General features: G+C 47.6%; 1 protein-coding gene across 3 annotated transcripts; it reads left to right on the forward strand.

The window, feature by feature from the left end:
- The first annotated feature begins 553 nt into the window (after positions 1-553).
- Positions 554-46,935, forward strand: WDR89 (WD repeat domain 89). 3 transcript variants are annotated; one of them, XM_069638237.1, is made up of 2 exons: positions 554-660; positions 42,443-46,935. In XM_069638237.1, exons 1-2 carry the CDS (start codon positions 574-576, stop codon positions 43,628-43,630), a joined length of 1,275 nt encoding a protein of 424 aa, XP_069494338.1. In that variant the 5' UTR covers positions 554-573; the 3' UTR covers positions 43,631-46,935. The 3 variants fall into 3 exon arrangements, with proteins under 3 accessions (XP_069494338.1, XP_069494341.1, XP_069494339.1); XM_069638240.1 differs by having other exon boundaries at positions 578-703; XM_069638238.1 differs by lacking the exon at positions 554-660 and adding an exon at positions 823-996.
- Positions 46,936-72,089: the final 25,154 nt, after the last annotated feature.

Genomic DNA, 72,089 nt, shown 5'->3' on the forward strand with positions numbered 1-72,089 from the left:
TGAAACACAAATGGTTGAGAGCTATGGCAAATGCGCTGACGCAAACAAGCAATCCGACTTGCTGGCAGCAGAATTTGCTAAAATAAATCTGCCCTGAAAAAACCACGTGCGCGGAACGGCCATAAATCACTTCTGTTTAGGGGCGGAAGTGAGGGGGGGGGCAGGTATAATACATACCAGCCAAGGACACACAAAAAAAGACTCGCTGTTGCGCAACCAAAATTAGAAGAAAAAAAAACGACCAGCACCTAAATACACCTGGCGCTTGGAAACACTCCCAGAGGTGTAAGCGCCTCATAAACATACAATAAGCACGTGCCCGGGACTGAGCGCGCCTCCCTCCCTCCACGAGCCGCTTTACGTGACAAACGTCATGACGCCGAAAGGCATTCCAGAAATACGTGTTACGTCATGACGGTTTAAAGGCTTCCAGAAATACGTGATAAACGTCATGACGCTTTAAAGGCATTCCAGAAATACGTGGAAAACGTCTTGACACCTTAAAGGCATTTCAGAAAGTAGCGGCACACTTTTAAACATGCACGATGCTGTCGGGTCTCATGAGGACTTTAAATGCGTGTTGCTAGTGATAGTGAAAGTAACATGCGGCTTCCCTTTGCCAGGAGCCCTCCCTCTGCAGCTTCCAGGCGGCCGCATCAGGCGAGTGCACGCGACCCGCTCTGACCTTCAGTGCATTTTATAGGCATGTGTTTTTAGCCTCCATTCACTTATATAGAGCCCTCCTGCAAGCTCTGGAAATGCACCTTGAGGTCAGAGGCTGCAGCTGCCAGTCCCTGTATTCCACTTGTCACATGTTGGCATTGACTTTCTAATGACACAGGGCTCTCGGAATGAAACCTGGGAGTGGGCAGGAGGGGCGCACACAAAAGTAGGGGGGCCGCCTACAGAAGGGCAATGTGAATGCTTTTCCCAAATTCACGTGAGCAAAGAAGTCCAAAGTGGCCCCGGGGGAGTTACAAATCGTGCATTTACACAGTAAGCAATTCTGTTGCATATATGTAGATATCTTGATGTTAACGACATTGTCTCATCCTATATTGATAATGTATATCAGTATATCTCCAAAACTCGATATATCGCCCAGCACACACACACACACAGTGCCAGTTAAGTTCACTCCTGGTTCCGGGCCTTCATGGACAATTTGTTCAGAAATTATATTCATAGTCACCGCCGGGCCCGGGCATCGTCTCCCCCACTCGTCGCCACTGTTTGGGGTTGCTGGCACCCCCCTGCGCATCGCCGCAAGCCCCGGCACCGAAGGACTCACACGGACACGTCCTTCTAGGTTCGGGCTTCCCGGTCGCTCTGACGTGGCCGGGAACGCCCAGTTTATTTATGTTGCACGCGTGCGCGCCCAGTCATCGGGCAGCGCCACACTTCTGATCATTGGCTGGTGATGGACACCTGCCATTTTATGCACTTTGGAATGATAGTGTCCATATTGTGTCCCGATCGCATCTTCTCTAGGAGGCCTTTCACAAGTGTGCCATTTATGCCCACGGTTTGCGATGCCTTTTTGTGCATCTCGCATCTGGCTGCGGGTGCTTTTCTGGAAGGTCTGTACAGATCGCAATTGGCCTGTGGGTTCCTTTCTCAGCAGTGTCTGTGTGTGAACGTTTTATAGTGCAAATGAATCAAGAGCACTGACAATATCCAAACGGGCATGTCAACTACAGGAACACAGTGTGTCGGTGTGCGCGCTAGAACAACGGTCAACCAGCGACAAGATGTGATCCTTTAAAGCAGTGTCTTCTGCAGAGATGGAGCCACTCTGATGTCTCGAGGGCAGTGTGACCCTTTCAGGCCAGAAGAAAGAAAACAGGCTGAGCAAAAATCCTGCAAACCTGCAAGTGACGGCTGGGGAAAAGTCGGCAGATTACATCACCAAGCACCTTGCCTCACTCAGCGAAGCTAGAGGCTCTGCCGGGAAACACTTGTCAGGGGTGAGCTACCCTCCTAGACCCCAATTTGAATTTCAAACTGGGGTCCCTATTGTTGAAATTCAAACTGGAGTCTTTTTTCACTGTGCTCTCACTTCCTCAGGCAGGGCAGGGCTTGCCCTTTCACCTAGCTGCGCTTGCATACGCACGCATGCAGTAGCATTGGCAAGCCCTGGACCCCGACTGCTGACCATCACCCCAGTGCCGCTGTTCCTTGTGCACCTTTATGGTGTGTTCTTCACTGCACTTGCTGCGCCCGTAGCCAGCCCCAGTAGAAACATTGCAGCACTGTGTATTGCGCCCCTCTGTGTGTGTGCTGTGCGGACAGACCATATGCCGCACTGCAGAGAGTAGCCCAGGTAGGAGGGCAGGGAAGTATACAGCATTGCAAGAGTGGTGGGGGGGCAAGCCACAAAAAAAGTCCTACTACTTTTACCCCCAAATACAGTTCGCGCTATTCCATATGGGTTCATTTGTGCCCCCAAACCACCCACCCCTGCCCCAATCTACTTTTTTGGTAACATTAGTGGCAGATGGCATTTTAACACAGCAACAAAAAATAAAACTCTAGGACCATTACAGATGCAGGCAACTCACCTATTACAGCTCTGTCCAGGCGCTCTGGGGCAAAACACATACATATCTCCTAATTTGCATATGGATTGCACCAACAGAAATGGACATTGCAAGTAGCATCATCAGTCTTTCATACTTGGAGGCCCCATGGAAGTGACTTTAGAATAAGTTTCCATAAGTAAGCCAAGTGGTAAATAACTTTGTGGTGCAAAATACCTAAATTGCACTATTATTATATATGTTATGTTATAGTGCATTTGTATAGCACTTTATGTACCATTGGTATGATCTCAAATCGCTGTTGGTTGAACGCCCTCAGAGACCACGGTCCATATCAATTGAAAGAGTAGTGTTGAATATAGTGCTTTGGTGCACTTGGTATGTGAGCAGCCAGAGTGGTTTTCGCAGGCTGGCTGCATTCTAATGCTAAGTGTGGTGCGGTGGATATGAGAGATCAGTGTAATGTGCACATCAAGGAGGGTGGTTTCCGAGTCTGCATTCTCGCTGCCGTGCGGCATGTGTGGGAGAATGTGTGCTTCTAGGCCGATTTAAAAAAAAAATATATATATATATATTTTTAATTTTTATTTTTGAATTTTTTTTTGTATGGTATAGCTGCATTCTGCCATTCCCAGGCTGTTGAGTTTTTTTATGAGCGATATAGATATGTGTGCAGCTAGGCCGAATTGCTTGAGGGGTGTAGCTGTGTTCTATTGTTGATGTAAAGAGGAGATTGAGCATAATGGTATGAATAACTGTGTTTATTGGTGGGTGGCTCCTGGCCGGTGAGGGTATGATCATTTATTTTGGATGGGCAGTCCTTTTCGAGACGCTCTGTGGTTGTACTTGGAGGGCCCATTTTCAGGGTCCTTTTAGGGATTGAGTTGGGTTGTTGTATGCTTCTTGGGATATTCTGCAGTGATGTTTTGTTTCAGGTTAGTGCTGATTCTCACAGGACACCGGCCATAAGGGGATTGGTATATGGCCATGGGCGGTCCTTTTTTTTTAGATGCTTTATTGTACTTGGAGGACCCATTTTCAGGGTAGCTGTAGGGATTTTGGGCTGGGTTGTTGGGTGCTAATTGGGATATTCTACGACAATGTTTTGTTCTCAGAGGACAATGGCCATAGGAGGAAGGGTATATGGCCCTGGGCGGACCTTTTCAAGGATTTGGGAAAAGGCATGTTTTTACTGCTTAACGGAAGGCCATTTAGTCCTGGTTGTGACAAATATGAGGGGGTAGCAAATTCCATAGAGTTGGTGCAAGGGTAGAGTAGGCTGACCCCTCCAAGTCTAGCAGAATTGGAGTTTGGAATCAGGAGTAGGCCGGCCGTGCTTGACCCTAGGCTGCGTGTTGGGCGGTAGCGCATAGTCTTCTCTTGGAGGCATGATGGGCCACACTTCTGCACTGCTCGGTGGGGTATGCGCAGGATTAGGAAGGTGGCACTTCGTCCAATAGGTAACCAGTGGAGGGTGCGTAGAGCATTCAAGATGTGGTCCCTTCGTCCCAGTGCAAGGAGGAGTTTAGCAGCTGCGTTTTGGACTCTTTGGAGTATGTTAATTTGGTATGCCGGAGCACCCAGGTACATGGAGTTTGCATAGTCTAATATGGACATGACGATTGACATAATAGAAGTCACTCTGTTGGGGAAGGAGAGATAAGGGAAGATGAGTTTTAGCAGTCTGAGGTGGTAGTGGCAGGATTTGGATACGTTGTTGATCTGGTGGGACAGGTTTAGGTCTGAGTCCAATATGCAGCCAAGGTTTTTGACTGTGTTGGAGGTGGTGGGGGGAAGAGGGTGCAGAGGGAGGTAGGCCATGGGAGTGGTTGTGGGAGTAGAGCTGTGTTGCCCCATACCATGATCTCAGTTTTCCCTGGTTTGAGAAAGAGGCGGTTTCTAGACATCCAAATGTCTATATCATTGTGGCAAGCTGCTAGGTCAGGGGGGTGATCAGAGCTGTCTTGGAGACTTTCAGGATGATTTGAGTGTTGTCAGCATAATTGTAGCTGGTGAGGTTGTGTGAGCGGATGATCGCTGGTAGCAGGCTCATGTAGAGGTTGAAAAGGAGCAAAGGGAGGCAAGAGCCCTTGGGTACTCCGGTATTCACTGTTCAAGCTGAAGAGGTAAAAGGGAGGAGGAATGATTTGTTTCCTGTTAAGGAATGAGGCAATCCGGTTGAGTGCCAAGTCTTGGATTCCAAGTGAGTGGAGCCGGTCGAGGAGGATTGAGTGGTTGATGGTGTTAAAGGCAGCTGTGAGAACAAGGAGTACCGGAGCGGTGCAGCAATCGGTCTTCCGTGACCTTGAGGTCGTCCCACATCGAGATCAGTGTGGTTTCAGTTCCAATGGCAAAGCCGGAAGCCAGACTGTGCAGGGTCTAGTAAATTGTAGGATTCAGCAAAAAGGTTGGTTGGAAGTAGGCAGAGCATTTGAATTTCACCAGGAATCTGGTGTTGGAGCTGGGCCTGTAATTGGATGGCTGCAGGGGGTTGAGATCTGCCTTTTTCGGAAGGGTGTTTGACGTGTGTTACTTTGAAGGGTTCTGGGAAGGAGCCAGAGGTGAAGAAGTGATTAAGTATGGATCTATCCTGTTCTCCTGCACTGGTGGAGTCAAAAGTTCCCCTCTAGTGGCTGCCCCGCTGCAGTTTCCCACTGTTCCACATAGTACCATGCCTGGCTCCTTGCCCCTTCTGCTATACTCCCATATAAGGCTCCTACCAAATGCCTGTCCACGTGTCCATCGTTATGAGCCATTCAAAAGGTGTGAGATCCCTGGCCAGACGTCCTGCTTGCACTGTGCAAAGGATTTAATGTCCTGACCCGAGAACATGTCACGGGTCAGGACATTGAACGCCTCCACCCATTGAAGGCACCCCTTTCCATACGGGGTGTGAACTGGGGATGCCTAAACCACAAATTCAGCGGGGAGGGGAAGTTGGTCAAATTCACCCTCCGCACCTGTTCATCCCTGGAGTCCTCCACGAGCGCCCTTATCCTGCTACGGTACATGTTTGCATGTTTGCAGGTCTATCCCTCTTGGGTCCCAACACCTCGTCCAGCGTCCAGTCCACCACCACTTTGTCCCTTCGACACCAGACCTTCCCGCGATCGCGCCTGAACCAATCCCGGATCACTCTGATTTGAGCAACAAGGGAATGGAGGCAGATTTTTAGCGCTCACAGCCCTCCCTTGCTTCTGGGAGACATTAGCATCTGATTAGCTAGCCTGGGTCTCTTGCGGTTCCAAATAAATGCCCCCACATGTTTTTGAAGGGTCCTGAAGAAACCATGGTTAACCCCGACTGGCAGAGCCATGGAAAAAGTACATGATTTTTGGCAGAATCACAATTTTAAGGGCATTTGTCCTCCCCATCCAGGATGGTGATAAGTGCACCCATTCTGCCAGCAGCCAGTGCAGCTTTTCCACTACAGGCGGGTAGTTGGTATGGTGAAGAGCACCCGGAGAACCAGTAATCTGGACCCCCAAATATCTAATGCCAGTTTCTGCCCATCTATAGACTACTATAACCCGCAATTCCTGAACCTTTTCTGAGGGGGGCGGTCAAGTTTAGTTTACTCTGACTAGTGGGCATTTATTAAGAGAAGAAGTTCCTGCAAGATCCCTGGGAATGAGTTTTCTGGTTCTGTGATCAAAAGGAGCATGTGTCTATGCTCCTTACCCCCAAAGGGAATCCCCCCTAATATCCGGGGAGGCCCTAATGCTGGCCAAGAGTGGCTCCAGGTGGATGGCTTATAAAAGCGAGGTGAGCGGGCAACCCTGCTTAGTGCCTAGTGAGACCGTGATCCTCTGGGAAAGTTGCCCGTTAGAGAGTTTGGTAGTTGGCTCTTACCATTGAAAGGAATTTAGAACTGAATCCCACAACCTCCATGGTATGGAAGAGGACTAGTCATTCGTCCCGGTTGAATGCCTTTTCAGCATCCAATGCTAGTAGAATACAGGGGTTCTAGATTTATTTCCCTTTTCAATCAGATTACAGACCCGCCGAATGTTATCCGAGGTCTGCCTATGCCTAATAAATCCTGACTGGTCGGGATCAATCAGTTTGGGAGGAGTTTATCCAGGCGTGATGCCAGAACCTTGGTCTAGATCTTGTCTCTATATTAATAAGGGCAGTCTGCCGGTACGAACCGCATCGAGTGACATCCTTACCTGGTTTTGGGAGCAGCACAACCATGTCTTCTTCCATTGTCGGGGTGATACACCCTGCTCCCCCGCACCTCCCGCAAAGAGTTGAAGAGCTGGACTAAGCGCAGTATCAGTCCCTCTCTAAAGGTTTGTAGAAACATGCTGGAAAGCCGTCCGGGCCCGGGGCCTTTCCTGATGGCAAGGCAGCTATAGCTGCCCTTACTTCTTCGGGAGTAATGTCTCCCTCAAGTTCTTCCCTTTCTTGAGTGATCTTTGGGAGAGGGTACCGGGACAGGTATTCCCTTTGGGCTCCCTCCTCAGGGGAATCTGATGTGTACAGGGATGAATAATATTCCGTAAAGACCGAAATATGTCAGGTAGAGCAGTGCTTTCTTGCCCCCCGCCTTTTATTTTAATGATTTTCCTTGACGCTTCTTTTTTCCTAATCAACCACGCTAACGCGTTATCCACCTTATTGGCTTTGACATAATACCTCTGTTGGAGGTCAAGCAATGAATGCTCTGCAGCTCTAGTCTGCAATCAGCCGATATTCCCATTGCAGTATACTCCCTACGTTATTTGCCATTTGAGTTATTTGTTTAAGTTTAGCTTCCAATTCCTCCTGTATGAGACCTAAATGCGTCCCATACCACCTGGTTGCGTACACCTTCTGTTGCGTTAAGTGCAAAGTAATCTAAGATGTGATTCTTAATGTCCTCACATAGGACTCCATCCTTAAGGATGTGGCTAGGGAACTTCCACCGCCATAGGCCCGGTTAGTTCCACCCCATAATTAAGGTAATCGTTATGGGCGCATGGTCTGACAGGGCGATCACTCCTAGCTCTGTCCCTGCGACCCTACCCAATGATGACCTCGAAATCCAGGAGTAATCTATCCTTGAGAAGGATCTATGATTGTGGGAATAAAATGTGTAGCCCCCTCCTCCCCTCGGTTCCTTCCAGCCATCTACCAACGCCAATTGGGCCATGTGCTTGGTCAAGCAGTTAAATGGCTCCACCTAGTTGAGGAAACTCCCCTGCGGTCCGGTCTTCTCTTGGATCCCCCGCCAGATTAAGTTTGCCTACCAATATTATCTGCCCTTTGGCAAAAGTCTCCAATTTGGTCAGTGTCACCTTAGATTGCTGCCACTGTATATGTCCCCCTCTCCCATTGGAAATAGGCCGCCAGATACCTACCCTCTGTGTCCCCCTCTGTAGCTATGACCTGGAAGCCTGGGATGTCCCGAATAGCGATGAACACCCCCCGTCTTCCCTGGGGTGTTGGATTGGAACAGATGGCGTTACCCCTTGATTTTCAGTTTATGCCTGTCTCACCTCCGAACGTGCGTCTCTTGGAGGGCTACAATTCCGGACTTCTCCCCACCCAAGAACTGTTCCACCTTCCTTCTCTTAACCAGGGAATTAAGCCCCCTGGCGTTTAGGGAGGTCACCCGAAGCACTACACTCTTTCCTATGGTCGTCTTACTGTGCAGCTCCTCCTTTCATCTCCCCCCTCCCCTTGGGCAGGCTCAACCAGCCTCTAGCTCCCCCTGACCCTCCATCTCTGGAATTGAGCCCTTATAACAACCCAGAGTAAACCTGGGGGGGTCCCATGTAGATAAACCAAGACATCCTGTACCACCCACCTCCCCCGGTACCTTTCCCCTAACTACCTCCCCCCAGGCAGGCTACAACATTCCTTCCTGTAACCCCCCCTTTCCCTAAACATGCCGCTCCTGTGTCGATTGGTGTGTGGGCACCTTCCAGTCCTGCCCCCTCGTCGGGGGTGTAACCGGGCCCCTTAGGCCCCGTTTATTTTAGCCCCTTGTCAAAAACTTCATCCACTCCCACATTTTCCTCTTGAGCGGTTTTCTCCCCGGTCTTTGTTCTTGCCTTGTCAACCTTTTATCCTCAATCTTCAGGACCCTCATACCTTCCTCGCAGATTGTGACCCTATGCTGTTTCCCTTCCCATTTGAACAGTAGTCCAAAGGGAAAGGACCATTTATAGCGTATGTCCACTCGGATTAGGGAACGCACCACCGGCCCATCATTCTGCAGTTCACCAGGGTGGTCTGGGCTAGGTCCTGGAACAGCTGAAGTTCCGAGCCATTGTAGCTGATTGATCTGGCCCTCCTGGCAGCCATCAGCACCTTCTCCTTCTGCCCATACTCGTGTAAGGCCACCACTACATCTCTGGGTATGGCTTCTGGCTCGAACCTCTTTGGCCTCACTCTGTGTATGCGGTTCAGCTCTATCCCTGACCAGTCTTCCGCCTCCAGCAGGTCAGCGAACACTTGCTGCGCCATTGTGAGTTGATTCTTGTCCGCCTTAGGGAGGCCCTTCATTCTGAAGTTAGATCTTCTCGAGCAGTTTTCAAGGTCTTCGCTCTGGGTTTCGAAGGTTCTGCGTGACCCTTGCTAGTTTCTCTACCAGCTTGTCAATCTTCCTTGTGTTCTCTGCGACCTCTTGCATGACGCTCTCCACTGCATCGGTCCGCTCCTCTAGTTTCGTTATATGTCCCCCTTCACCTCGTGCAATGATTGGGACAGTTGCGCTTTCATCATGCTCAACTGCGAATGAATGGTGTTCGCTATCTTGTCCCCAAAATACTGAAAGCATTGGTGAAGGACCTCCTGGGTAACCACTTAATCTTTTGCTGTGCCTGCCAGCGCCCACAAATACTCTCCTGCCCAAGGCCCATGATCTCCCCCAGTCGGTACCTCGCTGTCTCTGCATCAGAGTCTCTGCAGATGGCCCTCCTGTGGTTTCTTCACCAGCTTGCATGTTCTTCCCCTTGTTTTTGGACATAGTACGTATGCAGGTCTGATGGGGGAGCCCTGGCCCCTCCTCTTCTCCCTCATATTGTCACGGCTCCAAAGTCCAGGTGCAGGAGTGGCGCGAACCAACTACCCCCACTGCGGTCTGAGCACCTGCAAGACGAGCTTACACAGGCCGCCGAGACCCCAGCAGGGAAAGAGGGTTAGGATCTCGTTGGTTGGATGGGTCTCGAACAGAGGGTAACCGGAGTGAGGGTTAGGAGAGGGGAAGTGGACAGGCAAGGGGACTTATAGGAAAAAACAACAGTAATATATGCACAATCACCGCAACACACACACAGTGTTTACAATAACTTTTGATGCAAAAGGAACTTATCTCTGTGGTTGAGTGCTGGCCTGCCTCCTGCCTGCGCACTCTCAGGTCCGGAGTTTGGAGCAGTTCCAATGCTGCAAGAGAGTTTTAGTATTAGTGACCTGTGTTAACTCACATAGGCATAATACGTTCCACACACCTATAGTGCTGGCACATGCACATTACACGCTCTCAAAGCTTTTGTTCCCAACAACAGCGTGTGTTTCTGAACATGTGGCTCAAGTTCGCCGCACGTGGCTTAAAAGGAACAAGATCCATCGTGCCGCCAAAGTTTTGCCGCACGTGGCCTATATCAAGCACTGCGTGCTGCCAAAGTTTGCCGCACGTGGCTGTGGTCTGAAATGCTCTCCATGCTACCAAAGTTCGCCGCACGTGGCCGAAAACACGTCAATAACAAACGCTGCACGCGTTAATGGTAATGGGTCTTGGTAGCCAAAATTCAGGCTGGTTATATGCGGGGGAGCGCTGCTTAGCACTTAGCTTTTGTCCATTGTAGGGGACGTAATATGGCTGGGCGGTGCCCCCCTGCGCAAGGCCCTCAACGAGCTGGATGTCCCAATGCTTCTCTGCTTGTTTTGCGCTCTCCCCCCGCTGCTGCGTTTCTGATTCCCATGTAGGGAGTAATCGCTCGTTCGCAATGGTTGGACCGCACTTATCTGTTGTGAGCGAGGGGCCGGAATGCTGGTTCCTTGGGGCGTGGCCCCTCGCGTAATCCCCGTCGGCAGGAGCTCTGCTGGATGCGTCCGTTCCTGTCGGGAGCTTAAGCACAAGCCCCGTGCCTTCGTTTTGCGCGCATGCGCGTGCGCGAGCCCCTCCCAACCTGGGAGTGAAAAAGTAGTTCCTGGCGCGGAGGTTGCTGGGAGTTGTGGTCCGGCGAGCCTTCTGCCTGCAAAAGGGACAGAGAAGCCTCCTGTAAGGCTGAAGGCTGTTCCCTTTGGTTTGTTTTGTTTTGTGTCTGTTTCTTCTGTGCCCTGGGCCTCTCACTAAGCCCTGACTCCCCCTTACAATTCCCTGTACCCTGACACATATCATGTTGCACCCATCGGTCCTCTTCTGGACACTTTCGGGGATAGGAACTTCCTCCGCCGCTTTGTGGGTACGCCCTTGACTGTGCAGGGGGTTGGAACTCCCTCTAACTGTGCGCAAGTGAGCCACAGTTTGTCTTTCTCCTCTGGTTTGAAATTACCCTCCTCCTGGCCTTGGTGCCAGAATCATTCTGCCCTGAGCCCGACCAAATGGCCTCTCCCCTATTCTTTCTTGCCCACCACAGATGTAGATGGACTCTTTAGCCTTCTCTTCGGCCTCAGGATTGGCCCGTGGAGGCCAGGGCCCCACCAGTCACTGTCTCCTATGCCTGGTGAGCCTCTTGCTCCCTTGCTGTGCTTCTGGATGGGAGTGCACTGGTTGAGGCACTATATGCAGTTCCAAAATCCAAAATGTACCTCAAATGGGCCTCCAGCCACCCGTCTATAACACCACATGGCCTCCCCTGGTCTTCTCTTCAAAGCTTGGGCAGGGGCCCTCCCGCCATGCTTCCCCACTCCTCACCTTCACTCTGCTCAAAGCTGGTGATCACTGCCGGGTGATCACTGCCTGCACTGGCTAGCCACTGCCTGCTTGCACCCTTTCCTTGGGCCAAGGCACACGCTGACCTATGATGGTTCTCCCCCAAGAGGTGGGGGGGCGGAGTTGAGTCCCTCAGGGTTGGCGCTTTCTTGCCTCTTGACTTTCGCTGTGCAGCCTCTCCCAGGCCAATGGGCCTCTCCAGGTGCTCTTCTCTGCTGGCAGCTCTCAGCAGTGCGCTATGGGTATGGTCCCTCCGGTTCCTACTGATCTCTCTGATGAGACGCAGCTCCTCTGGCGCAGGGGCGGCTCAGTCCCGCCCCGATCTTCCAGCAGGGGAGCCCCCGCTCCACAAATCCAGCCTCGGTGGGTCTCCAATATCACAGGCAGCTCCTTCGTGACGGGCTCCTCTGCCATCCGACAACGGCTGCTTTCCGCCACCCTGCCTCGCAGCTGCACTGGGTCCTCGGCCGCCCGTGTCTCAGATTGGTTCTTCTTGCTCACCGTCTGCGTCTCCGCCCCTCAGACACGGCAGAGATGAAGGCTGCACACCCGCCTCTGCCGAAGTCCCCCAGCGATCCGGGCTGCTGCACTCCACCACCACCTACATTGATAAATCCCCACCCAGGGAAGTCTCTTTTAATCTAGCTTTATTGTCTTTGGCCCCGGGGATAGGGGGGAGGGGGGGGTCAGAGCTCCACGATCACGTTGCTCTCCCCTCGCCAGTCATCTTGGAATCCCAATCACGATGCACTTTTTAATGGGTATCAATCCTAGATGCCAGTACAAAAAGCTGTTTTTTTTAGAAAGGATATGTGCTTTTATGTGGCTGCATTGGCATTTTGGGGCACCCAGTCAAGCCTTTCTTTGCTGTGGCATGACATTTTTCTTTTACTGGGATTCTATGACAAAGCAAGCATGATGAGTGTTATTATGTGCCTAGACTGGCATTTAGGGCAGCCAGGCAAGCCATTTCTTTCTGTGGCATGGCTTATTTCACTGGGCATCAAGGGTAAAGCAAACATGATCAGCATTATTACGCATCTAGACTGGCCTGCATTGTGCAGCCAGTTTGGACATGTTTTCTTGTTGTGACAAGACCTTTTTAAAGGCAAAGCCAACAGGAATGTGTGGCAGAGCCACGGTGGGCATGTTTTCTTTTATCATTACTGGCATTATGTTATGTTAAGTTGATTTGTAAAGCGCACTGCTACAACCCAGGGGCAGACTCCAGGCGCTTGCGTGGCTCTGCAAAAAGTGGTGTGGTTGCTAGTGGGGAAAAGGGTGAGAGGATAGATTCAGAACCAGGAGGAACTGGCATCTGTGAGTTTTGTTTTGCATGTGGTCATTTGTGAGCAGCCTTGCGCATTGTAACCATATGGGTAAGATTATGTGCCTCGGGTGTGCGGTAGGGTTTTGTGTTTGTGTTAGTGTTGTGTGGTTACGATGGGTTGGTCGTGTGCACTGGTTAGATAGTGTCCACAGGGATCCAGAGTCACAGGTGGTCGTAGCTATAAGGTAGTCCGGCATCTTGGTGTGTATCTTTAGATGGAATAGGCTATGTGGGTGGTTCACTGGATGTCAGCAGTGTAATGGTTCTCTGTATGTTTGAGTGCGACTAATCCAAGATCTGGCGTGGAGGCCTCAGTTATGTAGGAGGAGCAGGAAGGGAAGAGGGCTAGTAAAGTCAGTCAGTTTGTTGTGGTCTATCTCTGGGGTGGCCCTTTGGATGCCGCTTGACGGTATATAGCCAGGTTCTTGTTTGCCCCTCTCCTCTCTAGTTGTTTATCTGCGGTGATGTTGTTGCCGGTGTCCTTCTAGGTTGTCCTTGTCTGCTGAATAGCTAGGATTTGAGCAGTTTCCTGAAGGTGATGTGGTCGTCTGAGGTTCTGATTTCTTTGGGCATGTTGTTCTAGGTGTTAGCAATTAGACATGAGCACGCCGTTCCACTGAATTTCCTTTTTTCATAGTGTTTTGCCTCTATTTGTAGGTCGTTGCTGGATATTAGTTCCCTTCCTGGGTGATAACGGCTAATCTTGTCTTGGAGGAATTCCACTCCTTGTCTCTGCAAGGCTTTGTGGGCGATACAGAGTGCTTTGAATTTGATGTGCTTTTTTACTGGTAACCAGTTTAGGCTTTTCAGTGCTGGAGTGATGTGGGCTCTTCTGTTTAGTCTTAGTAGGATCCTGGCTGCTGTATTTTGCACTTTTGGGAGTTTCTTGGTAAGTCTTTCTGGCATTTCTAGGTAAAGGCTGTTTGTGTAGTCAATTCGTGTGAGTGCCAGGGATATGATTGTGAGGGTTCTGTAGGGGAAGGGGAGGTAGTGAGTAATCCTCTGAGTAGTCATAGGAGGAAGAACATTTTTGTTGGCGATTGCGTTGACTTGCAGTTCCAGTGATTGTCTGCTGTCCGTGAGTATTCCTAGGTTGTTCACTACATTGGTAGTCTCTGGTTGTGTTCCCATGCCGATTCACCAGTCCAGCTGTGGGTTCCACCGTCGAATCCTGTGGGTGAGAACATTATTTCTGTTTTTGCTGGGTTCGGTTTGAGGTTGTTCATTGTCATCCAGTTGTATGTCTGTGAGATGGGTATTGAGGTTGTTATTTTGTTCCTGTGTTCTGTTTGTTTTCACAATTGTTAGTGCATCGTCTGCGTAGTTGTAGTCGGTATGTCCGTGGGATCTAATGATTTTCATCAGTGGGCAAATGTAGATATTCAAAAGTAGAGGGGAGAGGCTGGAAACCTGTGGGATTCTGTACAATATATGTTTCAGGTGAACTGTGGTAGGTAGGTTCTTTCAGTTCGGTTTGTTATGAATGAGGTATGCCACTTAGTGCAGATTCCTGTATGCCACATTCCATGAATCTTTTTATTAGTGTTGCGTGGCTGATTGTGTCAAAAGCCGCTGATATGTCTTTAGAATGAGGGTCAGTTGGGTGTCGTCTGTGTTTATTTTCAGGTCGTCCCATATCGATGGAAGTGCTTATTCTGTTCCTCTCATCGGTCTGAAGCCAACTTGCGATTGGTCGAGTATTCTGTTTGTTTCGACGTATTTAAGAAGGATTTTGTAGACTTGGTTCTCCAGGATCTTCGCTGGGTAGGGCAGGTTATATATCGGTCTGCGGTTGCTTGGGTCTTCTGCGCTTTCTGACCTTTTTTATCAGTAGTTTGATGTATGCTGATTTGAAAGAAGATGGTACTATTCCTCTTTTGAGTGATAGATTAATTAGGTTCCCGGAAGCGTGTCGCTGGGTTCTGTGGTTGAGGATCCCTTTGAAGACGTCTCGGGTGCAGGGGTCCCTTGGAGATCCTACAAGGTTGGTGTCCTTGATCAGTGTGGGGAAGGTTTCCTCTGAGATTGGTTCTAGGGAGATGTGTTTTGCTGTGATCTGTGTTCCGTCGGGTGTCTGTGGTCCGGTGGTTGTGGTTGTATTTGGCCCAGCTAAGTTGATGGTCTCCTGTATTGTGTATTTTTTGCTCTCAGATGATTGATGTTGTCACAAAGTGTTTGTGTAGGGGTCATGGAATTTTTGCAGAAAGTGTTTTTTGATCTCTTATGATTTTGAAGAGTTCATTTTGTGGATTGATTGCTTCTATTCTTGCTGCATAGTATTTTTTTTTGGTTTGAGGACTGTTGTTTGTACAGTTTGAGTTGTCCATTGTATTTTATTTTGTCTTGTCCGGTGTGGTGTTCTCTTCATTTTGCGGTTGTTTTTTCTGTTCTGCTGTGAACCATTTTGCTGCCAGTTTCTTTGGTGTTGCTTTGAATGTTTTAGCTGGTGCTACTTGATCAAGGGCCTTGGTCATCCAATTGTTGAGTGTGTCTTCTGTTGTATCTATGTTTGTGTCGGTGGGATCTCTTTCGCTTGGGACAGTTGCGCCTGGAAGGTTTGTTGGGGCCTCTAGGTCCAAGTTCTTCCAGTTTCTTTTCTTGCTGGGGTGGAGTATTTCCTTCCCGTCCGGTAGGCGGGTTTGGGGTGTGATGTAGAATTGTATCAAGTAGTGGTCACTCCACACCCTTATTGTAGGTGGCACAGATGTGCATAGTCCTTCCCTGCAGAAAATTGCATCCAGGGTGTGTCCGGCGTTGTGGGTGGATCCATTTACTATTTGCTTCAACTGAAATGTTTCCAGGAGTGCGCAGAGTGAGTTTTCTGTGTACTAGTTTTATTTTTCAAACCAGATGTCAGTCTCCCAGTATGACTAGGTTGTCGTGGTGGGTTGATAGCATGACAGCCTCGTCCGCTAGTTTTGTTGCAAAGTTGGGGTTGTAAGAAGGTGGTCTCTAGATCAGGAGGAATACTATTGTTCGATTGGCCGTTGAGTTATCTCTTGATGAGGAGAGATTCCTAGTCTTCGGGTTGGTTGTGATGATTCGAGATGCTCTGGTGTGTTCTTTTTGTATAATTATGATTGCGCCTCATTCAGGTTTCTCTGTTGGCATGTATTCAATTATAATTGTTCGGGTATTGCTTCATTCACGATGGCTTTATAGTTGTCTGATAGCCAGGTTTCCTCACGCTTAGGAGGTCATGGATTTCTTTTGAGTGTTTTGCTATGGATCTAACGTTGAGGAGGCTGCAGTGTAGTTTGCTTGATTTCCCTTTCGGCTTGTTAGTATTGTTTGCTCTGACCGGTGTGCTGTTGGTTATGTTTCCGTTCCAGGTGGGTTTTCCACGATTGAGTCTGTTGGGTGAGGTGGTTCTTTGTTGGTCAGTCTCTTCATTGAATAGATAATAACGTTTATGGCAGGGTTGTTTGGATCTGGTTCGTTCCGTGTGGCAAATGGGGTAGCTACCCCTCTGTTGTTCCAGTCTTGGTGATGGATGGGGTGTAGAGTGTGATGGATTCCAACTTCTTCCTTGTTCTGGTTGGGGTATTGTCCATGGTGGAGACCTGGTTGGGATGGCTTATTAGTGGTCATGTTCCGTTTGGTGTCGTAATTGCGTCTGTATGTGTGACGCTTATTGGCTGTCGATTCGTTGTTGCTGTGCCGTTTTTGTTTACCACATTGTCGTATGTGGACAGGTAGCGAGCAATGTAGTCTTTCTTTGCTCTGTTATTTGCATGTCTCCTTGGGCCATCTGGGATGTTTACTTTAGAGTTTCTGGGGGTTGTGGGATCATGCTGGTCGGCGCCTTCCCGAGTGGGTTTGGGTCTTCTTATTATTTCTTATGTCTGTTCTGGCTTCTTTGTCTTTTTTGTGGCGAGGCATGATGTGGGTTGTGTTCCTTTTGAGTTGCGCGTCCTCTTTCGATTGGTGTTTTTCCTGGTCTTTTGTGTTTAGTCTTTGCTGTTTGTGGTTTGTTGTTGCTTGATTTTTGTAGGTTGTGGGTAGTTGAGACCTTGGTTGATGGGACTTTGTGGTTCCATTTGTTTATTACTTCTTTCTTTTTTGGATCCTATGTGTTTTTTTTTTAAAATCATGGAGGTCCTTTTGGTTATGGTTGTTTGTTCAATTGTTGGATTATGCGTAAAGCAAACATGAATACTGTGTGAATGAATATATGTGAATATGGGCATTTATTGGCGCAGTCAGCATGGAAATGTATTGATTGTGAGGGTGCTGAGTTCCTGCTTTTGATTGGGATGGCACAGGATTCTCACCCATGCGTGCATGCTATATTTAGGCCTCTGGCTTCCAATTTGGCCCAATATACTCCCAAGCTTTACCCTTGCCACAAAGGGGGTCATTCAGCACAAGTGCAACTATAAAAAAAAAAAGCAGAATGACAATCTGTACTAGTCCGCATATCATCCTCCAAACTCTGATGTTCTGAAGTAATCAGAAGTCATCCCCAAATCATCGAGAACAAACAGGTTTCATGATGATGCTCTTGAAGTAATCAGTAGGTCATGCCAGAATCATCTCCAAATTATCAGAGACAAACGTGCAATCTCTTGAAGTGATCAGCAAGTCTTCCTAAAAGCATCAGGAACAAAGAGTTTTCTAAAATAGGGATGATACTAGCATTTTCATTAAGTCATCCTAAGCTCATCCCCCACCATTCTGAGACATTTGCTGATGACTTTAACAGCGTGATGACATCTAATTATGTGGTAATTACTTCTAGTGTAGTTCGATGATCATCCGACGACCCCAGGGTGGTCTCTAAAGTCATCCTTTTAGACCAGGGATCCCCGCCCACCCGGTCAGTTTTCCATTTCTCAAGTCTGCTGTAAGGCGGCCCTCATGATCTTGCCTTGCTACTGTTTGTACTCACATGCACGTTTCATGGAAAACCCCATGCACCTCATTAAGCGTGAAGGCAGTCAGCAAAAAGTGGCCGTAATTCCATTGCTGCCATTTACCACCATATTGCTACACCCTTGTATCACAGGTTTTGGGGGTACGGTGGAAAATGTACCTCCAGCAAAAAGCTGGCAGTAAATCATCCACAGTCCTGTAAAAAAAAAAAAAACGCTGATTTACAGTGTAGAATTACTGTCCATGGTAAATCGTCCCATGATCCCATGGTAATGCCAGGGGACCAAGTGGCAGCAATGATTAACTATTCTGGCAATTTACCTCCAAACTAGTGATAAGGATCCAAGTTCTCAATAAATGCTAGTTAAACAAATGATTTATTTATTTATTTCATGTGTATAGCGCACTAAGCCCAGAGGCATCAAGGCACTGGTTACTGGCATTCAGGTGATGAGAGTAAGGCATAGTATAGCAGCAGGCACAGCATTTATACATAGTGGTTTGAGAGTCAGGTTGACCCGGCTGAGGAACCCGTTGTTTCAGAGGTTGGTGTTAGAGGCGCTCGAGTGAGCAGGCGCTGCAGTCTTGGGAAAGGAGGTGCACTTGGATATTTCTTGTGAAAACAACAGGGTCATTGGGAGCTTGCGGAAGGTCTAGTGAGATTATTCAGCTCTAAGCGTTAGTGCGTTATGATTTTTTGCAGCAATGACAGGAAAGCTTAGACCCCCAGATTGCTGGCGCTTGTATCTTGGGGTATTAAGATAGTGTAGGTGGGTGGTACGGGTGGGACTTGAGGTCTGCGCTTTTTCCAACTTCTGGGACAAGTACATTGGTGCTGTATTTGAGATGCAGTTATGCGTGATGACCAAGGTTTTGAATATGAGCAATCTTTAATGGGCAACCAGTGCGTGCGTCTTCTTGCAGCAGAAATGTGATCATGTTTGGGGATGTTCAGTCCAGCCCTAAGAGTGTGCTGGGTCTCCTGAAGCTTGTTAAGGTTGCATGGAGAGGTGCCTGTAAAAATAGGGCATTGCAATAGTCGAGCCTCAAGCCAATGAGGGCTCTGGCAATGGTGATGCGGCTGTCAGTGGCAAGGAAGGGTCTACAGTAATTAATTAGTTTGGTGGTGTACGCTGTCGAGGATGAAATGACGCTGACCTGCCTTGTTTGTTTGTTTGTTTGTTTATTTATTTGTATGGCGCACCTTACCCAGGGGCAACAGGGCGCAGGCACAAGATAATTCGAAGCTTACAATGTTGCAGAAATATACACTTTGAAGCAGTAATAAAAATAATCAGAATTACAGGAATAAGAAATATACAAATCTTCATACATACAAAGTCAATATCTATGCAGGGGTAAATATACAGATATGTACAGGGCTGTTAGAGGCGGGTAATCCTGAAAAAAAAATATTCAGGATTACAGGAATAAGAGGTATACAAATCTTCAAACGTAAAAAGTCAATATCTATACAGGAGGTAAGTGTACAGATGTGTGCAGGGCTGTTAGAGGCGAGGGCAGAATCACGAACAAAAGTATCACTATCTATACATAGGTGTAGAAAGTGCAGCTAAATACAAGGATTATTGGAGTTAAGGTGACTGATGAGGTGTCTTCTAAAGTGCAAGTATGGTTGGTCAGCTCTTAGGTTGTGTGGCAGAGAGTTCCAGAGCGTGGCAGCTTTCACCGGGAAACTGTTCCCACCAATGGTGGAGAGTTTGAATCTGGGAATTATCAGACTGTTGGAATTGATAGTTCTTGTTTGTCGGATGGAGGACTTTCTCTTTACCTTGTCCATCAGATAACTGGGGGCGGCATTGTTGAGGGCTTTATGGGTTAGGGAGGCCAACTTTAGTTTGATTTTGTTGTCTGTAGAGAGCCATTTCTGTTGGCGTCTAGTGGTTGATATATGATCTCTCTTGTTAATGCCGAGGGCAGCTCTCAAGGCATTGTTTTGTAAGATTTGGAGCCTGTGGATAATGGCTTTGTTAGCACCGCTATAGAGGGCATTACAATAATCAAGCCTAGATAGTATGAGTGCTCTTGCCAGGATCAGGCAGCTGTCATTGGATAGGAATGGTCTGCCTGCCCTTATTAATTTGCAAGTGTACGCAGTGGTAGATGCTAGTGAGTTGACCTGTTTAGTGAATGACATAGTGGCATCCAGATAAAAGCCAAGGGTTTTTACTTCCCTGGATACTCTGATGAGATTGCCATCTATGTTGAATTCGGCATATTCAAGGCCTAGTTTGTTGATATTAGCAGGTGTACCTAAGATGATGAGCTCTGTCTTGTCATCATTCAGGCATAGACCATGGGATGCCATCCATGCCTGAATGATGAGATATGCCCTATTCACCAACTCTCTGTCCTTACTGTGATCCGCTGAAAGTGGGAGGAGAATCTGAGTGTCATCAGCATAGTTAGTGTAGGTGACACCCAGATGGTCCAGATCGTCGAACAGGGGTTTGGTGAAGATGTTATATAGTGTGGGGGAGACGCATGAGCCCTGCGGGACTCCGCAAGTGATAGGAGAGGGGTCTGCTGCTGCTGAAGGGGAGAAGACTCTCATAGTTCTCTCACTCAGAAAGGATTTAATCCATTTGATAGCTTCTGGGGAGAAATGAGCAGCTGAGTCAAGGTGTCTGCAGAGGACCTTGTGGTCGACGAGGTCGAAAGCCGCGGAGAGGTCGAGTAAGAGGAGGAGTGCTGTCTTGCCCTTGTCCCTCAGATCATCAATTTGGGTTTTCAGATCGATGAGGGCTGTTTCCGTGCCGTGTAATGGGCGGAAACCTGATTGTCTGGCGCCTAGTAGCTTGTGTAGTTCTAGGTATTTTTGAATCTGGACATAGGCAACTTTGTCCAAGAGTTTCAGTAGGAAGGGTACCGTTGTGATGGGTCGGTAGTTGGTGGGGATGAGGGGATCAAGCGTCTGTTTTTTGAGGAGGGGGAGCACCCAAGATTGTTTTAAGTTGGAAGGGATACTGCCTGAGGAGAAAGAGGCGTTTATAAGTTTAGAGATAAAGGGTCGACAGGTCTCTGGCTGCGTCCTTTATTATGTGTGCAGGGCAGATATCGCCTTTACAGTTTGATGGTTTAAGAGAGAGGATGATTTTCTCAACCTCAAGGGTGGTGGTTTTAGAGAAGGTGAATGAGTTAGTGTGTGTACTTGGTGAGGCTTTGGGCGGAGATGTGGGAGGGTTAGTGAGGTTTAGGGAGTCTTTTTTTAGTTGAATTTTATTTTGTAGGGTGTTTGTTTTATTTGCTAGTGCTTGTTGGATGTCTGTGCACCAGGTCTGGTTCTTAGTGCAGGTGTCGGGTGTGGCAATGGGTGACTCAAGTTCCTTCAGTATGGAGAAGAGCTCCTTCATACTTGAGTTGGAGTTGGCAATGCGGATGTTATAGGAATTCCGTTTAGCTAAGCAGATTTCAGCTTTGTAATGACGAGAAATCGTGTCCAGGATGGCTTTCTTTTCACTGGAGGGGCATAATTTCCAATCAGCTTCACATTTTCGCTTTTTTTAGGCGGAGGGCTTTGAGTTCGGGTGTGTACCATTTGTTTAAATGGGTTTTAGGCTTGCTGGTGCGAAGTTTGAGTGGGGCAATTTTGTCCATGGTAGTTAACATGATTTTATTATATTCGTGAACTAGTGTGCTGGGATCTAGATTGTATGGCAATGCGTTTAGGGTTGGAAGGATAGCTGGGATGATTTTTTCTATTGAGATATTTTTCTTGTTTCTTGTGAGGCAGGGTGGTGCCAGTGACACGGTTGAGGTAGGTGATCTAGAGGTCAGTAGGTTAAATGAGACCAGCGAATGGTCGGTCCAAGGTAGTGGTGTGGTGGCAGGGATGACCGCTGAGCAATTAGCATCAGCAACCCAGTCTAGGGTTCTACCCTTCAGGTGGGTGGGTAGGTTGACTTTTTGTGAGAGTCCGAGTGATGAGATCGTATTGGCTATGGTAGAGGCATGTATGTCTGCTGGGTCGTTGAACCCTAAGTTAAGGTCCCCTAGTAGCAGTAGTTGTGAAGTGGTTTTCGCATTGTTAGAAATTAGGTTATGTAGATCTTCTTCGAAGGTTCCGAGTGGACCTGGTGGTCTGTAGATCAGGTGGATCGTGAGGGATTGGGTATTATTTATGGGGAGTTTGGCGGTGAGGGATTCACACGATTGCAGAGTTTGGGTCGGGGCTAGTCTGAGAGCTAAGCTTACTTTAGATATGATGGCGATGCCACCGCCCCGGTTACCTACCCGGTCCTGCCTAGATATAGTGTAGCCGTCTGGGATGGCCAGCATTAAAGATGGGCCTGCTGCATTGTGGAGCCACGTTTCAGTTAGAGCAATAAAGTCTAATTTATCTTTGATAATTAGGTCTGCAATATCAAGGGCATGTGCGACCAATGATCTGGTATTGAGGAGAGCTCCTTTGTAGGAGTGTACATCCGTTTTTACCGAGCTGTTTGTATGAATGATAGCTTTGGACTTGGTTGTGGGGATAGTGGTGCCTTTGGTAGAACTTTTGGCTTCGCATTTGGAATCAGACAGGAATCTTCGGGGCGGCTCATAAAGTTTAGAGAGTCTAGCGCGAAGTTTGTTGCTTCTTTCGGTGGTAGTGCAGGGGTGGGAGGCAAAAGTTGTAGGTCCTGACTTGCAATGATATCTTGGGTAGGAAGGGTCAGGATAGTACCTAGTTGTGTAGGGGTCGTTGGTGAGACTAGTGCCTGGCTGCGGAGGGGGGGTTCCTGAGTCAGTATCCTGGAAGGGGATGTCTGGGGATGCGGGCGAGGCCATTGCATAGAAGATGAGTAATATAGTTAGCATTTTCTGCAGTACTGCGCTGGCGTTGTGTGAGCAGAGTGGGAGTGGCAATGTAGGTGTTATATGAGAGATTGGGTAGGCAGGGCGAGAAACAATACAAACACGTACAGTTCAATTCGGGCAGGGCAGTAAAAGTGCAGTATGCAGATGGGCCGTGACATCTAGATTCAGTTTGTGATCAGGGGGTGAACTTTGGATTGCGGTAGGAGCTCTGTGGGCTCTGGGAGGACAAAGGTGGCTTTGTAAACAGAATATGCACATGAATAGTGGTAGGCAGCAAATATGCGGTGGGGTAGCACCTAGATTCAAAATAACATAATTTGGCAAAAATGCAATGGGGTAACATCTAACTTCAAATAGCACAGTTTGGCAAAAATGCAATAGGGTAACACCTAACTTCAAATACCCCATTGCATTTTTGCCAAATTGTGCTAACACCTAACTTCAAATAGCATAATTAGGCAAAAATGCAAAGGGGTAACACCTAACAGTCCTGTGGTGCACGCGGGTTATGCACTTTGGTTACTAATTCCTGGGGTGTCACAGACACACATAGTGCTGGAGACAATGGGTAGCTGGGAGTAGTGCAGTAGTGTTGGCCAAAAGTTACCTGGAATAAGATGGGCATAGGGTATGGCAGACGGCAGAATCAGGCATAAACGGGCACAGAAACAGGTGGCAGGTGGCGGCGTTGGCTTACCTGGAGCGGTAAGGGCAGAGTTCCTGGCCCCTGGCTCCTATGGCTCCAAACAGGCACCCAACAGGCCTTAGTATGGCCTTCGTAGGAGCCGCCGGCACATCCGCCTGCCGGCGGATGTAAGGAGCTGGATATGCGAGGCTTAGCCTCGTTGTGGCGCCGCGATGCACCCGGCATGCGGGGGACAGGCAGGAAGTAGGACAAGGCCAGGCAGGCCTTCGTTGCAGCTTACCAGCTGTTTCAGGGATCCAGCGATGGGGAAGGGCTCCTGCCCTCTTCCCTTGGATGGGACGACGAAGTGGGGGCCAGGCAGGCACCCAACAGGCCTTAGTATGGCCTTCGTAGGAGCCGCCGGCACATCCGCCTGCCGGCGGATGTAAGGAGCTGGATATGCGAGGCTTAGCCTCGTTGTGGCGCCGCGATGCGCCCGTCATGCGGGGGACAGGCAGGAAGTAGGACAAGGCCAGGCAGGCCTTTGTTGCAGCTTACCAGCTGTTTCAGGGATCCAGCGATGGGGAAGGGCTCCTGCCCTCTTCCCTTGGATGGGACGACGAAGTGGGGGCCAGACAGGCACCCAACAGGCCTTAGTATGGCCTTCGTAGGAGCCGCCGGCACATCCGCCTGCCGGCGGATGTAAGGAGCTGGATATGCGAGGCTTAGCCTCGTTGTGGCGCCGCGATGCGCCCGGCATGCGGGGGACAGGCAGGAAGTAGGACAAGGCCAGGCAAGCCTTCGTTGCAGCTTACCAGCTGTTTCAGGGATCCAGCGATGGAGAAGGGCTCCTGCCCTCTTCCCTTGGATGGGACGACGAAGTGAGTGAGAGTCGAGTCAAGGCAGACTCCCAGGGTTTTGACCTCGCTTGAGACAGTGATGGTGAGGCCATTGATGATAAAGGATTTGTAGGCCTTGTCCAGTTTGTTTAGGGTTGTTGGAGTTCCTACTAGCAGGATTTCAGTCTTATTGTCATTAAGGCTGCACTGTGTGAAGCCATCCATGTCTGGATGGTTTAGTTGACTGAGTGAAGGGTGTTTGTGTCAGAGTCATAGTCGCTGTGATAGGTAAGAGTAGTTGTGTATTGTTGGCGTAGTTGGTTTATGCGATGCCTTGGGAGTCTATAAGATCAGAGGTGCTTTGTGAAGATGTTATACAAGGTGGCGAAAGCTCTGCAAAGGAAGCCTCACCTGTACACATGAAGACTACCACATGGATGGCTCCCCATGATGGCAAAATGCCCCCTGAAGGAACCCACAACACAGAGCACTGCATTGGAAGCACGCTGCCAGGCCCTTCCAAAATGGCAGGCTGCTCACTGTAAGACATTGAGCCCCTCCTAGGCTCCCTTGTCCAAGAGAACCAAGCCCCCTGCATCAGGGCTTCAGATTGGCCAGAACTACTCACTTATACCACCAATGATGTGTGACAGCAGGCAGAGCCGGCCGAGTCCTAAGGCCATCGAAACCTGTCTGGGCGCAGCCGTCGCCCATCTTGGAAGGGCCTGGCGGCATGCTTCCAATGCAGTGCTCTGTGTTGGTTCCTTCAGGATGGGGAGCTATCCCTGTGATGGTCTTCACGTGTGCAGGTGAGGCTCCCTAATGGGGTAACCCCTGCTCAACCACAGCTACTGAATGTGAGTGAGGACATTCAGGTGGCCTCAGTGCTTGCTTCAGGGCCCTCCCATGTTCATGAACGCAGTGCATGGAGGGATTCCATCCCACTGAGTTTGGCTGGAATGGGTTTTATGGTATGTGGTTGATGTGGGAGAGTGTCTGAATGAAAGCAATTGCACTCGCATTGGTGTAAGAGTTGCTGGGTCTTGGTCGTGCAGTGAAGGTGTAATTAGAGGTAGCATGGGGCTATCAATAAATGTGGTTGCTACACGGTGAATTGGTTGGGGATGAAACATCTCAAAGGTTTAGACATTAGGTTACATTAATTTTTGAGGTTGTGGGAGACGAGCCCCATTGATGGCAAATAGAATGTGAAAGTCCACATCAGTACCATTACATTCAGTTGGCTAATAAAAGCATCTGCCACTACGGCATCCCGAAGCTTGAGGGATCCCTTGTTCTGTGCTATGTGGTAACACACATTCTGATGCTTGTTAATCTGTTTAGAATCACATGCTGTGCATATAGTCTGACATCCAGTGTTAACCGCAGAGTATTGCATCTTGTCTTTCGAGGATCGAAAGGGGACGTCGGCATAGGCGTGTCTGTAACACCATCCCTAACGTGACGTGTAGTGTACCAAAAATCCCTCACACACTGAGGTCCCTCAGATGGTTTTTTTCCACCCAGATTACTGGTCACCCTAATTCAGAGCTCTTACATAGCGACAGCGTTATTGTCATTATTATCGACTTTGTCATTATTCCCATTAAGTTACTTCGACTGTTGAATCCTGTGAAACAACGCCGAAGACTGCTGTGGACTTTCGACGCCTGTTGATCCCGGCGGCGCTGCCATCCACGTGGTCGGGCCTTCTTGCTGGCCTACACAGTTGGGAGAGTGGGGTCGGGGTGGACATATCCTTTATAAGTATGCCTTTCCTCTTTCACCCTCTCTGCTCCCTGGTTTTTTTCAATGCTCTAATTGTCTTTCGCTATGGAAAAGACGTCATTTAGGTTTTGTCCCTCGTGCAGGGCCAAATATCCTTGGAAGGACGAGCACGTTCAGAGCAACAATTGTCTGCCCCTCGACCACAAAGAAGAGAGTTGCGCGGCCTGTAGACTCCTGTGCCCTAAAACGCTTAAGGAGCGCTGCTTAAAGCGGTGGGCGGCCTATGGCATGTCAAAGGCCGGATGTTCTTCCCCCGCTGTTGCAACCGTCGAAAGTGATGGGGGAACTAGCGATGACCAGGCCTCCATGTCGGAAGCCATTGACCACTCTCTGTCCACAACGCCCGTCCCCAACCCAATTAGGCCTGACGCAAGTCACGCTAGGGGGAAAACACCCGGCAACAGGGACGCACACAATCATAAAACCAAACACAGAATCCCAGGATCTGCTTCGGCGACTGTGTCGAAGTGTACCAAAACGCCAACGTAACCGGCGAAATCTTTGACAGGATCCTCTGATCGGCATGATCGGCAGCCTTCCCTGCAACCGCGACCTGCGACCGGGCAATCCAAAGTTAAGGGCGCTAACACTAAAACACGGATGTCGAAGCCCGACAGGAGGACTCGCAGACACCGCTTAAGGGCCGGGTGGCGGCGAGATCCACTGCTAAGCCCCCGATTTACCCCTCCCCCCCATTTTATCCGGTGGCGTCAATCTTCCGCTCAGCCTCCGGTTGTCCCGGTGGCGGCGAAATCCACCACTCAGCCTCCTGTTCAGCCTGTAGACCGCCCAGATTCTCCTACCATTGACAAAAGCATCGCTAGGAATACTTCGGCAGTTAGACTGAAGGAGCGGTCGAAGGAGGTGACGAAACACAAAGAACGGCTGAGAGACGTGTCGAAAGATACGCCACAGCGCCCAGAACGCTGCCAGGACTATGTTGAGAGTCCTGTGCCTTTGTCAGGCACATTAGGGGAAAAATTCTGATGCCACAGGGAAGATGATGAACCCTTTCCTCCCCTGGACGCCTCTGGTTCATCCTCATGGACCAGGGAGAAATTTGAGGGATGTATGGACAGATTACAGAAATTGGTCTCCCAGTCTGAGGCTCTTGCTCCCAAGAGACCTCGAGAAGACTTTCCTTCTACCCCCGTATCTAAGTTTCGAAGGATATTGTAGGAAGAGGATCCACATGAAGAGTTTACTTGTGTCCTCACAGATGAGGATGTTATGGACACTTATGATAAGGATGAAGATGGCACCTTTCTGGAAAACTACAATGTGGATGATCAGACGGGTCTTGTGGACAATTGGGAGGACAGCCGTCAGGTTGATGCTCTGCCCTGGACGTCCCTTACTCCCACCCAGGAACCCAATGTCCTGTGCTTAGATTCCCCTCCACTCTGGCTCGGCAAGCCTCCCCAGTGGACGATCAGATGGCGCTCAACGCCATCTTGAAGAAGGCGGCTGACCATTTTCAAATCTCCACTCCAGAGGTCTTACCAGATTCTAATTTTGTGGTGGATATACTCTGACAAACCTCTGGCCAGCCAGGCCATCCCCTTGTTGAACTCAATCAAGAGGAGGTTGGCACCTTCTTTGTTGACTGCGGCCAGACCAGGGCAGTAAACCCTAGGGTGGAGAAACGTTTTCGGCCTTCTCTGACCGACCCTGCCTATACCAAGGGTCATGCCTTTTCAGATTCGTTAGTGGTTACCACCACAAGAAAACGGGCTGGTGTTCCCCTGTCTACAGGAGAGGCCCCACCCGATAAGGAATCCAAAAGACTTTATGCACTGGGGAAGAAAATAACAACGGCTGCTGCGTTTACCACCCGTGTAGCCAATAACTCCACGCTATTGGCCAGCTATGCGGACGTCCAGTGCAACTTCTACAAGAAGGCCTCCAGGAAGTGCCAGAACCTGAAAGGACCAAGTTTCTCGCCATCGTTTCCGAAGGCAAGCAGGTGAACTAGAATGTGCTCAAAAACACTCTGGACGCTGCCGAAATGGCAGGGAGAATCCGGGCACAAGGTAGCTTGCTCAAGAGACATGCATGGCTAAGGAACTCCAGTTTCAAGCCAGAGATCCAAGCATCACTAATTAACAAACCCGTTGAAGAAACCAACCTGTTTGGTAAGGCAGTGGACAATGCTCTTGAAACAGCCAAGAAAGAGCATGAGACACTAAAGTCCCTTAAACAGATTACCCAGAAACTCTCTCCTCAGAGAGAAAGCGGCTCCCGCCGTTACTTTCACGGGCAATCTCGTTTTTCCCAGACCCAGTATAATACAGGAAACAACTGGAATTCGGGACAAGGGTCTAACACCTCCGCCACTTACCCACCCAAAGGACAGCGGCGTGGGAAGGGTAGAGGACGAGGTTCCAACCCCAGAGGCACCCCGGCCTCTGGTCAGAAATGACCTACAGATCCAGGTCCCCTCCCATGCAACCGCGGTCGGGGGGCGTATAACATCCTTCCTTATCGCATGGGAGGGGATAACAACGGAACAGTGGGTTCTAAAGACGGTCACCCACGGGTACTGTATAGAATTTGCCTGACCACCCCAATACAGACCGCCAAGATCAAGACGCCTGATGCTGGACCACCATCAGATCCTACTGCAAAAGGTGCAGACCCTTCTTGGAAAGGACGCCATGGAAGCCATCCCTATTCTACAGGTAAACTAGGGTATTTATTCAGTGTACTTCCTTCTACCGAAAAAGGATCTGACCATGCGCCCTGTGCTAGACTTGCGCCCAGGTAACAAGTTTGTCAAACCTCAAAAGTTTTGTATGGTCCCTTTACAGGAAGTAATCTCGCTGTTGAAACAGGGGGGATTACATGGCAACACTGGACGTGAAAGATGCATACTTTCATATTTCAATGTTTCCAGCGCACAGAAAATACCTGAAGGTACATGATAGAGGACAAGCACTATCAGTTCAAAGTGCTCCCCTTCGGCATTGCCTCGGCACCAAGGGTGTTAACAAAGATACTGGCAGTAGCGGCGGCAGCACACCTGCGCAGACTATCCGTCCCGGTTTACCCTTACCTTTACGACTGGCTCTTAACAGGGAAGTCCTACGAAACATGCCTATTGAACACTCAGAAGACAATAGACCTCTTATTCAGTCTGGGATTCTCCATCGACGAGAAGAAATCCAGCCTAGACCCCAGTCAAGTCAAACAGTTCCTAGGGGCTCTAATTTGGACAAAAGACGGCCCATCTTCCTTTCCAACGAGAGGGTTCAAAACATGCTGTTTCAGATCCCTCAATATGTAGCCAGTCAGGAAGTGACAGTACGCAAGGCCATGCGACTGTTAGGGATGATGGCGTCCTGCATTTACTTAGTTCCTCACGTGCGTCTGCGCATGCGTCCCATGCGAGAGTGGCTCAACAGCCAGTGGTGTCAGGCCAGCGGATAATGGGAAGATCTGGTAGTTGTCTCGCCAGCCCTCGTTCTCTCTCTGTAGTGGTGGTCGTGTGAAAATCTCTTGAAGGGGAAGACTTTCACCACCCCCGCAGTAGAAGCACTCTAACGACTTACACATCTCTCACGGGGTGGGGGCTCATCTGCTTTAGCGACGCCGTGTGGTCCCCACAAGTAGCATCCAACCACATAAATCTGTTGAAACTCTTAGCGGTGTTCAAAGCACTGAAAGCCTTTCAGACACATTTTCAAGGGATAACAGTCCTGATCTTGACAAACAGCACCACAGCCATGTACCACCTGAACAAACAAGGGGACACACACTCTCCAGGGCTATCCAAGCTGTCCCAAAACATTTGGATATGGGCTCTCAAACACAGGATGTTCCTGTCGTCCCAACACGTTCCAGGGGAACTTGATCTTCTGGCAGATGTGCTCAGCAGAGATTTCCCACTGCCCATAGAATACAAATGGTGTCTCCACGAAGACATTGTTTCCAATGTTTTAGCAGAATGGGGTTTCCCAGAGATTTACTTGTTCGCAACTCTGGAAAACGCTCAATGCCAAGATCACGCCTCCATGTACCCACAGAACCGCTCCAAGGGGAACAGGCTCTGGATAACTTGGGGAAATTTGTTTACGCTTTCCCCCGACTCCCTTACTCAACAATATCGTACACAAGATGCACCAGGAACCTGGCACCATGATTTTGGTGGCCCCATGTGGGCCCACCAACGCTGGTTCTCTCATCTGATGGAGATGTCCCTCTCCCCTCTGATAAAACTGCCCTACCCGTACAAAATGTTGTCTCAGGACAGGGGAGAGACACTGCACCCATGCCTGCAAACTCTGAACTTAGCGGCCTGGCTCCAGAAGTCATAGAGTTCGGACACCTTTAACTCCCTCAAAGATGTATAGACATACTCGGGGGGGGGGGGGGGGGGGGAGAGAAAACCCAACAACCGATACTGCTATTCCAGTAAATGGAAACACTTTGTTATCTGGTGTAATAACAAGGGCGTCAATCCCATTGACTGCTCTCCTACTCGCATTGTATTGTACCTGACCCACTTACTGGATTCAGGCCTGGTTTTTAATTCCCTAAAGGTTCACCTAGCTGCTGGCTCAGCCTACACTACGTCACAGCAGAAGGTGTTATAGTGGAAAATACCAGTTATCAAGGCTTTCATGGAAGAGGTTAAGAGGAATCCTTCCCCCATTTCAAACCCAGCTCCCGGGTGGGTCTTAAATGTGGTTCTCACTGGACTCATGGGGGCCCCCCCTTTGAGCCTATGCACAGGGCAAGTCTAATAGACCTTACCTATAAGACGGCCTTCCTAGTGGCTATCACTTCTATTAGAAGGGTTAGTGAACTACAGGCCCTTTCATTACTGGACCCTTTCATTACTGTTCCGAGATAAGGTGGTTCTGCGCACTCACCCTCGATTTACACCTAAATGTATTTCCAAGTTCCATGTGAACCAATCAATAGAACTGTCCACCTTCTTCCAGAACCCCACGACCATGGCCAAAAGGAGCCTACACACGTTAGATGTGCGCAGGGCAGTCATGTTTTACCTGGAAAGAACAAAACCATTGAGGAAAACAAACCAATTTTTAGTTTCAGCGGCAGCTGTTAGAGAAGGAGATCCTGTCTCTAAATCAGCAATTCCAAGGTGGATTGTCAAATGCATCACACTTTGTTAGACTCTTGCTAAGATAGAACTGCCCTTCAAGCCTAGAGCACATTCTACTCGAGGCACTGGGGCTTCCATACCAATCATTGCAAATGTTCCTCTAGAGTCCATTTGCAAAGCGGCAACCTGGAGTTCTATACACACCTTTACAAAACACTATTGCCTATACACTCATACTAGGTCTGATTCTCAGGTGGGACAAGCAGTATTAAGACATCTTTTCTCTACTGTTCCTTCTCACAACCCACCTGCAACTCCGGGTACTGCTCGCTAGTCTATGCACAGCATGTGATTCTAAACAGATTAACAAGCATCAGAAGACATGCATTACTAACCGTAATAGCATTTCTGATGATTGTATCTGCTTAGACTCACACGCGCCCTCCTTGCCTCCCCGCTTGGGTGGAAGGAACATAGATGTCTTACTACGTTCTCTCTTGTATGTACTCACTCACGTTAGCCTTGGGCTCCCTCATGGCAGAAAAAATATAATCAGAGGGACCTCGGCGAGTGAGGGATTTTGGGTACACTACACGTCACGACAGGGATAGTGTTACAGACACGCCTATGCCGATGTCCCCTTTCGATCCTCGAAAGACAAGATGCAATACTCCGCGGTAACCACTGGATGTAGGACCATATGTACAGCATGTGAATCTAAGCAGATACAATCATCAGAAATGCTATTATGGTAAGTAATGTATGTCATATTATGATCGTATGAGGTGTGAAATGTCAAAGAGTCGGGGAATTGGGACTGAAAAGGAGCTTTGGACTGCAACCTTTCCCTGGAGTCAGCACGGAAATGTTTGCACTGTGCACGGGGGCTGTGCCTGCACTGTGCATGGGGGAAGTGTGATCTAAACACTGTGTTTTAGGCATAGTGAACAGTTCAACCCAAAAGGAAGATAACTAATCTCCAGCCCTTCTGCTCACTTTTCACTGTCGCAAATGTAGCCACTGCTACAATGGGCTATCAAGTGTGGAGCTCTTTGGGTTCAGAATAGCACTTCTCCATTTACCAAAGCAGAGCCTTGGTCACGTTGTTCCTTGGCGGTCGTGTGCAGACTGGCAGGCCCCTGAGGCCTCCCCCCTCATTCGCCAGCCTGACACATGTGATCTTTGCCAGGCAGTCGGACTAGGGTTCAAAGCTTTTGTCCTATTCTCTGCTTCCATGTCTGCTGACTTGGAGCCATCCTATCTCCACCAGCAACATCCCCCTGTGTGCAAGCCCATAGAAGAGGCTTCCTAAGGGGTACAGGATGCAGGGTGCAGGCGTCCTTGGGGCTAGGGGGTCAGGATTAGCAGGGTTTAGGCTTCCTAGGGGGGTACAGGATGCGGGGTGAAGCCTTTCTTGGGGGGGGGGGCAGGATTAACAGGGTTCAGGCTTCCTAGGGGGGTACAGGATGCAGGGTGCAGGCTTCCTTGGGGCTAGGGGGTCAGGATTAGCAGGGTTTAGGCTTCCTAGGGGGGTACAGGATGCAGGGTGAAGGCTTCCTTGGGGGGGGGGGGCAGGATTAGCAGGGTTTAGGCTTCCTAGGGGGGTACAGGATGCAGGGTGAAGCCTTTCTTGGGGGGGGGCAGAATTAACAGGGTTCAGGCTTCCTAGGGGGGTACAGGATGCAGGGTGCAGGCTTCCAAGGGGGCGGGGGGGCAGGATTAGCAGGGTTTAGGCTTTCTAGGGGGGGACAGGATGCAGGGTGCAGGCTTCCTAGGGGGGGGGGGACAGGATTAGCAGAGTGCAGGCTTCCTAGCGGGACACGGGATTACAGGGGTTCGGCTTCCTGGGGGGGGGGCAGGATGCAGGGTTTAGGCTTCGTTGGGAAAGATTTCATATTTGAATATAATTTTCCCTCCATGTGCCAACCCCCAAACTTTTTGCTGCTGTTTTACACCCTGATCTAACCTTTGCCAGAGAAGCGCAGCCCTCCGCCGCACTCCTCTGGGCTTTCGCTCAATTCTTATGGAGAAACTGACATGCCCTTAAGACAGTCAGTACTGGGAGACTTCGTTTCTCTTAGTCCTTTCCTCATGTTGCAGCTTTTGTGCAACATGTAACAAGAGTGAAATGTAACTTACTTTACAGCACTCTTGGGTCTCTAGTTTTTCCAAAGGCCCTATAAACTCTTGCTGGACTTATTATGAGCTGTGCAGGTGTGTCACGGACAGGACTGGTGGCAGCTATCGTTTATCTTATGTTTTGAACCCTTTTTTGCCATGTTATACGCGCTTACCGCGTTTGGCATGAATAAGTGGCCTGGCTCCAAAATGGCCATGCCACAGGGTTCTTTGTCCTGTCCTTTGGCCATCTTGCCCCTTCACCTTCCCCAGGTTGAGCCGACCGGGTCAGTCCTTATTTGGTCATGCACTTTCCCGTCAAACCCAAAGCTTTCGCGGGATTCTGCATGCCTTGTGTGTGTGCCTCCAGGATGTGGGCTGGGATGTCTGTTCCCAATACACATCCTGGGTGCCAGAGAGTCTGGAGTGTCCTGAATGCCTGGGACCACCGTGGTCTGTGATTGGTCCACGTATGGAGTGAGTGTTAGTGAGCAGATCTCCATTGGGTCCTTTCCGTTTTGACGCGAAGGGAACTTTGGATAAGAGGAGGCCGAAAACACCACTAGCATGTCGATCTCCTGAGTTCACTCCGAACAAGGGATAAGGAGCCAAGTATCCTGCAACAAGAAGCCGAGTCGAGGAACCGCTGGTGACCCGATGGAAGGTTTGGCACCCTGATCCCACTGTCGTCCTGCGAGACCCCTCTGCATCTGATCGTCCTAGAAGGTCTGCGAAGGCGCTTCGACTCATTGGAATAGTGGGACCAACTATTCTCGGCACCTTCATCAAACCCTGCAAGTAAGCCTCTTCGGAAGTGTCCCTGGGCCAACCGGTGGGCTGACCAGCTTACACGGGACGTTTGCTCTGTCACCGCTGCCGTTTCGGGGAAGCCCTCGAAACTTGGCCTACTGCTAGCTCTGTGTCCACGGCACCCTCACACCGAATTTCGTACACTTGGCATTCCCAGGTCTGAAGTGAGACGAGTGCGCTCGGACCAGAGTAAACGTGGTTGCCGTGTTGCCCTGCTTTGGTAACGACCTGTGCACGTTCGCTGCATTTGTGAACCCCTCGATCCTGAATCCTGCTAACGCGGAATCTACACAGTGTTGAGACGTCCTGCTTGTCGCATCCAAACCTGCCAGCAACGTGAACTGAACTGGCGAAGTCTGGTTCTGCCTGCGTCGGGGACCGGTGAGTAGTCCATACCCCAACCGGTGGCCCCTAGCGCAGGAACCCACTTCTTTTCTACCGCTGTTGCGAAATAGCGGATCCATCCTGCACTCTCACCCTGCCTCTGCCCGCAAGTGGAGGTCTTGCTTGAGTAGTGGGGACTTGTTCTTCATCGCCTCACCCACCTTCCTGAACTGTCGGAGGCCCTTGAAGAGACCCTATTTTGTCCATTGGCACAAGCGCGTGCATGTACTATTGAGCATAAGGCTCCTCTCTTCGTAGGGCTTGGACTGCCTGCTAGTTAGGTGTATTTCCGATGTCGAACTGGGTCTAACGATTACTTGCACTGCCTGTTTTCCTCCCCATCTACGTGGTCTACATATTTTATGCTCCTAACTCTTTAGACCCCTCGGTCTTGTATATATATTGTATTGATTGTGATGTGTTGGTTTACTTTAGTATTATTGTGATTCTTTGCTATGGTCGATGTTACAAAGGCCTTGTAATAAATGTGTCTATATTTTTAATATAACACCTGTCTGGAGTAATTTGTAAGTGTCCTTGCTTTGTGTGCTCATTGAGGTCTTTCAGCCACCCTCACCCCTCTTGAGACTTAGTCTTGACCGCCGCCATCGCTATCCTGATTGGTCTGGCTTGTCCAGAGGTTACCCTCTTCCATGAAACTAGGCTGGCCTTCTGAACCTCTGCCCCTCCAGGTCAGAGTTCAGAAATCCATCTTAACATATTGGTGTACAGCGGTGGGATAGGACTGAAGGTATCCAGTGTTTCGTACTAGTGAAGGCATTTCGAGTTATTTCTACCAGGACACATAGTGAATTGTCGTAGTATAACTTTTTAAAGGCCATAGTCCTATCTAACAGTATGGAAACAAGTACCTTGTTAACTTTAAATGCTTCTAAATCCGAAACATTGAAAAAGATGTGTGCTGAGAGAGGTGTCTCCTCTCGAGGCACAAAAATGGAAATGATCCAAAGAATCATGGCCTGGCAAGAAGCTCAGCTTAGTGCTATAGCTTCAGAGGACAGTGCAGAAGGAGGTGGGGCTGCTCTCATTGGTAGAACTGATAGTTCTGCCGCTGCACTGGTCCACAGTAACCATGAAGACATGGAGGATGTAATGTCTAACGTTTCCTGTGCCAGTGCTGATGGGGAGGCCATACTCTAATTCAAGAAGCAAGAGCTGCTGTTTAGGCAGAAGGAGCTTGAGTTCAATATGGCCAAACTAAAGATTGAACAGGCAGAAAAACAAAAAGACAGGGATCACCAGTTGGAACTGGCCAAGCTTCAAGTTGCCAATGGGTCCAAGAGCCCTGGACATGGGTCTGGGGCCTCCTCTCATCCAAGGTTTCCAAAAGATGTGCTCAGTACGTATGAGGAAAAGAATGACATAATGGACTGGCTGAATACATTTGAGTATGCATGTGAAGTTCAACAAGTTGACAATGCTGATAAAATTGCCTGGTTACTTAGCAGATTGCCCCATTCTGGCTGCAGCCCCATTCTGGCTGTAGTGCCATAATGGAAATGACGAAAGCTGAGAGGGCAGATTTTGCAATGTTGAAGCAAACTCTCATCTTAAAGTTTGGAAAGACTCCTGCCCAATAGATTCAGAGACTATAAGAAAAAAGAAGGTGGTACTTGGGTATCTTATGTAACAGAATCCTTAAAAAAACTTGACTGGCTGGGTCGAAGGTTATAAGGTTTCTTCCTTTGAAGGTATAAGTCTTGTCATGCTGGAACATATTTTTGCATCTTCTTCCCCTGAGCTTAAGCAGCACTTGGCAGATTCAAAGGAGATAGATCCTTCGAAGCTAGCCATTGCAGCAGAATTATGGGTGTCACATCGAGTGTCCCATAAGGACAAGACTCACCCTGGTAAGCAGGAGGAAGGGACAAAGTACAAAGACAAGGAGGGTGGGGAAACTGATAAATCTTCCCAAAAAGGCCACAAAAAGAAAAATAAGGGTAAGACACAAGAGAACTCACAGGGTAGTGGAGGTCAGCCTCCGAAACAGAACTATGGTTATAATAAGCCTCCCTATGTGAACAGACCCAATGGATCTTGTTTTGCTTGTGGAACAACTGACCACGTGAAGGGGGATCCCAGATGTAAGGTCAAAACCTTCGAGGTCCACCCTACTAATCTGGCCTTCTCCTCCTACGAGGAAGAAGAGATTACTGGAGCATCCTTCTCTTCAGACTCCTTCCCCAGTGGGGTAGAAGCTGAGGTAGTTTTAGTTTCCCTGGGTTCCTGGGAGCCTAACGTCTCAGAGGCTTATGCTAAGATTCCAGATAACACCAAGCACTACTTTAGAGACAGTGTGCTGATCAATGGAATAGATACTCCAGCTCTTAGGGATAGTGGGTGCAGTCAGACTGTAGTGGATTCTATCTTGGAAGACCCAGAGGAAGTTGCCAGAGCTACTCTGATGCCCACTAAATTGGCTGACGGCCCACCTCTCATGTTCCCAGTAATACCTGTAAATCTTACTATCAATGGTACAGCAGACAGGATTCTAGTGGGCATTCAGAGGAGTGTCCCAGAAAACGTCTTGTTGGGCAATGATCTCAGAGCTTTAGGGCTTGTGGGAGATATTGCTGACAGATGCTGCACAAAGTCTCAAACGAGGGCAGCACTGGCCAAGACCAATGCCCTGCCCCAGCCAAAGGGGAAACCCAAGGCTAAAGGAGTCAAAAAACCAAACAAAGGGAAAAAGAATATTCCCCCTAACTCACCTACCACTGAGGTGGAGGTAGTTGGTTAATCACCTGGACCTGACGAGGAGGTGGTGATGCCTGAAGTGTTTGACCCCAATGACCATCATGAACTAAACGATTTGTTAGTAGAAGGTGGTCCTGACAGGGAAGAATTCAGTAAAGGCCAACGTAAGTGCCCATCTCTGGAAGGCCTAAGGAGACAGGCCTGCTCCCAGCTTGAGGGTGAACCTCCTGGGAAGCATCAGATTTATTGGGAAGGTGGACTCCTGTATAGTGAGGCTACAGAAGGAGACCGTAGGAGGTTGGTGTTTCCCCTTGCTGTAAGACCCTTCCTCCTGCAGCTGGCGCATGAAATGCCCCTTGCTGGTCACCTTGTTATTAAGAGGACCAAGCAAAGGTTATCCATGCACTTCTACTGGCCCAAGATGGGGGTGCAAGTAGAAAGTCACTGCAGGAGTTGCGCCTCCTGCCAGTTATCTAGTAAGAGTGGTTCAACAATCCAAGCTCCATTGGTACCACTCCCAGTTGTCGGAGTACCATTTGAGAGGGTAGGGATCGACATTGTTGGTCCCCTTGACCCCCAAACATCCTCAGGCAATAGGTTTATCCTGGTGCTGGTCGACCACGCCACCAGGTATCCTGAGGCCCTCCCATTGAAAACTGTGATTGCCAAGTCAGTTGCAAAAGCTTTACTTGGCATCTTTACTAGGGTTGGCTTCCCTAAAGAAGTTGTGTCTGACAGAGGCAGCAACTTTATGTCTAAGTATATGCAGGCTAAGTGGAAAGAATGTGGGGTCACATATAAGTTTTCTTCCGCATACCACCCCCAGACCAATGGTCTGGTGGAATGGTTTAACAGGACCTTGAAAAGTATGATTGAGGCTCTGGAAGAACCTCAAAGAAGAAAATGGGATCTTCTTTTACCATGCTTACTGTTTGCCTACAGAGAGGTACCACAAGAGGGTGTTGGCTTCAGCCCCTTTGAACTTCTGTTTGGTCACCCTGTGCGGGGACCCTTAGCCATAGTCAAGGAGGGATGGGAGATGCCTGCTCCCCCTATTACTATCAACGTAGTAGACTATGTTTTAGGGCTCAGAAAAAGGATGGTACTCCTGATGGGTCTGGCTAGTGTCAAGTTGAAGGCAGGATAAGCTCTGGTGAAACATTGGTATGACCAGAAAGCTTCCCTCATCAACTTCACACCTGGTCAGCAAGTCCTGATCATGAATCCCATAAGGCCTAGAGCTTTACAGGACAAGTGGTCAGGCCCTTACACAGTGTTGGAGCCCCTGGGTGAGGTCAACTATTTAGTGGACCTTGGAAGGCCTGGACAGGCTCCAAAAGTGTTCCATGAAAATAGACTGAAGGCTTTCATCTCAAGAGTTGAAATCGCAGCACTGCTATTGGCTTCAGATGTTGAGGAGGAGGAGTCTGACCCGGTCCCTGACCTTTTTCAAAGCAGTCCTTCAGATAGCTCCTTTGAGGGTGTCCGAGTGGCCCCTCATCTGACTTCTGATCAGCAAGCTGAGGTGAAAAGTTTGGTTAGGCAGTTTTCCCCCCTGTTTTCGCAGTCCCCTGGTTTGACACCTTGGTGCATACATAACATAGACACAGGAGACGGTGTACCTAACAAAGGTAAGGGATACAGAGTGTCAGACAAAGTATGATCTTACATTAAGACAGAGGTCAACAAAATGTTGGATCTTGGGGTGATTGAACCCTCTAGTAATCCTTGGTCCAGCCCTGTGGTTTTGGTTCCAAAAGCAGGTACTTCTGAATTGAGGTTCTGTGTGGATTACAGGGCTTTGAATGCTGTCACCAAGACAGATGCACACCCCCTTGCCTCGAACAGATGAGCTGGTGGATACCTTGGGTGCCTCCAAGTACCTCAGCATGTTTGACCTCACTGCAGGCTATTGGCAAATAGCCCTTGCAGAACATGCCAAGGAGAAGACAGCGCTCTCAACTCCAGAGGGTCTTTACCAGTTCAGGGTAATGCCTTTTGGGTTGAAGAATGCACATGCCACTTTCCAGAGGCTTGTGAATCATGTGTTGAATGGGTTGGATGAATTCTGTCTTGCCTATCTGAATGATATAGCAGTTTTCAGTGCCACCTGGGAAGACCATGTGAAACACCTTTGGATTGTGTTACAGGCTCTTCAGAAGGCCCACTTGACCATAAAGGCCAGTAAATGCCAGATTGGACAAGGCTCAGTGGTTTACCTTGGACATGAAGTAGGTGGAGGGAGGATACAGCCTCTACCCGGTAAAGTACAAGCAGTACAAGACTGGCCTACCCCCACTACACAGACCCAAGTGAGAGCCTTCTTAGGACTCACTGGGTATTACAGAAATTTCATGGCAGACTATGGCACCATAGCTGCCCCTCTGACTGCTCTCACCACTCCAAAGAAACTCAAGAAGGTAACTTGTACTGAAGAGTGTGAGAAAGCCTTCAATGGCTTAAAAGACTCCTTGTGCCAGGCCCCTGATTACCAAAGACCTTTTATTGTGCAGACAGATTCCTCTGACACTGGGATAGGAGCTGTACTATCACAAGTAGATGAGAAGGGTAAGGAACACCCTATTGGCTTCATTAGTCGCCAGCTTAAGGACAGAGAGCTCAGATGGTCCACAGTAGATAAAGAATGTTTCTCTGTTGTGTGGGCCCTACGGAAGCTGAGGTCCTACCTCTATGGGACCCACTTCACTGTGGAAACTGACCATAACCCCTTAAAGTGGCTAATGAACATGAAGCGAGAGAATCCAAAGTTGCTTAGGTGGTCCATAAATCTGCAAGGCTTTAACTTCACTATTGAGCATAGGTCAGGTGTCCAACATAGCAATGCTGATGTGTTGTCCAGAATGTTTAACCGACCTGAACAAGAAACTCATCCAGGGGTGGATTAGTTCCCCCTGTCCTTAGTCTGGGAGGGGCGAGTGTTAGGAAAGATTTCATATTTGAATATAATTTTCCCTCCATTTGTCAACCCCCAAACTTTTTGCTGCTGTTTTACACCCTGATCTAACCTTTGCCAGAGAAGCGCAGCCCTCCGCCGCACTCATCTGGGCTTTCGCTCAATTCTTATGGGGAAACTGACATGCCCTTAAAACAGTCAGTACTGGGAGACTTTGTTTCCCTTAGTCCTTTCCTCATGTTGCAGCTTTTGTGCAACATGTAACAAGAGTGCAATGTAACTTACTTTACCGCACTCTTGGGTCTCTAGTCTCTCCAAAGGCCCTAGAAACTCTCGCTGGACTTATTATGAACTGTGCAGGCGTGTCACGGACAGGACTGGTGGCAGCTATCGTTTATCTTATGTTTTGAACCCTTTTGTGCCATGTTATCCGTGCTTACCTTATTTGTCACGAATAGGTGGCCTGGCTACAAAATGGCCATGCCACGCGGTTCTTTGTCCTGTCCTTTGGCCATCTTGCCCCTTCACCTTCCCCAGGTCGAGCCGACCCAGGTCTGTCCTTATTTGGTCATGCACTTTGGATAAGAGGAGGCCGAAAACACCACTAGCATGTCGATCTCCTGAGTTCACACCGAACAAGGGATAAGGAACCAAGTATCCTGCAACAAGAAGCCGAGTCGAGGAACCGCTGGTGACCCGCTGGAAGGTTTGGCACCCTGAGCCCGCTGTCGTCCTGCGAGACCCCTCTGCATCTGATCGTCCTAGAAGGTCTGCGAAGGCGCTTCGACCCATTGGAATAGTGGGACCAACTATTCTCGGCACCTTCATCAAACCCTGCAAGTAACCCTCTTCGGAAGTGTTGCTGGGCCAACCAGTGGGCTGACCAGCTTACAAGGGACGTTTGCTCTGTCACCGCCGCCGTTCGGGGAAGCCCTCGAAACTTTGCCTACTGCTAGCTCTGTGTCCACGGCACCCTCACACCGAATTTCGTACACTTGGCATCCCCAGGTCTGAAGTGAGACGAGTGCGCCCGGACCAGAGTAAACGCGGTTGCCGTGTTCCCCTGCTGTGGTAACGACCTGTGTACGTTCGCTGCATTTGTGACCCCCTCGATCCTGAATCCTGCTACCGCGGAATCTAGACAGTGTTGAGACGTCCTGCTTGTCGCATCCGAACCTGCCAGCAACGTGAACTGAACTGGCGAAGTCTGGGTCTGCCTGCGTCGGGGACCAGTGAGTAGTCCTTATCTCAACTGGTGGCCCCTAGCGCAGGAACCCACTTCTTTTCTACCGCTGTTGCGAAATAGCGGATCCATCCCTGCCCGCAAGTGGAGGTCTTGCTTGAGTAGTGGGGACTTGTTCTTCATCGCCTCATCCACCTTCCTGAACTGTCAGAGACCCTTGAAGAGACCCTATTTTGTCCATTGGCACAAGCGCGTGCATGTACTATTGAGCATAAGGCTCCTCTCTTCGTAGGGCTTGGACTGCCTCCTAGTTAGGTGTATTTCTGATGTCGAACTGGGTCTAACGATCGATTACTTGCACTGCCTGTTTTCCTCCCCATCTAGGTGGTCTACATATTTCATGCTCCTAACTCTTTAGACCCCTCGGTCTTGTATATATATTGTATTGATTGTGATGTGTTGGTTTACTTTAGTATTATTGTGATTCTTTGCTATGGTCGATGTTACAAAGGCCTTGTAATAAATGTGTCTATATCTTTAATATAACACCTGTCTGGAGTAATTTGTAAGTGTCCTTGCTTTGTGTGCTCATTGAGGTGTTCCAGTCACCCTCACCCCTCTTGAGACTTAGTCTTGACTGCCGCCATCGCTACCCTGATTGGCCTGGCTTGTCCAGAGGTTACCCTGTTCCAAGAAACTAGGCTGGCCTTCTGAACCTCTGCCCCTCCAGGTCAGAGTTCAGAAATCCATCTTAACAGGCTTCATAAGGGGGGGACAGGATTAGCAGGGTGCAGGCTTCCTATGAAGGGGGAGCAGGATTAGCAGGGTTTAGGCATATTGAACATGGCTCCAGTTCCCAAAGTTCTTGCCTCTGTTCCAGCCCTGGGCAGCTCTCAACCTATCCAACTCGAAAACGCACTTGATACAGGACTGCAGGGTCTTGGCACGACATGCTCAAAATGCTCTGTTTCTATATGAATACATTTATAAAGTGCAATTTTGTCCCCATATCAAATCTTGGCAATGATTGGTTGCATTTAAGATACTTATATACCCGGAACCACCGGCACTAGTGAGTTTGAACACCAAAAACCCAGCCAGAAAAAAGCCATTGTTTTTTTACTTTTTCTGGAAACTCATTGGGCAGCGGTTTAGCCGGATATCAGCTGGCAAGGAATTCCATAACCGGGCAGCCTTGGTAGAGAGTATTTTACCATCATCTGCTAATGCCTGAATGCTGGCAGTTTTCGGAATCCTGTGTGGATTGACCTACTACCTCCCTGTGAGAGGTCAGCCCAGTTTCAGTGTTTTTGTAAAAGAGAGAGTTGGGTCAGAAAGCCCGGCGGGCTAGAAATCTCTGACCCTATCAGACCTCCTCTTCCCTCCCTGCTCCTGCCACCCAGAATACACAATACCCACTCTTGCTGCTGGCACTCAGAGTTACTGCTGTAGTAAATTACATCGAAAACTACGAGATTTTTGATGAGCTCGTTTTTATTTTACAAATTATATTTTAAGGCATATTCTAAAATATTTACCTGTTGTGTTTCCCTCCAGATGGAGACCAGTTCTGAGCCCACAAAGCCTGCGATGGACAAAATACAAGACCAGTTTGATAATTTTCACATTGAAAAGCGTTCCACATTGACAATCGATTCTACTTACTTAATGGATATGGACGTTTCAAAACCTCAAGAGGCCGGGCAGAGCCAGTTCCTTGCCATTTTGTGCTCAGATAATTCCATAAAGGTGTATAACAGAGACACTTTAACTTTAATAAGGGAATACAATGGAGATTCTGGTCTATTGAATGGGATCAGGTTTGCTCGGACAAGTGAGAATTTGCTGTTTTCAGCATCCGTCGATGGCACAGTAAAGTCTTGGGACACTCGATTATCAAGTTCAGAAACAGCACAGTTATTCAAAGGTTTCCCTTCGAATGTTTTCACCAGCTTTGATATCAGTTGCAATGATACCTTAGTTTGTGCGGGCACCGAGAAAACTGAGGATGAGGTCTTCATGGTTTTTTGGGATGCAAGAAACGCCATGGGTTCTCCTGCTTCAAAGCAACCCTTAGGAGTTTATTCTGAGTCGCACAATGATGATATCACACAGGTATGTTTTCATCCATCCAATCCAAATCTCTTAGTTTCGGGGTCTACTGATGGGCTTGTTAACGTGTTTGATCTTAACAAACAAAACGAGGATGATGCCCTGATAGTCACCTGTAATTCCGATTCTTCTGTGAGCTTCGTTGGGTGGTCTGGGAAAGCTTACAATCAGATCTATTGCTTGACCCACGATGAAGGATTTTATTGGTGGGATCTTGATCAACTGGACTCTCAATGCCCAATCACATTATTGAATATACAGGATTCCCGTGAAAAGTTTAACACCGGATATGGAAATCTTGAGTATCTGACTGGGGGTTTCTATAACCCAAAGTCAGACATGCTGTTTGTCTTGGGGGGAACACACACGGGAACCCTCCACCTGTTGAATGGTCAGACGGATGGGCTGCATCATTGGGGCACCCTTCAAGGCGGGCACTCTTCTACGCTACGCTCTTTCTACTGGAATCATGAGGAGCAGTCTCTGCTAACTGGTGGAGAAGACGGGCAGCTCTTGCTTTGGAAACCCAGGACTGTGGAAATGTGTCTCCAAGGCAGAAATTCCATGAAAATGACTTCCTCTGTTCATCAGAGAGTACGAATTCATAATAAGTCCACCAAATTGAAAAAATAAGCACCCGATTGCCCTGGGCTAGCGGCTGTATTGTTTGTTGCCTACCTCTGTTCTGGAGTTGTGCTAGTATTAACCATTTGCGTATTGCTTGCACAGGTTTTGGAATATTGATCTGGGATTTGATTGCTGTTTTTGTGGTGTTCGCCATTCCTCTGCTGCATAACCAGTCGAGAGAGGGCACACCTTGTGGATTCTGATCCTGCTGGCAGACATGGCTGCAGCACCTTAAAGGCTGCAAGGGGAAAAGTGGCTACTGACATACAGAGGTTGGCAGATGTAAGGATGATGTTGAGGGCAACATCTCACCAAAATGGTTTTCTGTGCCAATGCAAAGCACAAGTAAGAATAATGTTGGTGGTCTTTGCGCCCAGGATCACCACATTTGCAAGATTGCTGATTTGACTGGCCATTAAACAGCATAGTCCAAACTATAAGGCTGATTGTAATCAGAGGGCACATAGAACGAAGTGGGGTCCATAAAGGGCAGACCGTGGGTAGAGTGTGTTGGTACAATGAAGGGGTATCGTAGGCTCCCCTGTCATGCAATCCGAAAAACAGCCATGTGAAAAACGACTGCAGAGCTGAATATGTGGGCATGACGCCTAAAGCGATAAGATAATGTGGGTGGCCAAATGCTGCCAGAGCACTTCCGTTATACTGCATTTTACCTCCAAATATTAATCGCTTGGCAGTTGTGGGACATTCCTTACAGCACACGCTCTACCACAGTGGTGCGCAACCTCTGGCTTTCCAGATGTTTTTGACCACAATTCCCATCAACCATGGCAAGCTTAGTCAACAGTGAGGGAACATGGGAGTTGTAGTCTTAAACCTATATAGAACCACAGATTAAAGAACCTTGCTCTTACAAGTTAACAACCCCATTATTGCAAAAACGTCTTTAGTTTACATTGTCAGGTTTTCAGTTATTTATCCATTTCAAATTACAATATTTCTGTGAGTTGAGTCTCAGATGAAAAGGTGAGCCTGTATATTTTAGAGCAGTTGCGGAGGAGAAATGCCAAAGAACCATTGAATTGCATGAGATGGGGAAACAGGAAGTTTGCCTATGAAGTCCTCTGCCAGTTCACACTGAAACCTACTTGTGCGTTTGCAATGTAAAGGCATGATTCTGATTCTGGGATGCTACTCGAGGGTGCGGAGCATTGGACCTTTAAAGGGGTTCATTGAAGTAAGATATGCACAGCTGTTTTTCCGCCCACTTCAGTGAAGACACATCCCAAAAGAAACAATACATTACATTTTAAATATATATTTTATCATTCTTAATATTTGTGCATTAGTTTAACATATAAACCTTTCACATGCAAAAAAAAATAACATACAAACTAAACAACTTGCTTAAAAAAATAAATGCTACCTCAAATTAATTAATTTAAAAATTGTCGCCAACGGACCCTCTAAACACATTTAAGATCTTCTCATATAAAATAATTTTTCAGTAAAACATGTTATTAAATATAGCCAGTATGTTTTAGGAACCTTAAGTATGTCCGTAACCGACCTCCTGGCAAAACGTTGCAGCCATCTGTACTGAGCTCCCAGGTCTCATGCAGAGGAGGACCGTCTATCACTACATACGTAAGAGTTTCTTTTACGTCTCCATCATTTCAGTTGCCAATAAATTAAGCCAACTGACCTTTGAGCTGAGTGTTGTGGAATTTCTCATTTTTCGGGAGCATGCCCCATTTTCTGTGTGCTGTAGCGCTAATTCCTTGATCAGCGTCTATCTATTTAATGTAGAACAAGTCGCTACCCAGTCGGAGTCCCACAAGCAGCGTTTAACAGTGGGCATAGTCACCTCCAATTGATCAGATATACAATTCAGCTCCTCTAGGATGGAATCACATTAATAAATCAACCTCTCGATAGTCAGACTCATTTCTTAAAAGTAACTTATTTAGGTCACAGAATAGGGAGTGATGTGGCAGGAATTTTATTTTCCTGAGTAGCAAAAGACTAGCCCAGCGGGCTCTAATTTTGAGAGATAATGGACCCATTTCAAAATGTATGGCTACTGATGGGAGGCCGTGGGGCAATAAAAGCACCTTCTACCATAGGCCTGCTTCCAGGACATCAAACCTTTCCAGTTTCCAGTCCATGCCATAAATTAGTTTGGGAACAACCTTGGATTTATAGTATTAATGACTGGGATTATTGAAAACCTTGCATATTTGTGGGTAATTTTCCTCATTTTAGGTACTAAACTGTCCCTTCTAGCCCGCACAGTGCTCGCAGTTGTTCACTTATTCTTCCCCTCAAAATGGGTAAACCCAGGTTAAGTAAATTGTTTTGTAACCGCAAGTGGCTCATTATGTAAATATCATTAGATGCTCTTTCTGCTTACTACAAGATAGTCTCCTCACCTGGGTTTTAGATTTATTCACTTTCAAGCTATTTAGCTCGGTAAAAACGTGAAGTTCGTTAAGCATTCTCTGCTGACCAATACTTGTATGGTCTAGTATGAGAACTTCGGCCGCATATGAGAGCCGGTCCTAGCCTAGGAGATGCTATAGAGTAAGACTCCAGAGTCATAGCAATGTCTGAAATGTACAGGTTGAACAAGCAGGGGTTCAGCATGCACCCCTCTCAGAGCCCCTGGTTGTATTAACCTGTTACAATAGTATTCGCTTACTTACTGTAAGTAAGTACGTACAAGTGTGGGGTATACTAAAATATTCAGTAAGCTCTGTGGTCGATCGCTCCCTCCATGGTCTGTTTCCATCCACTGTGTCAAATGCGGACTAGAAGCCTTTAAAACCCAGAAAAATATTCAATGGGTTTCGACCCTGGGACATATTATGCAGAATATTTAACATGATGACATTTAAGGTTGTACTCAAATGTCTCCTAAAACCCGACTGATATTTACTCGGGTAATATGAGGCAACTGTCCTCTAAATCTTTCTGTGAAATAATTACTAAAGACATTTTAATGCAATACATAAGATGCTGTTTTAATGAAATTATACCATGGAACTCTCTCCCTTGTGGTTCAGGTATTTACTACACTGATATCTGTAGTGAATTTTACAAATGATCAGCAATAATCTGTGTGATTTACTACCCAGCATTGAACACTTCTGTTGCAATTCTTCCTTTTACTTTTATGTCTGGATTTTTGCGCTCACTCTTAATATAAATATGTTGTGAAAGAGAAGCCAGTTTGGCCGATGCCCTCTTTAGTGGAATTCCAAAAACAAGCAGTATGTGAAAGGCTGTGGGACAATCTGTGCCTTTATTATCGATGTATTTATTTTAATAAACTTCACGATTGGTACAGAGCAGGACCCAATACTTTCATTTCAAAGTTTTTGTTAACTCATGTTGCCCTTGGAGCCATAAGTAAATGCAAATTAAAATGTACAATTGAATTGCAAGGATATGGCAAAGGAGTGAGTGGATGTGATTTCAATTGGGCTGATTCAGTGAGACAAGGCCCGGCCTCTTTTGATTGGCCCTGTACTTGGCTTTTAAAAAGTAGCTTTTTTTGTATCATGTTAGCTTCTTTCAGGTTTGCAAGAAGGTAAGTCTAGGTGGGATCTGGCCTGCTTCATCTCTTTTGGGATGTTTATTCTGTACTATGAGTGCTTTGAATCTATGCTGTGCCGTTCTGATGACAATCTCGTTATTGTTATATAGCAGCAAAATCAGTTGAACGGAGTGAAAGGCGGATCTCTCGACCACTGACCACAGTTGCCATGACCTAATCATTCTGTATGCTGGAGATCAGAGAATAAAGTGTGCCAGAGACTCTGTTGACTGCTGTTTGCTGAAACCTATAACGGAGGGAACGTATGACCTTTGACACTGATGGCAGTAAGTGGGAGAACGTTGCTTTGCTTCATGGAAAGACGTTGTTGAAACCGTGCTGGTACTTCTCATTAGTGCAGACTGCAAGTTGGTTTGATAGGTTGAACATGTCCAGCCAGGGAATCGGACTTTGCTTCCATGATTCTTAAGAACCCACAAATGTTTAAGTTGAAAACTATATTCATTCAGCTGGCAGTGTACACTGTCATGGGTGCTGTGAGAAACCTGACCGTGTTCTCCCACCTACTCCCCTGGGATCCCATATTCAGGTGGCCAGGGAAAGGCCATCGCTTTTGGATCCTGACCCTGGGGGTGGACAAGCAAGGGAGGATCACCTGAGTGGAGCGTCACAGGGGATTGGGAGGAAAACATCAGAGGGCGAGACATTGTATTCCCCCTTTTTCCATTATACCTCAAAGCCCTTTCCCTCAGCTTTCATGGAGTATTTCCAAACCCATTCCATATTACCCATCCCCATTTCCAACAAATACTGGGACGAGGAAGAGGCAACCAGGAGTTGTGAAGATTTCCGATAGGAATAACATGGTGAGTGTAAAGAAACCAGCTGTAGAAAGAACTTCAGTTGTCCCATTGATAGAATCAGGCATTTACTAATTATCACTCACACCTGACTCCACTTGACTGTTTTTCCAACTATAAAAGATGTGGTTCTACACAAGTGAAAGAGTAAGCTGGGGATGTTGTCTGGACCAGAGAAGCCAAGGGGCAGAGAGCAGCAGGATCTACAGCCCAGATGAGAACGGCGTGGCGATGTGCTGGCCAGGTGCTTGTGAGGGGCTGCAGCATGGCTAGGGAGCCGTGTCTCCACGGAGCCAGAACACTCTGCAGGGTGCTATTGGAGGTCGGAACATTGCTTGATCCCTTGGGACCTGTGCCGGCCCCAAGAGTGCCTGAGGGGCAGGTGGTGAGACCCTGACCGGAGGCCCGCACAACCACCAGAAGGGACTGCTTGTCAATGCGCTGCTGCCGAGATGAGTCTCATGAAACTAAAAAAGAAGTAGAGGGCGCGATACTCTGCAGCTGACTGAAGCGTAGTGAGCGAAAAGAATGCGTAGAGCGGCACAGAGCCAAAAATGAGGAAAGAAATGAAGGGAAACTAGTAAAGCAATATAGACTGAAAGAAGAGTGACCAGAACTTCAGAAAGTAAGAGAAAGCAGTGCGTGCAATGGGCGAAAAGTGAAAGAAATTTAATAAAAATGGCACAAGTGACCCGAAATGGGAGATAAGGGTGCGAGCGACCCGGGGAGAGTGGAAAGTGTGCACGGGAAAGCTGGAAATGGTGCCAGTGGGCACGAAAAGGTAAAGGGAGTGCAAGCGTGTACTGGAAAGCAAGAAGGAAGGTGCCAGTGGGCACGAGAAAGAAGTCCACAAAACAGAGGGGAACAAGAAGGGGTGCAGAAAGCCTCTGAAGGAAAAAGGTCAAGAGAAGGAAGAGCAGGAAATTAAAAAGGGGTTAAATCTCAGAGTGGTCACACTTGGGAGGAGCAAAGAACCTGTAGTTTTTCAAAAGTCTTTGATGCTACCCCTTGAAAGATCTGTATATGAAAGAAAGGTACATCCTGACAAATGGAACTCTTGTTTTGAAACTGAAGAGGGGTCTGTGCTTGGGGAAATGAACCCTGAGAGGCCCAAGAGCTGAACTTGTATTTGAACTTGGAAGAGGCCTAAGCCTGGGGAAGGGATCCCTAAGAGGCCCATCAAAGCGGAATCTTGATTATTTTGCGTTACTGAAGGAATTGAAGCTTGAGGAAGGGAACCCTGAGATGCTTAAAAGAAGAACTGTGTTTTTCTTTTGGTTCTGTTTTGAACTTGGAAGGACTAAAGCTTGGTGAAGGGAAAACCAAGGCATTAAAGACATTGACATTGTTTGAACTATGGAGAAGGTCCTATGAACAGTTTTTTTTGGATTGAACTCCTTCTTTTGAAGATGACTAACATACACCTGGTGAGAAGGCCACCTGAAACCAATCTTGGTTTCCTATTGTTGTTGAACCACCACTTTTTGCTTTTGAACGACCTCCCAACCCATTTTTGTCAATGATAAAAGGCAAGCATAGATTTAGACACAGACAGATTTATATTTTGGACATACAGATTTTGACGGCCCTTAGAAACATCAGTTAAGGGAACCATCCATTTAGTGTTGGGGCCAGTTAGGCATTACACCAATCCAGGAACTTAAGTAAAAAAAGGTTTTTGAGTCTGTGTCTCTCTTGATACCAGTATGTCATTTCATCGACAGTTGTTTTTCGACAAATGTTTTTACGAAAAAGACTTTGCTGAAAAAACTCATTTAATTTTTTTGGGGGGTGGGAAAGGGCAGATAAAGGGTTCGGGGGGTCAGGAACAGTAAAAAATAGGTGGGGGAGAGAACGTTCACTTTTTTTGGCAGAATTTCTTCATAAAAACACCCATCGAAAAAACAACTGTCGGTGATATGACACAGAACCCTTGATACCATGCCTCTCTCACATACAGTGTCAGAAGTGGGATGCACCTCAATAGATACAGGTTGGGGGACCCTGAAATATGAAAAACTCAGTGATGGAGCCTCCAACCGTACAGTGGCCACTAAAGGCTCTGTTGGGTTTGATTTGTGTAGGAGCTGGGCAGAAACTATCCCACCAAAAGAAATACTTCGTATCGCTACTGATCTTGTCCTTGTACCACCTTCGGGTACTTGCAACCGCTTAGCACCCAAGTCAGGACTTGGTTGGAAATTTGATATTGATGTCCTGGCAGGGGGTGATTGATGCGGATTTGAGAGGAGACGTGAAGGTGTTACTCCATAATCACGGAGAAAAGCCCTTTCAAATACAGGCAGGAGATCAGATAGTCCAAGGGATACTCAAGAGGTTGATGCTACCTATCCTTAATGTGAGAAACCAAAGGGTGTCTCACCCGCTAGTCCTCGGACTTGTCATCCAGGTGGCCAGGACACAGCCATCGCTTTTGGATCCAGTTCCTGGTGGTGGACCAGTGTGGGGGATCACCTGGGTGAGGGGTCTTCGAGGAGTGGGGGTGAGGTGACCGATGGTGAGATGTGGTATTCCCCCTTTCCTGTAACCATGACCCCTCCTATTTCATAGGATTCTGCCCCAGCTCCCACCCCCCTTTCTACACAAACATTGGGCCGAGGAAGAGGGCGACTGAGAGTAACAAGGCTAACGCTTAATCTCATTAGACATGTCCCGCTAATCGGGTCAGGCAAAGTCCAGCCCGTGGCTTTAATCCCATACATCTAATACCCATTAGCTCTCCCCACAAGGATAAAAGGCGGAACATATTATTATTCATTTATTTATTTGTACCGCGCTGGTCGCCCACAGGCATCAGGGCATGACAAAAAGACACCACTAACAGAAAAGACATACAAGAAAACAGGACAAATGGTAAACCAGTGTAACAGAGCATATTATAATAGGGAGTTGTGGCTGAATGTTTACTTGAAGAGGTGAGTTTTCAGTTTTTTTCTGAAATTGGCGAGGCTGGAGTCTAATCTCACGTTTAATGGTAAATTGTTCCATTTGCCTGCAGCAACTGTAGGGAAAGCTTTGCCTAATCCATCAGCTCTCTTATGGAGAGCCACAACAATTTGGCCCGTTGTTTCTGATCTAAGAGTTCCACCTGGCACATATCGGGTGATTTTGGATTTAAGATATGCAGGTGCTTTCCCGTGGAGACATTTATGGACCAGTGTCATTGCTTTGAACGGAACCCGGTCCTCCACCTCAAGCCAATGCAGTTCCCTTCTAGCATTGCTAATATGGTCTGTCTTAGATTTATGCTTGGTGATTCTAGCAGCATTGTTTTGGATACGCTGGTATTTTGCACTGCACTGTTTTTTCCCACCGAGCATTAGTGCATTCCCATAATGTAGATGCGAGAGTATGATTGCTCTAGTTAAGGCGGCACAGTTCTCCTCGCGTAGGTAGGGTTTGATCGCTCTTAGGAGTCTGAGGTAGTAGGAGCAATTCTTACATAAGAGGCCTGTGCGTCAGAGCTCATTGAGGCTTCCAGAAACATTCCCAGAGTCTTAACCTTGCCCACTACCTGTATTGGGAGATCTTTAATGAGGAAGGACTCGTATTGGGGCATTAATTTAGCTTGTGCTTGGTTGGATCCAAAAACCATCAGCTTGGTTTTATTGCCATTGAGGCAGAGCCAATTATGGTCCATCCAGGATTCGATATTGTTGTAAAGTGTCTTAATGATGTCACTGTCCTTCATATAGTCTCCACTCAGCTCCACCACCAACTGAGTATCGTCAGCGTAGTTAGCAAAGTAGACATTGATGTTATCAGACAGAGAAGTCGTATAAATAGATTGAACAGTAGTGTAGATATACTGGCTCCTTGTGGGAGCCCACAAAATATGTCCATTACATGGGAGAATTTGTCTCCCAAGTGTTCCTTCGATTTCCTATTAGTTAGGAATGATAGTAGCCAGCTGATTGCCTCCTCAGAGTAATTTGCAACTCTTTCCAGTGAACGTTGAATCAGACCATGGTCGAGAAGGTCAAATCTGTGCTTAAGTCAAAGAGGATAAGAAGACCTGTCTTCCCCTTATCTATTATGTTTAGCATGTGTGACTAAAGGTCCAGCATAGCGGTTTCCTTGCTATGTGTGCATAAAGAGAAACTCTGAGCAAAGCGAACCTACTCGAGCATAGCGACGGATACAGGGACGAGAACCAAGGGTAAAGGAACCCAGGAGTTCCCTGCATGAGGTTGTTGTCTCCAAAGAAACGTAAGGGATACAGGGAGAAGGCCAAATCCCAGACTCGAAAACTGCATTGTGTTTCAAAGGCGCTCGCGACCCTCCCCAGTGAATGACGGAGTTGGGGAGGCGAGGCCAAGCCTGTGGTATTTACCTTGACTCATGAATTAAAACAGCAAAGACAAGAAAGGAATGCACACAGTTGGTGAGTTGGGGAGCCAGATGAAATACCGGTGTGTGTTAAGGAAAGATTGAAGTGGCAACAATATATCTTACAATTGAAGGCTGCACAAGTGTGGATGAGACGCGAAGAAAGGCAAACCTGTGGTGAACTTTAAATAACCATTAACTGTGAAGCCAGTGATGCAGAGTAGCGGAGTGGTCTGGTGAAAATCTCTGCGAAACATTAAATGCTTTGTTACGAAACAACAAAGTGAATTAACTTTTGAAGCGTGATGATCCAAATTGACCCTGGCAAAAGGGGAAGTGGAACGTGAATATTGAACTCTTGTGCTTTTTTTAATATTGAACTACATAGACCAAGAAACAATGCAGCAAATGACACAAGAGTGCGATATGAAGGGAAAGTCGATGTGGTCCTGCAGAGGTCTATAGTAAAAGCCTCGCACATTAGAAAGTCTTCTACATCAGGAAAAGGTCTGAGCCCGACTGACGACACCGGTAGTGTGATAAGTTAGGGGAAGGGAAACTCTAACAACTGTGAACTAAGTGTGGGGAAGGGAGCCCCTGCAAGTGCTGTTAGTGCAATGTTTGGCCAGGCTGAGGAAGATCTGCGTTGAATCAGCTACTTGTTTGAGAGATCCTAGCCAGGCTGAGGGAGACCTATGTGAACAGTTAAAGCTTTGAGAAGTCGGAGCCGACGGAGGGAGACCTACGTGAACCTTTTATTGAATTGTGAACTTTTGGAATGCTGGAAAAGTGACTTTAACGTGGAAGGGCAGGTGGGCCCCGATCCACATTTTGAACTGCTTTGTTTTGAGAACCTGAGCCAGTGTCATCCTGTCTACGAGAACCACCTTACTCTGTGCTGTCCAACGTGGGGAGGAGAGCTGACTCAGCCACTTTGATTCTTTATATTATAACACTGATTTTCCTTTGCATACATATTCCCCTTTCTACACTTTTTGTGCAAGACATAGGGCAGGCATTAGGTTTTGTTAGTATAGGCCATTTTGATTTGACAGAGACTTGTTAGGACTGTGTTTTGTTTATTATTTGATGGTAGAGACAACTCCCATCTTATCTATAGGACATAATAGGAGTTTTTCCAAACCCCAAGAATTGAATAAAGGTAAAGTTGTACCTTTTGTGTCAGTGTCATACTTGTGATACCATGCCTCCCGTGCATTAAGGAGGATGTTGAAATGGAAACTACTGAAAGGGGTACTTTTGGCTTTGGGGAAGCCGATAGTTAACCAAGTTCTTCCCAGCATACTCCCATTGTTGATGAGCACTCTGACATACACCCTGGTCTGGCCATTATGTGCTGAAGCCTTTCTACAAGTTATAGCAGAAGCTGAGGGTCGGAAAGAAGGGGGGGGGGTTTCTTTCTCAACAAAGGACTCCTATATAGAGGGGCTGTCACTTATGAGGGCTTGCCAAGGGCACAACTGGTGATTCTCAGAAGCTACAAGCAGATAGTGCTTGATCGCACAATCCCATTTTACAGGGGGGACACCTAGATCAAGCTAAAACTCAAGCTCACCTAGCCAGCAATACACAATGATACCAAAAACTCTATTCAGACATGCAAGCTATGTCAGCGTACCAGCACCCACTTATCACCTCCAGACCCCTTAACTCCATTGCCCATTATTGAGGTACTATTTTTGAGGATTGGGATGGACATTGTTGTGTCCCTTGAGAAATCAAAATCAGGTAACAAGTTTGTACTGGTGATACTTGATTATGCCACACGATACCCTGAAGCATTTCCTCTATGCAATAATACTACTCAGCAAATACTTAAGCATCTTCTTCCTTTTTTCTCTCAGGTGGGTTTCTCTAAAGAGACCCTAAAGGATCAGGGTACCACCTTTATGAGTAAGCTCATGGAATTACTCCACATAACTACACTAAGGACGTCCATATACCATCCCCAAATGGACGGTTTAGTTGAACGGTTTACAAGACCCTTAAGACCATCCTTAGGAAGTTAGTTGATAAAGACGGAACTAACTGGGATCAAATGATTACATGGGTCATGTTTGCCATTAAAAAAAACTCCCCAAACATCCACCAGATTCTCACCCTTTGAACTACTTGATGTGCGTGAAGCCAAGGATGTTCTTCACATGCTTTGAGAAACACGGGAAGAAAGGGAGGAAGCTCCAATACCCCTCCCCCAGACAGCTACATGATTAAAAGAAAACAAGACTGCTGTCCGGGCCATAGTACAGGAGCATCTTGGTAAAGCCCAAAGTCATCAAAAGACATCTTGTGACAAAAAAGTTACACTCGGGTCGTTTTCCGTAGGGTAGAAGGTCCTTGTGCTTCTCCACACCTTAGACAACCATCTGGTTTCCAAATGGCATGTGCCATATGAGGCCGTGGAAAGAACAAGTCTGTACAATTACAAAATTGGCCAACCAGACCACTGTCAAAAGACGCAGATTTACCATGTGAACTTATTAAGAGAGTGGAAGGAAAACCTCTCTGAGACAAATGCTATAGTATTAGCTTGTTTATTACCAGAAGAGGTGAGCAATAACCTCTTAATTCCCTGAGATCTCTTTGATATCCAACGACAAGACCTCAGGGATATGTTGGAACAGTTGCCCAATGTGTTTTGTGAGGAACCTGGCGGGGTGAAGGGTACATTCTACCACAAAGGTAGTACATCTTAAACCATACCGACTGCCAGAGGCCCATAAAGCTGTTGTCATCCAAGATGTAGAGCAAATGCTCCAGGCCAATATAATTGAACCACCACCAGCCCTTGGTCCTTGCCCATCGTTCTAGTAGAAAAAACGAATAAAAGCTGGTGGTTCTGTATAGACGTCCGCAAGGTGAATAGCATCTCAGCCTTTGATGCCTACCCAATGTCTTGTATCAATAATCTTACCGATAAATTGGTTAGTGCAGTCTATTTGTACACTATACTTGACTAAGGGATATTTACAAGTCCCATTGCACGGACCAGACCAAGAAAAAAAGCGTTTGTGACCCCAATAGTTTATCAGTTTAAAGTCCTACCCTTCGGGTTGCATGGTGCCCACGCGACTTTCCAAGGGTTGATGGATAAGATTCTCCAACCATATTCAGACTTCTTGCGGGGCATACATTGACAACATAGTTCTCCATAGCAAGACCTGGGAGGACCGCCTATTCCATCTATATTATATAATTAGAGCCTTGAGAAAAACAGGTTTATGGCCAACCCTAAAGCTGTTAAATATTTTTTTTTTGTTGTTGTTGGAAACGGCAGTGAACAACCACAAGAGGAAAACATTTGAGCAGTGTTAGTCACCTACACCTAAAACCAAGCAGGATTTAAGATCTTTCCTAGGATTAATTGGATATTATCGCCGGTCTCTAGACAATTTTTTCAACTGCCCCCCTAATTTACGCAACGCCAAACCCCAAAAACTTAAATGGGATGATGAGGATGAATTTTGTCATCAAACCCTCAAGCAGACCTTATGTCAGAGCCCCATTCTTAAGGTGGCAGACTTTTCAAAAGATTTCATTTTCCAAACTGAAGCTTCTCTAACCCGATTAGGCGCAGTATTCTCACAGAGCCATGATGGGCCTGGGATTAGGCACAGTATTGTCACAGATGCACGACAGGCTAGGGATTAGGCGCAGTATCGTCACAGAGCCCTGATGGGCTAGGGATCCGGCGCTGTATGCTCACAGAGCCATGATGGGCTAGGGATTAGGCACAGTATCGTCACAGAGCCATGATGGGCTAGGGATTAGGCACAATATTCTCAGAGCCGTGACGGGCTAGGGATTAGGTACAGTATTAAGACAGGGCCATGATGGGCTAGGGATTGGGCGCAGTATTGTCACAGAGCCATGACGGGCTAGGGATTAGGCACAATATTCTCAGAGCCGTGACGGGCTAGGGATTAGGTGCAGTATTGTCACAGAGTCATGATGGGCTAGGGATTGGGCGCAATATTGTCACAGAGCCATGACAGGCTAGGGATTAGGCGCCGTATTGTCACAAAGCCATGACGGGCTATAGATTAGGTGCAGTATTGTCACAGAGCCATGACGGGCTAGGGATTATGCGCAGTATTGTCACAGAGCCATGACGGGCTAGGGATTAGGTGCAGTATTGTCACAGAGCCATGACGGGCTAGGGATTAGGCGCAGTATTGTCACAGAGCCATGACGGGCTAGGGATTAGGCGCAGTATTGTCACAAAGCCATGACAGGCTAGGGATTAGGAGCAGTATTGTCACAGAGCCATGACGGGCTAGGGATTAGGTGCAGTATTGTCACAGAGCCATGACGGGCTAGGGATTAGGCGAAGTATTGTCACAGAGCCATGACAGGCTAGGGATTAGGTGCAGTATTGTCACAGAGCCATGACAGGTTAGTGATTAGGTGCAGTATTGTCACAGAGCCATGACGGGCTAGGGATTAGGCGCAGTATTGTCACAGAGCCATGACGGGCTAGGGATTAGGTGCAGTATTGTCACAGAGCCATGACGCACTAGGGATTAGGCGCAGTATTGCCACAGAGCCATGACGGGCTAGGGATTAGGCGCAGTATTGTCACAGCGCCATGACGGGCTAGGGATTAGGCGTGGTATTGTTACATAGCCATGACGGGTTTGGGATTAGGCGCAGTATCGTCACAGAGCCATGGCGCACTAGGGATTAGGCGCAGTATTGTCACAGCGCCATGACGGGCTAGGGATTAGGCGTGGTATTGTTACATAGCCATGACGGGTTTGGGATTAGGTGCAGTATTGTCACAGAGCCATGACGCACTAGGGATTAGGCGCAGTATTGCCACAAACCCATGACGGGCTAGGGATTAGGCGCAGTATTGTCACAGCGCCATGACGGGCTAGGGATTAGGTGTGGTATTGTTACATAGCCATGACAGGTTTGGGATTAGGCGCAGTATCGTCACAGAGCCATGACGCGCTAGGGATTAGGCGCAGTATTGCCACAGAGCCATGACAGGCTAGAACATCCCATCCTCTCTGCCAGTCGAAAGCTATTCCTGTCTGTGTCTTTCTTAGAGGTAAGAACAAGGATTATTGAGGAGCGGGCAGATTAGCTGCCACGAAAATGCCATGAAGATATCTAATAGAACACAGCATTAGTTAAAGGGGCTTTTCATTTCATTTTTATTTTATTTTTAGTACAGAACGTGGAGATTAAGTCTCTTTATGAACAAATAGGACTTGAATAAATTGACCCATGGAGCGAGTGAACATCTATGGCTAGAACATGTGGGTAGACGTGATTGATTTTGGATTGTGTGTTACACCTAGGGCTTTGTCTGCACCCTCGGACTGTTAAGCGTTTCGTTCATCCCCCATGCCTGGCTGGTCCTGTTTGGCTGCGTTGGAAGTTGCCTTGGAGAGGCACGCAAGCCTCAGTCTGTACAACACAGACGTGCATCCTGCGTTCCGTGTCAAATCCCCTGATACCTCCCACAACGGGGGGCCACAGCCTCCGCCCTCTGCAGCATACACAAGTGGGCATTTCTCACTAAGGCGCTGCTTCTAATTGTAGCATTAACATTGCTATTTGACTAGGGCTACGTTTCTACGGATATCCGCTTGCCTGCTCCTTTGGATTACTTCAGACAAAGCGTTGACAACCCGTAACACTTCCACAGACTTCTTGTGCCACCCCGCCGCTGCCGGGCCTTAGCCTGTTTCTGGTTCCCCTTTATGGTCGCGCTGACTGTGTGTATTCTGCTAGCAGCAGCAGCTGCACTCCCACTTGTAAGCTCCTACAGAGTCTGTTATATGATTGAGTGCTGCGCTCCCACATAAACACTTACCTTCTATCACCCAGGGGTTCATTAGCTCTTCATCATCTTCCGTTGACCTGAGCTATTCCTACCTTGAATCTACTACAAAGAAGACATCCCAAACAAGGATTTCTGGTCCATCCCACATGCACTAACGGATGCTTTGCTGAACTGTGCACCATCCCGTATCTAGCGCGTCCCTCGTGCCACCCAGGGAGATAACCTATACTAACATTCCCATTTATTATTTGATCCCATCGTTGTTTCTCTGACAATTGACTGTTATCAAAACCCATTCATTTCACACGGGGTAAGCTGATTACTTTCTTGATATTCTAGATTCATACTTTTTGGGGTTCCATAGGTTAACTGTATTTCTTGGTTTTTCATAGGCCCAGACACTACACACCTTAGACATCAACCTTATCAGTTATACAGGGCATGCATCTGATCAACTCCACCCTGTGCTAATTTGTTCTTGTACTTTCATTGCAGCATTGGTGTGGCGGTGTGTGTTCCCCGCTCTTTTATGCAATCAACACCTCTGTCTGTCTAAACATTCAAACAGCAGAGGGGTGCATCGCAAAGAAGCGCTCCCTCAAGTTGAGGCCAGAGAATACTACTGGCTTACGAGTGCTTATCCGGAGGTCGTCCTATGGTCCTTGTCACTGATCTCAGCTGGGTGGTGAGTAACATTTTGGCACTATGTTTTTGAAGTTTATCTTTTTTTATGAGAATGCACTTAGAACGGAAGGAGATATTCTTCCATTCCTTATAGATTGTGGGGTGGTGCAAGTCGCATGCCTCAAGGAACATTATGTTTTAAGAAAATAGACAGGTTGTGCAGTACAACTTAACAACATCATTTTTGTAAGTGAGATTAGAGTTTGTGAGAAGGGTTTTTGATTGATGGGCATATTTTGTTCCTTTTGACAGCGGATGCCTTCACCTGGAGAAGGGGCCCTGATCCCCCGAAACGCATAGCTATGTGGATGTGTGGACCACATTTGGAAAATGAAAAGTGAAAACAACTTTGATGTGGTTTCCTTAACACACTGACAAAGAGTGTTTACTGCACATAATTACAACTGCACCTAGTATTGTGGTGAAATCGTCAATAATTGTTGAATTACTTTCAAGTATTGGTTTTGAAAAGTGAATTTATGTTGTGTAATTGGACCAATGAAAAAAAATGTTTTATTTGAATTGAGCTGTGACCAGTAAGAACACTGAGATAATTTCACAAAATTGTGCTCAATAAATTTTGTTTACACATTAGTGAAAGTAAATATTTATATATATTCATAAAGAGGTCTGGGAAACCCTCTACCGGTACGAACACGTCCCATTGACCTGTTCTTGGGTGGATGGCCCCCAGGAGTGTCTCAACCACGCTTTAGCTCACTAGGCTTTCCACAGAGGAGACATTTCCACACACATCAGTCTTTGTCCCACCCATAGGTAGTCCAGCACCGAAATGGTAGGCAATTCTCCTCTGAACAAGAGTACCAACAGCAACCCCAGACCCGTGCTTCGGCCTAGTTGGGCCTCATCAGTGAGGTGGAGCTTGATATGATATGGCATTTATAATGCGCCTATACACAAGTGTTTCAAGGCGCAACGAGGCAAGGGAGGGGAACTAAGGGAGGACAGACAACGATCCTACTAGGCCAGTTGTCAATCAGATCGTGCAAGTGTGTGGGAAGGGGGGAGGGACAGTGCAGTACATGTGAATAGATAACAATATATAAGTAACGGCCATCATGTGGCAAGTGCATGGGTAAGTGCAGAGACATCAGGTGTCAGGGGCTGGGGGGACTAAAGGGATACAGAAACAGCCCCCAAGTGCAGGGTTTGCCAGGTCGGCAGTCCAAGTGTGTGATTCTGGCAGGGGAGGGACCTGGGTCCGGGATCAGAGAGTGTCCAGGTAGCCGGTGCAGTGTCAGTAACACCCAAGAGGTCAGCAGAGGAGAGGAGGAGAAAAAGCAGAGTTGAAGAGAAAGGTTTTGAGGTGTTTCTGGAACCGGAGATGGTTCTCCTCAAGTTTAAGGGAGGCAGGGAGGCTGTTCCAGAGGGAGGCCCCAGCCAAAGATAGAGATCTACCACCGACTCGTTGCTTAGAGAAGCGACTGACTCTGAGAGAGATGGAGGCGGATGAGCGTAGAGCTAGAGAAGGAAGATATGTAGGGAGAGAGAGTTGCAGGTATTGAGGCCCCAGACCCCAGAAGGGCTTGTGGACGATGCAGAGCGTTTTGAACTTAATCCTCCCAGCCACTGGGAGCCAGTGCAGCGATTTCAGTCCTGGAGAGATACGATCCCTGGGCTTGAGGCCAAGGACAAGTCACAGTCCTGTTCTGGATAAGTTACAGAGGGCGGAAAATAGAAGCAGGCAGATTAAGAAAGAGGCTGTTGCAATAGTCCAGCCTAGAGAGAACCAGAGCTCTGGAGACGGTGAGCTTCTGGGGGAAGGAGAGGAAAGGAAGAATACCTTCTGAGGAGGTGCAGCTGGTAGTGTGACTTCTTAGAGACTTCAGAGATGTGAGGGGAGAAGGAGAATGTGGAGTCGAAGATGACCCCAAGATTTTTAGCCTTGCAGGTTGGGGCAGGAAGAGGGCCAAGGGAGGCCGGCCAGAGAGCTACAGGAAAGGAGGGAGCGGGAGTGCCGATGAGGAGAATCTCAGTCTTACTGGCATTAAGGCAGAGGCTATTGGCAGCACACCACTCCTGGATAGCAGACAGTCAGAGATGAGGGAAGGAGAGGAGGAGGCCGAGGGTAGCCTAAAAATGAGCTGGGTGTCATCTGCATAGCACTGAAAGTTGGGGCAGAGAGCGGCGATGCGGTGGCCAAGGAGTGACAGGTATTGGTTGAACAGCCAGGGAGAGAGGTTAGATCCTTGGGGGACACCACAAGTAGAGAAAAAGATAGCGGAGAGGAAGGACCCAAGTTGGACCTGGGAGGGTCGGTCAGAGAGGAAAGAAGTCAGCCACGCCAGAGCCTGACCAGTGATACCCAGGTTATCACAGAGACGGTTGAGCAGGATGACATTGGTGACAGTGTCAAAGGCAGAAGATAGATCAAGCAGGATGAGGACGCAGGGGGTGTTAGCGTCAAGGCTGGAGAACAGGTCTTCACGGATGTTCAGGAGAGCAGTTTCCGTGCTTCTGGCTGCTCTAAAGCCAGAATGATGGTCATGAAGACAGCCCACAGATTCAGAGTGGAGATTAAGCTGGGAGATGACCAGTTTCTCCAGGAGCTTGCCCAGGAAGGGAGTGATGGAGATTGGGCGATAGTTAGCCGGGCATGAGGGGTCGGCAGAGGGTTTCTTAAGAAGAGGGTGCACAAGGGAGTGCTTCTCACTGTTCTCAGAGAGGCACAGCTCCACCTCACTGATGATGCCCATGAAGGCTGAAACACGTTTCGGTGATGACTGCCCCTGTGCAGGACAAAGACTGATATGCAGGGATATTTCTTCTCTGTGAAAGGAACAGTGAGCTAAAGACTTGGTTGAGACTCTCCCAGGGGCCATCCACCCAAGAACAGGTCAATGGGCTGTGCTCGTGCTGGTAGAGAGACTCCCAGAACCCCCTTTGTTTTGTTTATGTATATAAAATTTTGTGACAAACAAGGAAGAGATCATTGTTATATCTCGAGAGGAGTGACCGGGTATTTCACCAGAGATTCTGATTAATAGTATATTGGTGTCCCTCTTGATACCATGACTGTCTCACAGTGCCCATACCTAAAACACACACTTACATGCTTCATAGCTTTTATTTTCCACTATCTGGGTGCAGGGTTTGGAGGAACACCGTTTGGGGGAATTAAACCAAAAGAGCAATTGTAAGGTAATGCTGTGAGGAAGGCGGGAGAAGGAAAGTTCAGTGAAGGCTTACTTTTAAAGGACCTACTGTCCAAATAGTTTTTGAAGCTTGATCCCAAGCTCCTAGGTCACCCACTCCCACGACAGTGTCCTTTGAATTGCAGACTCAAGGTAGCTTAAAGTGGCCAAGTCTTGCCCGAGGATCCTAACCTAGCGACGACCATGAAACAACAACTAGAACAGGCCATGTGTTGTATCCCTCTTCCCTAGAGAGCTTCTCCAATGCATCACTGATGCAAGACCTGCAGCTTCCCCTCTAGTAATAGGGGTGGTTATTTCTGTTTTTTGAGTAGGAGCTCTCCACCCTTAGTTGGCTAGCTGTTCTGCTACATCTTCTCTTGAGCTCTGACCCCTACCAGCTTTTGGGCCAGAATCTCCATTGTTCAATAGAGATCCTGGTCTAATCCGCATAGCAACTTCCTGTTCTCTATCTTCCCTAAACATTGGCATATTTGGTTTGACCGGTGCTGGTTCTCTCCTTCTACATCTCTGTCATGATGCCTGCTCCCGGGGGGCCGGTTTAAGCCCTGCGTCCCCGAAAGCGGACATCCAGTCCCCAAGGAAGGACCCAGCAACCCCATATAGGGGCCCTTTGGACAGTGTCCTGGCGCCTATGGCGCCAGGCTCATAAAAGACATCAGTCCTGGCGCCATAGGCACCAGGCTCATTATGGGAGTGTTTGGGTGCACGTACCTGATGCAGACCAGGCTGCAGGATCCCGGCCTCCTTGAGGCCTGAAAGGAACTACTTTACCTGTGGGACTAATTTACCATCCGGGCGTGGTCGGGGAAGGATACATACCTGATTGGAGGAAGGATACATACCTGGAACTTCTTCCAAGGCTATTTAAACCCCACCCGAACAGCCACACATGCTTCGCGTTGTTCTGCATCTAGCAGTTGGACGCTCACCATGTCTGCTCCTGCATCCTGACTTCTGCCACACCTGCCAGCATCCTGGATCACCTGCAAAGGAAGAGAAGAAGAGAACAGAAGAAGGAAAAGTCCTTACCTGCTAAATCCGTATCCCGGAGACATCTCGCCGACAATCCTGAAAAGGAAAACTTTTATTTAAAAGCTCATTGCGTCGATCGCTGCAGCGCCGCATTCCACTCACCTTTACAGGGCGCCTCCATGTTCAGCAGCGATCATCCGGATTCGCAGTCACGCCCCAGCGCCTAGGGAGAAAAAGACCAGAACAAAAGGTGAGAGAGAGAAGGGAATAAGGAAAGCTAAACCTCCATGTTAAGACTTACCTGTTGATTCATTCCCTCTTCATTTCGGGTCCGCGCCGCATCCTGGCATTTCCGGACCCCGCCCCTAAGGGGAAAAACAGACATCAGCGTTAATGAGCGAATGAAAAGACATTACCAAAAAACGCGCATTAAAGACTTGCCTGATTTCTACAAGGATTTCACCTCTCATCTCGGGTCGGTGCCTGTTCCCCGGCACTCCGTACCCCGGCCCCTATGGGGAAAAAGACACTAGCATTAGTACATTAATGCATGGATACAAGGGGAACCTCTTATCAAAAAACTTACTTGGAAGCCAAGCAAGTTTGGTTCTCACCAATCCGAAAATCCAGTGAAGTAACTGGATACCAACGCGCCCCTGCATCAAAAGTGGGAGGCCGTTTGCATTACCCCGCAGACAGTTAATCCCCTATTTTCGCCTACAGAAGGATACTTCTGTGAGCCAGACAAGCCAGATTTGAGGGCCCGGTCCAGTCCGTCTTCCGAACCCTGCGCATCACCTTAGAAGAGGTCACAGCAGCGCGAACCAGGCCAGCGCCTCCGTGGGAGTCAGGTGAGCGTAACAGAACGCGAAGCCTTCCTACAAATTCCCACCCAGGCGCTATGGAAAGTTCTGAGACTGATCAGTTGGCCCAATTACTGGGGGAATTACGGGCCGAAGTACATGCCGCTCGTCAAGAGACTAATGCCCTCAGGAGGGAATTAATAATATCAAAGGAAAGAACTGATGATCTAGCCAGACACCTTTTGCAAGGTCAAGCTGGGCAAACTCCTCTACCCGGTTCCGGAGGGAACCCCGCTCCTGTGGTTTCCAGTAACCCTGTGCAGATTAATCTACCTGGAAACATGCCGCTGGCCCCACCCGAACGCTTTGCTGGGGACCCCAAACGATTCGCCGTATTCATGAATCAGTGTCGTTTGCACTTCCTATGCAGACCTGGGGCCTTCCCTAATGATCAGACCAAGGTAGCCTTTGTATTGTCATATCTCAGCGGCTGCGCTGCCGATTGGTCAGTTCCACTGGTTACTCAAGATGACCCGATTCTCCGTGATTTTCAAAGGTTTCAAGCAAGCATGGAAAGGTTATTTGCTCGACACTCTCAGGTGCAGGCTCTGGATGACGAACTTCTATCCCTGCGACAGGGCAATCAGGACCTCCTATCCTATATTGCAACCTTTAATAGACTAATTGTGGAAACGGGATGGCCAGAGGATAAAAGAGTCACGTTGTTTTATCGAGGCCTACGCGGAGAACTTAAAAATGTCTTGGCCCAAGTTGTAAATCCGCTCCAAGAATGCACAGAGTATATAGACTTAGTGGTCCAATTGGATCACAGACTTCAAAACAGAAAAGCAGATTGGTCCAGGTTTGAGACCCAGGTGTTGGTCAAGACCCATGCTAATCCCAAGGGAGTTGATGTCTCTGAACCTATGCAAATTGGAGGGGTTAAAGGACCCTTAACTCAAAAAGAACGTGAAAGGAGGCGGCAGTTAAAATTATGTCTTTATTGTGGGAATTCTGGACACTTTCTACGAGATTGCCCGGCAAAACCGCCCGAAAGGCGGTAGGAGCCGCTGATAAAAACCATGAAGACTCCGTTTCGGGAAACGACTCCGCCCGACAAGTGTAGGGGTCCGCTTGCCGAGCTTGAAAACTAACTCTCAGACCTCGCATTCATTGTGCCAATGGTTCTCGTAGATCCGGTACAGCCTATGCGGTTGCATGCAATAAAGGCATACATCGATAGTGGGGCTATCGGAAACTATGTGGATTGTGAATTGGTCTCTAGGATTAACCTCCCTCTCCGTCCTAAAACCAGCAAAGATGTCATCACCACAGTCGATGGAACTGAAATTGCCTCTGGACCGGTAACACATTCCACTACTGAGGTGATTCTTATTGGTCCCGACGGCCATCGGGAGGGTGTTGTGTTTGATGTAATCAAGGCTCCACAGTTTCAGGTTATTCTTGGAATCCCTTGGTTAGAGACACAAAATCCTCAAATTGATTGGCGAGCTAAGAGAATAAACTTCCCGGATTGTACACAAACCTGCTACCCAGAAAACCTGAAGATTAATCTATCATCTGTAACCTCTGCCTCCATGCAACTACCTCCGGAATACCAAGACTTTCAGGACGTCTTCCAAAAGGAACAGGCGAACACGTTACCTCCTCACAGATCGTACGATTGCCAAATCGATCTGGTGCCTGGTGCACAACCCCCTTGTAGCATGATTTATGCCCTTACCGAAGCTGAGAATCTGCATTTGAGACAATATTTGGATCAATACCTAGCTAATGGTTTTATTCGCCCGTCAAAGTCCCCGGCATCCTCGGCTTTGTTCTTCGTGCCCAAAAAAGAAGGCGACCTTAGAACTTGTATCGATTACGGCGCATTGAACCAGATAACGGTTAAAAACCGTTATCCAATGCCTCTGATCCCTGAACTCCTTGACCAGGTGAAGGACGCTTGCATATACACCAAGTTAGATCCCCGGGGGGCTTATCATCTGGTACGAGTTAAAGAAGGCGACGAATGGAAAACTGCCTTCCGTACTAAATACAGATTATTCGAGTACCAGGTGATGCCTTTTGGATTGTGTAATGCACCGGCTGCCTTCCAATACTTCATGAATGATGTCCTTCGGGAACTCATCGATGTTTGTGTTGTCGTATATATCGATGACATTCTGGTGTACTCCTCTTCGGAATCTGATCACAGAAAACATGTCAGGGCAGTACTTGAAAAACTGCGCCAACACAAACTATATTTGCTAAATTGGAGAAATGTGTTTTCCATACCACAGAAGTCGAGTTTCTAGGTTTCATCCTGACACCCAAAGGAGTCCGAATGGACTCAAGAAAAGTGGATGCCATCCTCAAATGGCCATCACCTAGCTCTGTAAAAGGGGTTCAAAGCATGCTCGGCTTTGCCAATTTCTATCGCAGGTTTATCCCGGAATTTTCACGCGTGGTACAACCCGTTACTGCACTCTTGAGGAAAAAAAAACGTTTTGAATGGTCTGAAGAAGCCAAGCAGGCCTTTCAGGATTTAAAAGCTAAGTTTACCTCCGCACCTATATTGAAACACCCGCGTCCAGATCTCCCTTATGTCGTCGAGACTGACGCATCCAGCCTAGCCATGGGAGCTGTCCTGTCCCAAAGAGATCCCGAAACCAACCAACTGCATCCCGTAGCATTTTGGTCAAGAAAATTCACGGCACCCGAGGTTAATTATGCAATCACGGACAAAGAACGGTTAGCCATTAAGTCCGCTTTTAAAGCCTGGCGGCATTATCTGCTTGGCGCTCGACATACCATCACAGTGATCACTGATCACTGGAATTTACAGTATTTGAAAACCGCCAAGGCTCAGTCATCACGGCAGCTCCGATGGGCTTTGTTTTTCGCTGAATTTGATTTTGTGATTACCTATCGACCTGGCTGCAAGAATGGCAAAGCAGACGCCTTATCCCGAATCGGAATGGGAGAATCTGATACAAACTCAGAACCAGTACCAATAATTCCCGAACAGAGGATTCTAGGCATGACTTTGTTACGGACGCTTGAAGACATTCAAGCCAGAGTCAAACAACTCATGGACCCTACAACCTTACAGGAATGGATACAAAAGGGATCAGACTTTACCATAGATAATGGTTTACCTTATTTCCAAGGACGCTTATTCCTGCCACATAAGGAATTACACGAACTAGTTATTTCCGGTTATCATGATACATTAATAGAGGGACACCCCGGTATTGCCAAGACAGAGGAAAAGGTGAAACGACAATTTTGGTGGCCCTCTTGGCGAAAAGATGTTAAATCTTTTGTGATGTCCTGTGGTGTTTGCGCCCAAAATAAAAGTCAAAAGAAAAGACCAGCCGGTCTCCTTCAACCTCTAGACATACCGCCAGCACCCTGGCACACCCTATCGATGGATTTTATTACGGACCTGCCTCCTTGTTCGGGGTACAATACTATTCTAGTAATTGTGGATTTGTTTTCCAAAATGGCCCACTTTATTCCTTTGAAAGGTTTACCTTCAGCGTCTGTCCTAGCCAAAGAATTCCATTACGGTTCCAAGTAAAACGGAAAAACCCCTGAAATTCGCCAGTTATGGTAGCCTAGGCAACCATAACTGTCTGCACCACTGTGCACTGCTAACCCTAACACCCAGGACATCAAAGATGACATCACAAATGTCATTGATGACATCACTGATGACATCACATTTGTACCCCCTTCGTATCTCTTCACTGCCATATCTAGGCAAGGTGGTTTTATTTACTGACAGTCAGAAACTTAGCTTTCAAAAGGAATTACATTTATAGATATTGGTATTCTTACATGTGCTTACACTACTTTCCTTACGTTTCAATCCCATTTTATGATGTACATATATAGGGGAAGAAGCATAATGTGACGTTTATAAAGTTTTGTTAAGGGAATTTCACAGGTTTTTAGTAGCGCAACTTAACCATAACGTTCCCTTAACAAGGTTTTTTTTTAGTGAATTTTACAGGTTTCTTGAAGGGGAAACTAATCATAACATCGCGTTAATAAAGTTTTTTTGCTCAATATATACTATCATCATGTGATCATGGGAGATATATTGTATAATCTGCTTACTTTATATACATGTAACATAGAACATACAGAATCCCCTTGCTATTAATATTTGAAAGGCCACGGACTGAGCGTCTGTCTAGAGACAGGCGCGGACGAGACAAACAGTACCCAAACAGTCAGGGGGTATCTGAAATTGTACTAATGTCTTACACAAAAAATGCGCAACTTAGAAAAAGGATACACAAAGACATTACAAGTACTAGTGAATAAATAGGGAAACCTAAATGTCTGAAACAAAAACATGCATTTAATGACCATGTGGAATGAAATGGATTATACCATAAAAAAATAAATTATGCCTCCAACGTAATTACCTCACAGAAACTTTGCAGCCAGGACCGACAGTGGACGCATGCAGTACAACCAACACAAATTACAAGAAAATAGTAAGTGAACTTAAGGTGTGTGTACTTTTTTTGCTATGAGGGACAGAAAAAATTATTTCGTTTTGTTATTTTGACACAGAAATGTGCAGTACTTTGGAGTGGCTCGAGGAGAATTTCCCGCATGGGGAAATGTCCGAAGATAGCGATAATAATGGTACACAGTGCTCTGCATGTGCAAATTAATGGTGAGTATTGTATGGTCATTTAACATATATATATTTATTTTTAACAGACCAGGAAAAAAAGAAGAAAGGCCAACAAACGACACAGAGGAAGACAGGCTGAAATGAATAGAACTGAAAATGGACACGCTGAATGACAATTTTAATAGTTTAAGGCAATTTGTGGAGGAATTTGTGAGAGGAAAAATACGTTATCACTGTCCCACCTGTACCTGCCCCCCTTCTCCATTTCCTAGTCTCCCATCCCCAAACCTTCAAGAAGAAAATAGACGTTTTGATGAAACATCCATTCCGTCTTCCCCTCACAAATCATCTCCTGACAATCAGCCTGTGTTGAACCCTAATTCCCCTATATTCGTGTCAGTATCTGCTTCCCCCAGTATTTCTGTTGATTGAAGCGTGTATGTGTTTTTAGAAAGTTTTTGTATGTTTACTGTAGTCTTACTATTTGAGGATTTATTTTTTTTAAAAGTCTTAAAATGTTCGCGAACAGCGCGCCTGTTCGAGCTAGCCGTAAGCAATAGAATATGGATGTTCTAACACCAATACAGCTACCCGTACCAATGCCGCCAAAGATGAAACTAATCTTAGAACGCACCATCTTTGCAAGTTATGCGTAAATGAACAGAATGGGACGTCCTAAGGACTTTGTACCTCTCCGTACCACTCACAAACGAGATAAAACATGTTCCTAGAACACACCAGGAGGCGGGAATATCTGTAAAAGAGCAAAGTGGTAGCATCCTAAGGACACTATAACCGTCCGTATCGTCCGCAGCCAAAATGGAACCGTCCATAGAACAGGCGCGGTGGCCAGCATGTTCGTAGTCAAACAAAATGGAGGTGTCCTAAGGACCCTGGACCTGTCCGTACAGTCATCGGATCATGTACGCACATGCGCAGCACACCCATAAGTACTGCGAACATCGCGCCTGTCCCTAACTGTCCGTCTCACTTGTGTCGCACTTTTAATTAGTTTCAGGACCCGAACACTGTCTGTAGAACACTGGCGCGTATGCGCACGTTTTTTACTCTGCATTTGCTGTCCAGCGGGTAGGCATTTCCCACGCAGATGTGTTCAGGACGTCATCATGTGACCGCACCCACGCTGAGCGTGTGGACTAATTTGCGCAGTTTGTCTGCATCCGCGACATTGCAGTAGAAGTTATACATACATAAGAAAATATTTATAGTATAAAATCACCATTTCACATGTCACATGCAGTAGATCTACCTGAGAATGTGTCGTTTAGTATTTTTGCAGCGCTTTTGAGTGATCAATATGGTCACGAAGCGCACCCCTCCACCCCTATAAATGGCCACACCCCCAATCTCATCTTCATTGTGCTTCTGGCTATAGCTGTTAGAGGTGTGCTGCCTTTACTGCTGTAGCGACCATTGAGTAATTAATCCTTATGGCATCCATGGCTACTGTTCAGCACCACCCCCAAACACTCCACCGCCACCAACTCCTCAAGGGCCTGCAGAGGGATATACTGGTGAGGATGTAGAGATGGAGGAAGAAGAGAATGAAGTGGAGGAACTCCGCACTACTAACACTCGGCGAGAGTCGTGGGTGTGGCGGTTGTTTTCCGTTTTAGGGAACGTACTCAAAGCACGTGCAAACTTTGTCAGGTGTAACCGGTGCCAGTTGGGGCTCAGTCGCGGGAGAACTGGTGCGTACAGCTTTGGTATGACAACCATGAAGCGACACCTAAGTTCGTTCCACAGTGCGGACATTCACAAGGTGGTGCCATGCAAAGAATGTAGTAGATTGAGATCCTCCGTGTCTGATCCTCTCACCACAAGAGACACTCCTGTGGGGCAGCGCAACCCTCCAGCTGCCTCAGAAGCCATTCACAATGCTGTTGACCCTTACCTTTCGAGGGTCACAATATTGTGTGTGTATTGTGACGCAGTACTCTGCAGGGGGGAGAGTCTTCGAAGTGCTTTTGAGGCTACGGTCACGGAGCACCAGAAGAACTGCTCCCTGCCTAAGTAAAGGGCACCCTATATCTTTCTCTCTCCACCTGCCCCTTCTTATCCCAGTGGTTGGTGTCCCTTTCTTACCCTCCTTTGCCTTCCACTCCTAGTGTCTCTTGTCCTCAAAAGTAGTAAACTGGAAAATTACAAAAATTAATAAAAAGGCTCTTTTCAGAGCCGCCTTTCTCAGTTAAAGAACAGAACTATCAAGTGACCGTTGTAGGCCCCTGCGCATTTTTTGAAAAGTCAGTGGACAGTCGTAGGACACACAGAGTAAGCATAACGAAACCAATTGACTTTTTGCTGAGAGTAAGTGGTGTCTCTGAAAAGAGCCTTTCGGTGGTGGTGTGTCCCACAAAAAATGTAGGTTAGAAAAAACGGATTGTCAAATAGGTGACTATGATGTCAAAAAAAGTTGCGAAGCATTTTCTACATAGCGAAGAAAGATCTGATTGCCAGCATATGTGAGATGGACTCCATCTCTACGAAAAAGTAAAGAACTACGACACATGTTTTCATTGTAGAATGAGGATATGCCAACATCTCTTAGAAAGGCACAAACAGCCTTATTCTCATTGCGCCTCGCTTTCTCCATTTGTGGACCAAATGCAGAGGAATGCAACTATATCTGTCTTTGTGCAATACGGGAAAAAACAATTTGGCAATTTGGAAACATGTCCATGACCTTCGCAAGTCCTTCCTTCATTAAAAATTGCAAAGAAATTCCAGACACATGACCTAAACTGTTTCCTCCACAATGAATGATAAGTATGTCCGATGACGCTCTGTCTGTAAAGTTGCACAGAGAGGTACCATGTCCAGCCACCTCATTCCACGCACGCCATGCCAGTGCACTTCAACATTCGGAAATCCAAGATCTGCACATAGACCGCAACTTTCAGCATGCACCTTCAACCAATGTATCCATGAGTCTCCCAAAATCCTGATAATCTGTTTTCGAGCACACAAAGCAATGGCTGTCTGGTCTCCTGTCAGGGAAAAGACCTTCTCACTAAATATCTCCGTACAAAACACACCCACTGAACTTTACTGACCAATCCCTAGCTTCGCACGTTCTCATTTGCATGCATCTCCACCCCAGAATCGGCGCCACCTGCAAACTACCGCCATGTTCGCGGACACGTACAGGATCAGAGCGTGAGGACTGTATGTTTAAATATTGTTCCCCTTTTCCCCTTTAAGGTGGGTTCTGAAAAGAGCCGTTTATTTTTCAGGCAGATGCCTTACAAACATCTGTTATTTTGTATTTTTTAAATATTTTTTCTTCTTATTATACTCCTACAACCATTACAGAACCTTCTCCAAAGCAAGCCTCACATTCCAAAAGAACATGGCATTTCCCAAAGAAGATAACGCAACACCATCTGCTTCAAAATAAGCTGCATTACTGGGAACAATGTTCTCATGGCTGCAGAAAAACATACCAGTGCATAACATAAAAGCATGCATGCCGCAATTGATGATACACCTCCCAATTCCTTGATCAGGACAGAAAACAGAACTGTTGTCCCATTTTCCTCTAGGGAATAACCCAGAAATTAATTCCGCAGTTGGAAATATGTTCATGACTGCTTGCACC

Source organism: Ambystoma mexicanum, chromosome 14 (assembly GCF_040938575.1).
Source record: "Ambystoma mexicanum isolate Mex_15411 chromosome 14, UKY_AmexF1_1, whole genome shotgun sequence".
NCBI lineage: Eukaryota > Metazoa > Chordata > Amphibia > Caudata > Ambystomatidae > Ambystoma > Ambystoma mexicanum.

Coding starts and splice junctions, on each gene's coding strand:
- WDR89 (XM_069638237.1), top strand. CDS start 574: ATGCGTGTTGCTAGTGATAGTGAAAGTAACATGCGGCTTCCCTTTGCC. Junction 661..42,442: donor CTTCCAGGCGGCCGCATCAG/GCGAGTGCACGC, acceptor GTTTCCCTCCAG/ATGGAGACCAGTTCTGAGCC.